This window comes from Mesoplodon bidens (genome assembly GCF_964165515.1).
Source record: "Mesoplodon bidens genome assembly, chromosome: 13".
Taxonomy (NCBI): Eukaryota; Metazoa; Chordata; class Mammalia; order Artiodactyla; family Ziphiidae; genus Mesoplodon; species Mesoplodon bidens.
In genome coordinates this window covers 80,222,692-80,294,780 of record NC_138169.1, presented here as the reverse complement: position 1 = coordinate 80,294,780, position 72,089 = coordinate 80,222,692, and positions in this window count along the sequence as shown.

The following is a 72,089-nucleotide window of genomic DNA, read 5'->3' as shown; positions in this document are numbered from 1 at the left end:
CTTTGTCTCTGTTTTCTGATGAGATGATTGATCCTTATTCTCTGGTTTATTTCACAGTCAACAGACTTTTTCACCTCCAGCTCTTCCTAAAACCCTGTGGTATGAGTTTTCAGAAGCATGCTCTCTTTCTTCAGTTTCACATATTAGTAGGGTTTGGTAACAAATTCTTATTCATAAGAGTGAAAAGGAAAATAAAAAGATACACTGCAAATCATCTTCATTAGGCTCATCATTTCTTTTCCAATTTTCAGTTTCTGTTCCAAGTAACTTCCAAATATTCCAATCTCCTGAATTCTCAGTCTCAAAATTTATTGTCTGTGTTTCATCCCTCACAAGTTAAAACCCAGACCACACTTTCATAAACGTGGAGAAAGTTTTACTCTTTTAACAACCTGTTTCTAGTGGTTTCGGTGCCATGGGAATCCCAAATACTCCTCCAATTTTCAGGTCAAGGCTTTCAGGTATAAAACATTTTTGCACTCTGTAGAAGCTGTGCACCACACAAGTTATTGGCTGTGTACTCTTCTACAGCAGTTCTAAAGCTCTCCAATTATGTGGGAAAAGAGAATTTTATTATGACCTAAATGAGTCAGGGTGGAATATTTCATCATTTTCTAAACTAAGTGACCTCTCCAGGTTCCAGACTTTCTGTGAGTCATTCTTTGAATACACACAGAGGTGCGGCTCTGCATCAGACTGTGACCCTAGAGCCCTGTGAAGTCTCAACAACCAGGACTAGCTACAGGCTTTCTGTTCTGAGATACAGTTCGTGAAGGAAAAAGTATTATCTTAAGTAAATTGATGAGCAACAACAGTGGAGGAAGCAGAGCATTTATACATAATCCAAGGGTAATGGTAAATTCTTAGAGCAATGGCAGAATGATAAATTACAATGAAACCCACAAAGGGTCCTCAATACTTTTTAATATAACAACATGTCAGATATTTTTCCTAAAGCATCATTCCTGTATTTATTACAGTAAAACCAAACTAGATACGTAAGCAAAGGCAATTCCCATACGAAATACTAGCTGATACTGGGCCTAATGAAGAGGTCTAAAGGGAACAAAACTGAATTCAGAGGGGAAAAAAAAGTGTCAACAATGCTAGATTCTTTAAAATGTCTCTGACCACAACCTAACTCTGGGGAAAAAAAAAATCATTCAGATTTTTTATTTCTCAAGTTCAGAGTAGGTGGATTCTTATTGACTGTGGTCTGAAAGATGTCCGAAAAACAAAACTTCCTGATTAGATCCAATTAGTGTAAGGAAACTAAAATATAGTTGGATCAAATTGATTTTTCTCTGTAACATACTACACAGACTTTCACTTTAAAATACACACGTTCCAGATAGTTCACAGAATGTTTAAGCCCTATCTTTACTAATTTAGGAAGCCTATTTGGTAAATAAGAGGACTCTCTGGAAGATAGGGTAAGTCAATAAAGATCGACCTTCCCACATAAACTCTATTTGAAGTTTAAATACCCATCTGCAGCTTTTGGAAGGATAGTAAATTTTTCAGAAGGATAAATGCAGTTTGATCTAAGTGGTTTGTTTAGTTAGGGAAAATGCTTGATTAGGTTTCTCCAAATTATAATTAAAACAGATAGCAGTAAATGAGACACAGTGAATAATATCTCACAGGCAGCAGCGTTTTCTGATAGCAGTTATTAAGTATACTCTCAATAAGAAAATAGCCCTCCAGAAACTCATCTTAGCCTTAAGTATTATTAAAAGTATATCTAAAAAGATTTTAAATACCTGTCATACTACATAAATATTGATTTTAAAAGGCTTGGGCTTCCCTGGTGGCAGAGTGGTTGAGAATCTGCCTGCTAATGCAGGGGACAGGGGTTCGAGCCCTGGTCTGGGAGGATCCCACATGCCGCGGAGCAACTAGGACCGTGAGCCACAACTACTGAGCCTGCGCGTCTGGAGCCTGTGCTCCGCAACAAGAGAGGCCGCGATAGTGAGTGGCCCCCGCTTGCCACAACTAGAGAAAGCCCTCGCACAGAAACGAAGACCCCACACAGCAAAAATAAATAAATAAATTACTAAACTCCTACCCCCAACATCTTCTTTAAAAAAAAAAAAAAAGTCTTAGTTTTCGTCAGCATTTTCAGTGGTTTAATGGATTAGTAGTCATTAAGGTTTGGGTGATTTTAGAGAATGTGTTACACTATCCTTCTATGTACATCTTAGAAGAATCAATACAAGAGGTCAATAACACCTTCCAAAAAGATTTTGTCAGTGAAACTACTGCAAGTTTAGAAACCCCCCTAAACAAAAACCTATACTGTATCATATATACCCGGGACTTTAATTTTGATTAAGTGTAAGAGTATATATAAAATAGAGTATAAGTTAATTCTTTGTTATGTTACTTAGTAATATAATAAGGCATAACCAAAATATATAACTGAATACAGTTTTGATATATATACAGTTTTATACATATATAATTTCATATATATCAATGAAAAAATCAGTTTTTTATTAAATGATTCCTTGAACTTTCTCCTACACCTTCATTCCCTAAATTAATTGACCTCAAACTCAAAATATAGTTAATTAAATGTCACATATATTTAAATTCACAAGTCACACAATTTATCATGTCACCTTATATCTCAAACTTTCAAACACTGAAATTTCTTATTAAAATTTTGTAGTGACTACAAAAATATAGTGAATCCGATATTCCCTATATTTGACCTCAGAAAATCACTCAGAATGTGTCCACATGCACATATATAGATATATTTTTATAGGAGGATGGTAAGTAGAAAATAATTTGAAATCAAAGACTTTCCAATACTTTTGGAACTTATTTAGAAATTAGGAAAAATAATAATTGTACAAATAGTAACCTTTTTATCTCCAGGTAAAGAGAGCAGCATGTTTTATGTTATTCAGTAAAGTAATTATAGGAGTGTTCTGTCTAAAAACTATAGAAGGATTTGTGTAATATCCAGCAGAAAATTGATATCAATTCACAGAATGATAAAAAGGACAGCATAATTTAGTTTGATTCATAAAAGAAAATAATTTCATTCTGATCTTTAAACACTGAAATCAATTATGTAAGCTTTCTGTTAGTCTTATTTGGCTGTCATTAGTAATTCTTTTAAACAACTGTTATTTTTAAATCTCTTTTTTTTAACATTCCACATAATCCTTAGCTTTTTAATGTATTATTTACCTTTTATTTTTATTTTTTATTTTAGTTTGGGTTTTCATATGCTTTTAAAAAGTCAATTAAAAACTAAGCAAATACCTATACAAATTGTTGTTATTTTATAACTGTATTTCTGGGTAAATTATTTACATGGGGAAAGACAGTGAGCAAGCTTTCACATAATATGAGAGAACAGCATGTCAACTGATGTTAAAATAGTCAATATTTTATATTAACCAGGAATAGTAATAACTTCTACCTTTAGTCGTCACATATCAGAATAAATGTATAAGGTGGTATTGTGCTCAACAACTCTTTTAAATCTATTTGAAATAGTACCTGTGCATGTGGCTAAAACAAAAACAACGTGTAATGAAATTGTATTATTGATATGGAATTCTGAAAAATACTCAAGATTTCACTCCAGAATATCTATTTATATTCATCTATCTACCTATATATCTGTCATCATCATCCATCTATCCTTCGATCCATCTAAGCTTATGTGTGCATGTGTATGTGTTTAGAACATACTAATCACGAAATAATGTAACATGTTTATCAACATTATGAATTTAGCATACAAAAAAACATTAAAGGTGTCAATAAACTTATTTTTACTTTGAAGAAGCTGTGTAAATAGTGATGCTTTCTATAAATATAACTAGTTATATTTTGGTATTTTTAATGAAAAATAAAGAATTCACAATTAAATAGTTGAGATTTTACAAAACTGTAAGATTTATTGGGTAGTAAAATGTCAAGGTCATAATGAATCCATTTAAATAACAGTCCCCAAATTATAAGATCACGTAAAGACAGGAAAATTAATTTCAATAATGATAGGTAAATTAATGGGCATGAGTGTTAAAAAATGTCATGTTTCTCAACTATTATTAATAATACAGAGAAGTATATACTAATAGATACAATTACTATATTGAATAGGTCAAATACATAATCAGAGAAATGTATGTTTATGTGTATATGCATGTGTATAAAAATATGACAGGGGCTTCCCTGGTGGCACAGTGGTTGAGAGTCCGCCTGCTGATGCAGGGGACACGGGTTCGTGCCCCGGTCCGGGAAGATCCCACATGCCGCAGAGCGGCTAGGCCCGTGAGCCATGGCCACTGAGCCTGCGCGTCCGGAGCCTGTGCTCCGCAACGGGAGAGGCCACAACAGTGAGAGGCCCGCGTACCACAAAAAAAAAAAAAAAAAAAAAAAAAAAAAAAATGGCAGTATGCTTCTCAAGAATCATGTTGGAAGCAAAGGAGAACATATTTATTTCCCCTAGATAAAATTTATATATTATTACTTCAATCACAACCTACTTACTAAATTTTCTGAGTGGAATTTTTTGAAAAAAAAAATCATAAGTACAAAAATTGCAGCTTTGTATCTGTCAAGTAAGTATTTGTATTCATAATTTAAGAAATAAAAATTAAGAGTTTTTGGAGGGAATCATTATCAACTGTATAATGAAGAATTTTGTTAAGATAATTATTTTTCCACAAATTATATCTGAATGAAGATGAACCATTTAAAAGTGTAATAATTATGTTTTGTAAAAATAGTGAAACTTATACTGCAATAGCATAAAGCAATTCATAGATTTTATTATATCAAAAGTTGTAAGTAAATAAAATGTCAGATTATAAAGTAGTTTAAACAATTGCATGGATAACAGTTACATATTGGGTAAATTATAGAAAGAAGCATGTTTTGAGCGTATATTATGTTTGAAGTTGACACTAACACACATTAACATCATTTACCTTAATATTTCAAATTCTATCTTCTTATAAATTGTCTCAGCTGTGTTTTATTAAAAAATTAAAACTAGAATATGAAGAGTTACACTTATTTACATGCTAACTGCTAACAAATAATTTCTTTAGAAACAGAAGAAAAAATGAAAAAAATAGGTTAATCTTAGCAAATAGATAAAAATAAGTTCTTATCTTCTCTTAATATTGTGTTAATTACTGTTATTCCTAGATAGAAATGTAAAAATGGTTATATTTAAGCCATAATAAGTATTGCGTAATGTTTAAAATGATGGGTGACTATGGGCAAAATATTGTTATATTAACCTATGTATCCTTTGTGGATTAATACACTTGCTTTGATAAATCATAATGGAAAAATAATGTGATAAATATGAATTTATAAACTTTAATTTTCTTGTGTTGCCCTTTCTTGTGTATCTTTTAATCTTTAAAATATTAGGTTTTGAGAATTTTATTTTATTAGCTGCATTCTCATCTGTGATGGTAATTTTGGAATCACTTCAATAAAGAAAATTAAAATAATGTTACTAAATTAAGGAAATTTAATGAGTACGTTTAGATCACATTAATTAAATCTGTCTTATAAAATATTGATTTATCATTACAATACTTAAGAATCATTATTTTAGCCAATATCTAGTAAACAAACAACTCTGGAATCATTTTATAATTGGTTAATTTGATACAAATTAAAAAAATCATAAAGGAGTCATTCAAGTCCCAGTGTGAAAGAACTACACGACTGCTGTTTACCTACACAGTGTGGGAAAATACTGGTCTATGCTTTGTTCTGAATCTTTATTGCATTTAATTTTCTTAGCTCCAGTAACTAAACTTCAATGCATAATTTTTACATAGGCTTTAGGTGGTTTCGTTAAAATGCAGAATATTTTTAGTACATGAAATATTTTTTAATATATGATATGCTAAATTTTACTGACTATATAGGTGGTTTAAAAATACAACCTGTGTTACTATTTTGAATCATTATTTCCTCATGTTGATTTCTGGGGCATAAACCTCACTACTCTAATGATCACTTCAGTAATTAAATCTCTGTTGTTGAATTATCTTTTAGAACACCAGCATACAAAACATTTTTCAAAAAAACAAAAATCTTTTAATAAAAATCATGTTCTACTAGTCAGCTCATTGGCAATCACATCAACTCTGAAATGATGTAAGATTTTAATCACAAAAAAATTTACCTACCTTTACTGAAGAGAGAATGCAGTCATTTTGGCAACTGTATTTTCTTTAATTAGAGTAAAGCTAAAGCAATGACTTTCAAACTTTGGTGTCTGTCAGAGTTTATCAAGCAGGGGTCGAGGTATCTGCATTTTTCTATCCACAAAAATAAAAGAAAACCCAAAGGAGGGTGTTGTTATCACAACTGCAGGGAAAAGTGGGGATAAGACAAGATAACATGAAATTATCTATGAAGTCAGAACAAATATGGCACATGGTCCAGTAGTACCACAGCTAGACTCACTGGATAAAGACCTGCTGAATTGTATTGGACAGGCACTGGCCAGAGTCCACCACAGGGGAACTGGGCTGTGCCTTCATGGGTAATTTAATGTTTCAGACTATGGGAATCTAGAAGTTACAGGAGCCTGGATGCTTTCAGATTCTTTCAGTCTAGGAACTCTTTTTAATAGGGAAGTAAAGTGTTATTTGATCAAGATTTAGGGTGTATTATGAAAAGAGTATCATGAAGTGATTCCTTATACAATTTTGATATGTTTATAAAAGGAGTATGGGGCTTTCAGTAAAATATAAAAGTGTAAACACAAAATAGGTAGAATATTCTCACACGTTCATTAGTTTTGTGTGTTTAAAGATGAAAACAAATTCTTTCATCACTTAAGAATGTTAGGACCAGTTAAATTATGGTCATTAAATTATGGTCAATTAAATTATGTTATGACCAATAATAAATGGAGGCAAAAATCAAGAAACATAAAACTACTGTGATTGACATAAAAATTACAGTAATCAGCATATCAGCCTTTTTTTTTGTATTTCCCAGAAAAGGTTATTCATGAAAAATCACATTTCATGCTGTCCTTGTGAAATCCTTTAATAGTCCCTAAAACTAACTTCAGGTACACAATGAGCAAGTATATATTCACAACAAAAGCCAATTCTGAAGTACCTTACTAAGCTGTTGCTTTGAGGATGGGTGAGGTTTATGTTTATAAAATCTTTCTTAAAAATAAAATCCATCTCAAAGTATCCCTAATTCTTTAAGTTTTACACTGGTCATTATATGCAGTGAATATGTAATTGTTATTTATGAATTGACTTCTTTGTCTTGGCTTTGTTACTATTTTATTATCCAAATAAGATTTATTAAATGAAAAAAAAATTGTTAGAACAGAAAAATGTTTCATATTCTCATAATAGAAAATAAAAGCAAGATGTTACTTTCATAAGTTAGGAATTTTAGAAATACTACTTTGCCTTACTTTTTTTTTAAGATCAAATAGTTTATTTCCAATGAAGTTTCAAGTAAATGTAATTTTTTTGACTTTTTTCTCTTTTTTTGAATTTTATTTTTTTATACAGCAGATTCTTATTAGTCATCCATTTTATACACATCAGTGTATACATGTCAATCCCAATCTCCCAATTCATCACACCACCACCACCACCCCCGACTGCTTTCCCACTGTGGGTGTCCATACGTTTGTTCTCTACATCTGTGTCTATATTTCTGCCCTGCAAACAGGTTCATCTGTACCATTTTTCTAGGTTCCACATATGTGCGTTAATATACAATATTTGTTTTTCTCTTTCTGAGTTACTTCACTCTGTATGACAGTCTCTAGGTCCATCCACGTCTCTACAAATGACTCAGTTTCATTCCTTTTTATGGCTGAGTGATATTCCACTGTATGTATGTGCCACATCCTCTTTATCCATTCGTCTGTCGATGGGCATTTAGGTTGCTTCCATGTCCTGGCTATTGTAAATAGAGCTTCAGTGAACATTGTGGTACATGACCCTTTTTGAATTATGGTTTTCTCAGGGTATATGCCCAGTAGTGGGATTGCTGGGTCGTATGGTAGTTCTATTTTTAGTTTTTTAAGGAACGGCCATACTGTTCTCCATAGTGGCTGTATCAATTTACATTCCAACCAACAGTTATTTTGCCTTACTTTAATACAGAAAATCTAATAAACAAAGCACCCACTTCTAACATCAGGAGATATCTTGCTGTGCTTCCTTCCGGCATTTTCATAGAGATTTTATTTTTTGTGTTAATTCTGGATCAAATATATTTATTTCATAAGCATTTTCCTACAATTAACATTGTTCATAAACATCATAATGTCTCCATAGTTATCCTCATGGTGTGTATGATCTGGCTTGCAGCCCCATTAATTGCTATAATTGCTTTGGCAGAATATTTGATCAAATGTCCCTAACCCATTCCCTTATAAACCATTTTTAATTTATTTTCTTGGGCATAACCAACTTGTTTAAATTATTTTCACATCCTTTCATAGGATGTAGTACTGCAAATGGAATTATTAGTGACCACTTTTAAAGTTCATTCTACATACTGCCAAGTTCCTTTCCTAAAGTGTCAATCTATAATACTTTCTCTAGAATGCATATACTTAAGGGCAGGAACTTGTCTCAGTGTTCCCATGATCTACAAGTACACAGAAGGAACTCAATAAATATATAGGACATTTATGAGAAGGAATGGAACAACAGAATTTGTAAGGCCAGTATTATAACATCCTGTTACTAGCAAATATAAAACACATATCCTCTGTTATAGTACATGGAAACATGCTATGTCTTTAAATTTTAATTCGTTTTAAGTTCTAAGCTTAACTCTAAATCATTTTACTATTAATTGTCTTAATTTTAATATATCTTACTATTAATTATTTAAAGCATATTTTATGTCTATTAACCAGACAAGTTTATTGATATACATACGGCTCTGGTGGGGGGCAGGGATGGCGAAGGGGATTGGGGTCTGCTTGGTGAGTCTCGCAGCCGAGGATACGGCGAGGGGCCGCCGGCACCCGAGGCACCAGGTCTTTCTGACCCCAGGCCTCCCCTGTGTCCCCTTTAGATCTCCCGAGACCCCCGACACTGGGCCGCCTCTGGGAAGAGCTGCAGCCGGCAACAGGCTGGCGCTGGAATCAGCGATTCACGGAGCCGCCCGATGCGCATCCCCGCCCATCCTCCCCCGCCCCTCCACCAGGACTCACACTTACTGCCCCCCACATTCAAGCCACCCGCGGGCTCCAACCGCACCCTGTCTGCCTTTATGGAAAACCACATTTTCCACCCACTCGCACGGGCCTCGCCCCTGGGCCCTGGTCGTCCCCCGTGGCGTTCACGAGGAGATTTCCCGATGGAGCGGTTTGCGGGAGGCCATAGCTTCCCCTTCGCAGGGTGCGGGCAGTTGGGCTGGGTCAGGAGGAGGGCAGGGCCCTGGGGCTGTTCAAGCAAAAGCTGCCGGCCTCCAGGACGAGTGCTAGATACCTCATAGCTGCCCAGAGGGACAACTGGCCCCAAGGTTGTGCGATGAAAGGTTGCGAGGGCTGCTGTGGCTTCAGACCTCGGCGGACCTCAGACTGGGGCCCCAGATTCTGTGCCACAAAGCCGCACAGCTTAACCTGGGCCTTCCGGAAGGCTGCAGAACTGCGCCACGCGCGTGCGCAGTTCTGCCCCTGGACAGCCTTTGCGCCAAAGCCCCTCCCCTCAACCTAGCCGAACCCATGCTGTGACTGTCCCGAAGGGTCGAGAAGGAGTCTGGGGCGGGGAGAACTATACCTATATACTTCTTCTTTCCCCTAAACCATAATTTTTCACAATGTAAATTCTGATATATAAAAATCAGGAAGCACAACTTTCATAGGCGTTAAAGGGTTAGTATTGTATATAGAACATGCGAATCTGAAAATAGAAATTCTAATAGGGAAGAAAACAGGTTTTGGGGTTTTTTTTTTGACACTTTCTTGTTTCAAGGGGCTGTATATTGTCTGTGTTCTAACAATAATAATTAAGATTGTGATGAAAGTTGAAATACTTGGGTAATGATAATACATTTGATTGCAGAAAAGAAAAACAATGTTGAGCATAAGCTAAACATATTCTAATATTTCATTTGTTCTTTGTTGCTTATATTTTACAACAATATGCTTAGAGGTATTTGGGGGGAAGGTATTACTGACATTCATATGAAAAAATGCCTTGTGATATTGTATGTCTAAAAGGTTCAAGTCCCATATTTTCCATGGACCCTCATCCTATTTAACTGTTTAAAATCTTGTCTTAAATAACTATTGAGTTATATAAGAACAGACCTTATAAACATGTCCATCTATTTATTCATATAAATATGCATTTTTTGTTCACTAAGCTCCTTTTATAAATCAAGGTTCTGAACCACTTGCTGAGATTATACCATGATGAACAACAACAAAAAAACAGCCCCTAATATCTGAAACTAATAAAGTAAGAGAAAGTATATATAGGTTTTTTGTTTTGTTTTGTTTTTGTTTGTTTTTTTACATAGCCACAAAATTAGGTAATTAGGAAAAAAAGAAAAAGTGTTTATGAACACTGTGAAGGGAAATTTTAGAATAGACACTCAATAGGAGGACTGAAATTAGATGAAAACTAGTAGAGGTCTCATTGAGGGAAATTTTTTTTTTTTTTTCGGTACGCAGGCCTCTCACTGTTGTGACCTCTCCCATTGCGGAGCACAGGCTCCGGACGCACAGGCTCAGCGGCCATGGCTCACGGGCCCAGACGCTTCACGGCATGTGGGATCTTCCTGGACCGGGGCACGAACCCGTGTCACCTGCATCGGCAGGCAGACTCTCAACCACTGCGCCATCAGGGAAGCCCAAAAGCTCTTCTTAATGTAACTTATGTATCACTCACAGGCTTCTGAGTTCCTGGAAGTATGACCAAGAGATAATGTCTTTCTGGGAAACTTCAAACCATCATTTCTTATTAAGATCACTGATAAAATCTAGGTTTTCAGGTTATAAAAACCTAATATAAATATTCATTTATTTAAGGTTAATATACAAATATAATATAATTTAATTTTAAAGAATATACATATATATGTATATATATATATCATTAAATTAAAGAAGTTTGTCTTCAGACATAAACTGCCAGTTAGTAACAGAAAATGAATCTCATAGCTCTTGTCTTTGAGACAAAGTCGACTTTTTTTAAGAGTCATACATGGATCTCTCTATTTGGAATTTGTGGCTCTTGCAATCTGACAAATGATAAATGGTTTGCATATACTTTTCCTCCTAAATAGTCTTAATCTTAGTATTTTTACTCTAAAAATGGTTCTTTGAAGAGAGATGTCAGCAGTGCTAAATTGAAAGCCATTTTGTTTGTTTTAATTTATACAAAACTGAATTATATTTTTGGCCTCCACTTAGTGGAAGGTCACCAGAGTGTAATTGTCCCATTAGCAACAGTCTGAAAATATAGGCATGAAGCCATAAAATATAAATTCATTTCACTGATCCTTTGGGGTTTGTTTTAATGCCTTCTTGTCTGTTAGCTTTCCAACAATGCTGGATATTGTAGACAAAGATGAATATGTCTGAATTACAGTAAAAGCAGTGATGACTGGTCATATTCACAAGTAAATTAATTTTTTCAGTAGATTCCCAAGTGAATAATTAATTTAAAAATGGTTAACAGAGTTTCATGCTTAACATTATGAAGGTGACATTCTTGTTTTTTGTTGTTGTTTTTTCGCACTCCCTCCAAAGTCATTTTTGCCTAGACATGGTTGTGGTAATAATTTAGGGAAAGGAATTAGAGGGCACTTAATAAAATGGTTTTTTTTTTTTGCTGAAATCCCTGCATATTATTTTCTTTTTCTAGTTGTCTTCCCACAAGGAAAATGATAAATAATATTGTAAGAATGTGAGGTTTTTAGCTCTGCAGAGCACCGGAGCATGTTTGATCTGGAGAAGAAACTTTGATACTCATCTTGCCTGATGTGTTCCAGGCGCCTCCCAAAAAAGTAGCCACCAGGGATTATTTACACCTAGGATACATTCCTTTAAATCATGAGACCAGAATGCCTGGGTCACAGGGAACTGTGACAGGTCTTTAAAGGGCAGTTTTCAACAGCCTAAATAAGGTGGTATGAAACTCTGGCCAAAAGATACACCCTATTTTGATTGTGACTAATTAGACCATTCTGATCTTCAGGGATCTTGGACACAAAACACACAGAAACACATATAAAGGCATAAAGAAAAACCATAAGAGCCATGAAGTTATGGAAGCCGTGACCACAAAATATTCTGAAGTAGGAAAAGCATAGTAAGGAGAAGCCACTGAAAGTGTTTTCATACGTAGACAGAGAAGAGAAATAGAAAAGCCACATCACAAGAGCAGTCCAGTGAGTAATGCAGCGCTGCCACTCAGCTGGCACAGGCTGGCATGGCCATGTTGTCATTTAAGCATTGAAATAAGTTCAAAATGCTTGGTAAATTGCTGCCTCTCTGAGGCTCCTGCACATCTACCCCTCACCACCACCAGCCCTGGCTACTCCTCCATCCAGGAGCTAAGGTGTTAAAGCCTGGAGCCTTTATTCTGGTTGATTGAGGATGTGCCTTGCTGCTGGTTAACTATTTCAATTTCACCACTGCAGAATTAGGTGCTATGAAAGCCTGCCCCTGAGGAGATAGCAGGATCTGGCTGCCATATTCTAAAAGACCTTGGAGGTCTCTAGGCTTGATTACAAGGCTGTTTCAAGCAATGGTTCATTTCTCTGGTGTATTATCACAATAAAATCCTATGTTTGAGGGAATCTCTCTTCAATCAGCTCAGATGAGCCTGACCATAATACAGGTCACCTAGAACATAAAGTTGACATTAAAATTGAGAAAATCTGTTTAACTACAGAGGCTCAAGGAATAGGTCATTATGCTCTTATGCTCTGATCTCTATTCAAAGTAGGTATTGAAAAGGTCCATAAATCTTCCCAAAGTCCTGAGTTCTAGATGTACCATGAATATTAATTCTAGCTTCATTTAGTTTGATTAATAATAACAATGTAGAGCACAATCATCTCAAATAGATAATAAAAGAAACTAAAGTATTTTCATGTTTTTTTCTGATACAACAGTCACAGTACACATAAGGATAATTACTCCATACAAATATAAATATTCCACATATATATGTTTTGATAGTCATATATAAAATGTATAACCCAAATGTATATGGGTATGTGTTTATGCAATATGCAATACAATGGAGACTGCTATATTATTGAAATCCAAATCTTCTTCTCTTTCCTGGACACACAGCTAGACTACACTTCCTAGTTTCCCTTGAGATTAGCAGTGCTCATGTGACTGAGTGCTTGCCTGGAACATACGCAGAAGTGTTATATGGAACACTTGCCTGGAACGTATGCAGAAGTGTTATATGACACATTCATAAATGGCCCATGGAAACCAACTCTGTGCTCCTTTGCCTTTCTGGCTGGTTGGATTGAAAACAACTGCCAGAGTAAACGTGGAAGCCATGAGTTAAAGATGGATTACAGGGCTGCCCTGTTGGCTTGTTTACTTCATGGTACTGCTGTGTGAGGAAAAAAAACTTCTGTTATATTTTAGATACTATGTTGTTTTGGAACTACTTGCTAGAGCAGTTAGTACATCCTAAATTGTTCATCACATTAAATAGTAAACCTTAGAAGTTTGTGAATAAAAAATAGCTATTAGAAAAAAATAATGGTATAGTCTGGTAAAAGATTTACAACTTATTATCTATAAAATAAAATAATAAATTCAGTATTTTGTTCATTTTATAAAGAGAACAACATTTAAAACTTGATGATGTACTAGGTTTCTGGCCAAGTATTACTACAAGCTATTACAGAAGCTCCATGAGGGCAAATATTCCATGACCTTTTTGTTCAGTGATGTATACCTAGCGGCCTGAAGAGCTCTTGACATATAGCAGTTTTTCCATAAATATTTATTAAATGAACAAGTAAGAATCACAATTTGCTAAACTGATCTGTTAGGTTCCTGAAACTTTCTTCTTAAAATCGAGCGCTTAACTATATCTTATGATTTGCCAATATGACAAAATTGGGTAATATGAAAGCTTTTTAAAAATAACATTTTATATAAGATGTTATTTAAAGCAAGCAAGCACGGTGACCAAAGTGCAAGGAATTTACAATGAATAGTATAGTACCCTGTAACTAGTAAGGGTAACAGGCTAGTAAACAGGTGTGAATTGGTGAGGGAAGGGAGCCATTACTAGGACCTAGAAGGAGGCAGTTTAGAGAAACCCATCTGGCAGGAGCTGTGCCCTTCAGTCTAGGGATTCGGCCATCCTAAAACAATCTTACAGAAATGAGCCGAAGGAATAAGCACCTCAGCCTCACTCCATTTCTTCTCTTCCAGTTCCTGCTTGTGCTGACCACTGGCTGAACCCAAGTGGAAGACTTAGGGCAAAAGAGCCCTCTGATGCTATCCATATCCATTAGGGCCCTGGACAAATGTTATGCACAGCACAGAAGTTTGGAGAATGAATATAGAAGGACAAACGGGTAATCCAACAGTCTCTCACTAATAAATGGCTTTGCTTACATTTGTGGTCCCTACAAAAACAAAAAACAAAAACAAAACCCCAAATCAAAAAACAAATATTAAAAAAAAGTCCGTAATAGCTGATTAGGGTTTAATCTGAACATAAAACCACCTACTTTAACTGTTAGTTTTATTTATAGATATGATTATGCCAAAGTATTTTTATACATTGAGTAGATATGAAATTCACAAGCATTGTATGAAAGAAATTAATAATCAAGTAATTTTAAAGCTAGAAGTATTGAAGAGACCAATCTACTCATCATTTTCTAGACTTATATTTACTCTTACATCTGGTAATAAGGCAATAAATAGATATAAGAAAGGGACAACATGATGTATAGTTTCAAGTTGATTAATCACTCCTGCCTTAAAGCCCAATTCAAATTCTAAAACAATTGAGATGCAACACTCAGGAATTTAAATGGTAGAATTCAAAGTAGCTTCTAGTAATGATAAAGTGACACTGAAAAATACAAATTAGAAGTGACCACAATTTGCTTGCCTATTTCCTCTCCTAGGATTAGTACATGTGAAAACCTGGCCCAGGAAGAGATTGGATCTGAAAAATAGACAACATACCGAGAATCTCTCCCTTAAATATCCTGAGATCCAAAGGTGTGAATAGAGGAAAAGAGCATCTCAAACATTCTCAAGAGGGAAGGAGTGAATCTGAAGACTGAAGAAGAGGAAGTGGAGGAAAACATACCCCTCTCAGGTATGTAGGTTTGAAAATGTGAATAGAAAGTTTTAAGCCCCTCATGCTTATGTTCAATACTTTCTCCAAAAATTCCTCTTTTCCTGTTTCTAGACCTCTTCCCATTTATTAGATCTCTCCAATCAGTGTGGAGAATCTACTCTTGTTTCTTCCATTTCAAAAAATAAACATATTTCCTCTGGATCTCATTCTTCTCAACTGAAGCTTTTAATGGCCAAGTTCTACAAAACAATTTGCTTTACACTCTGCCTCCATTTTCTGGCCACCTGTCACTCCACTCTTCAGTCTGTAGGAATTTAGTCTTCACTATTTTAGGCATCATCAATCTTTTCTTGCTAAAATCATGTGAAAGTTCATAATTCCAATGGCAGTTTTCAGACCACTTTTCTTTTTAGTTTAACCTGTCTGTGTACCAACAGACTCAACCACACCATCCTGGGAAAATCCTTTTTTGGGACATGGCACCCATTTCCTTTCCCCTCTGGCTTTTCAGCTTCTATATCTCAGTTAGTTTTGGTGTCTCCTTTTATGTAGGGCCTTTAATCATTTGTGTTCCTCAAGTTTGATCCTGGGTCTTTCGTTTTTCTCATCTTAAACTATGCTCCAACCACAGACTATTTCATTCCGTCACTATGGCTTCAAATATCATATTTTTATCTCTACATCTGTATACTCAAATATTAATTTGACGTTTCCACTTATAATATCTAAGTGAATATGTTAAAACTGTACTCATGATTTCTCCATAATCTAAGCACCATTAATTTCCAGACTTTTCATCTCAATATTTCATGACTTATTCATTGTTAATTACTTGTGTCAGTAAACTGGCATAAGAACTGGCATCTCGTTCTTTCAAACTCTCACAACTGATGAGTTATAATATTTTACTGAAAATAACTAAAATTAGATATATTTAATGAACTTCTAATTTCTTGCTCCATTTATTCAAGGAAAAGGGGAAATAAAGAGATGGATGCAATTTAATATATTTCAAAGAAGGATTCGAAGAGAAGGTGGCACCTAAACAGTGTACTGAGTGAAGACTGACAGAAAGCCATGAAATTCAGTGTTTTTCAGGCAGAAAGATGAGAATAATGCAAAGATCCAATGTGGTTTTGAATTTGAGATAAATGGAGGGCAATGTATTGGAACAGAATGAAGAAGGGCAAAACCATAGGCGGAGAATGGAAAGATATGTAGAAGATATGTCACTGGAAAGTTCTTATTATAGGAGAATTAAATATGATTTATATTTTTCAATGGTTATTCTTATTTCTTTTTAAAAATACTTTTTAAAATTTAGAACAATTTTAGATTTACAGAAAAATTGTGAGGATAATGCAGAGAATTCCTGTATACCTCACATCCATTGTCCCCTATTATTCACATCTTATATTAGTTTGGAACATTAGTTACAATTAATAAACCAGCACAAATACCTGAAGTCCAGACTTTACTCAGATTTGCTTAGTTTTTATTTAATGCTTTTCCTGCCCCAGGATCCCATCCAGGTCCCCACATTACATTTAATAATCCTGTCTCCTGGGGTTCTTTCCTCTCAGCTGTAACAGTTTCTTTGACATTCCTTGCTTTCAATGACCCTGACAGTTTTGAGTACTGCTCAGATATGTTGTAGAATGTGCCTCAATTAGGATTTTCCTGGAGATTTTCTCACGGTTAGCTGGGTTTATGGGCTTTTAGGAGAAAGACCACAGAGGCAAAGAGACTTTTATTTCATTTTCTACTATCAGTGCACTAATTAGGTACTCCAGTATCATGCTGGATAGAAGAAATGAGAGAAGAGAGTCTTGCCCTATCCCTGCTCTTAGGGGGAATGCATCCAGTTTCTCACCATTAAGTATGATGATAGTTGTAGGCGTTTTTATAGACGTTCTTTATCAAGTTGAAGAAATTCTCATTTATCCCTCGTATGCTGAGAGTTGGTTTTGTTTTTGTTTGTTTGTTTTCTTAATCATGAACAGATGTTGGATTTTGTCAAGTGCTTTTTCTGTATCGATTGATTTTTATTTTAGTTTCTTGATGTGTGGGATTATGTTGGTTGATTTACAAACGTTGAACGTGCCTTGCATGCTTGGAATAAGTGCCTCCTTATCTCCCTTGATTTTACATTCAACTCCAGTTTCTTAAGAAAGACAGTACTGGGTTGCAAACCTGACAAAAAGCTATTTAAAAGGAAATTTATGTGAATATCTAAGGGGTAGAGAAAGAATTTACAATTACAAGTTTAGAAAAGATATGCTCTAAGGAAAGGGAGGAGTGTGTCTTTCATTATTTTTAACAGGGAGAATTAATCCTCTCATTTTTTATTTTTATTTGTCCTTCAAGGTGTTAGTAATGGAGGGGATCCACTGCATTGGGGATATATTTTAGAGGTCAAAATGACTGAAATTACTCATGAATTTTTATGTTGACATGAGAGTTGAGGAATAATGCAAGATAAATGATCTGAGCAATTGGTGAATTGTGGCACTATTTAAAAAAATATGAATCCAGGGGTGGGGCAACCTGTATTACTCATTAGGACATGGTATTTTTGAATTACCTTTTAGGTGTTGAAATTCAGGTGACTTGTGGGCAGTCTGGGATTCAGGGCAGAGGTCATGGCCCCAGGCATACCTTTTAGAGTAATTGTAATGAAGACAACATTTAAAGACAGGACAGTGAGTATCATCCAGGGAGTGCAGTACTTTTAGAAGGAATCTGGCAGGGGGTTAGGCCCCATGGAACTGGAACATCTGGAAGACTGAGCATAGTGAATGAGAAGAAGGAAATTAGGAGGAAGATGAGGGAGATGTGGGGATTTTAGAGCCAAGTAAAGAAGGAAGTTCAGGAAGAAAGTTACTGATTAAGTGTGAATCCATTCCCTGCCTTCCACTGTCCTCACCATGCAGTCCTTCCTTCCCTTGATCCCTAAGCTCCAGCTGTACCTTACATATGCCACATTCCTGTCAATGTAGATCTTTTGTGTCAACTGATTTCTCTTCCTCAGCACAATCCAGATACCAACTCCTTTTTTAGCTCATCGTTCAGGGCTCATTTTAAATATTACTTCCTCAAAGGCCTCCCCACCTCCTCCTAGTAATTTAGGTCTCCCTGCACATGGGTTCATTGCACCTGGTAGTTCTCTGTTGTAGCACTTAACCTAAAACCTAATTCTAACTAGAAAATTTATGTATAAATATATATGTATATATACATATTGTCAACTACAAATTGGCACTTGCCATGGGCACTTGCCATCTACCTCTACGAGGACTAAATCACGAGCTGCTACAGCTGCTGACCTTCAACACCCCTGGATGGACAGGAGTTCAGGGTGGAGAGCAGGAATGAGGCGCCCTGTGCTCCGGGAAAAACTGGCAGAACAGGTCTTCAGATAGTTAGATGTTTTCAGGAGCTGATTTTATGAGCCCAATTCTTGCATCTCCTCATATCTAGGAAAGCACTAAAATCCTTCAAGGTGACGTCTGTTCCTCGTGACTAGCAGCAACCTTCACGAGACTAGCAGAAACCTGCAAAATGTGTGCTTGAGTGCATGTACTCCCCCTTCACCAAAGTCACATCTATACTGACCTTCTCTCCTACTTCTTTGGAGCAGTTTCTCCATGTTGTCTCCTGGGCTGTAGTCCTCATTTTGCCCCAAATAAAACTTAACTCGCAACTCTCATATTGTGAATTTTTTTAAGTCAACAATATACATATATGTATATATGCATGTATTTCTTAATACTTCTTTTCGCCAGTAGATTATGAGCTTTATAAATTCAGCAGCCAGATTGTCTTGCTCACTTCTCTTTCCCTACCACTTGGCACAATGAAGCATATTTGTTGAATAAACAAGTAAATGAATTAAAAAAAACATTAAACTCTTCTAGTTTCTCCTGAACTGCTTAAAGCAACCATAGGCAACAATCTTTCCAACTTATTCCCATGCAAACTAAAGTTACATCTTTTAAAAGTCCACAGCGGTTAGGAAAATAACGAAGCCACTCCATTCAATTAAAAAGGAAAGGTGCTTTTGCTTAAAGGAGTTATTATGCAAATGTGCCACATCAATATGCTAGTAATAGCAAATAACATGTGACAATTAAATTGACTTTTGCATCTCGTCGATTGAAGTTAGCATTGCCTTCACACATCACCGAGTCCTCATATCATAAACAGTAATTACAATATTAATCATAGAGTTGCTCATATGGCATAAGTTGTTTTAGTGGAAAGGTATTCTCTCTTTCTTTCTTCTTTTTTATTCATCTCACTTTATTACGTTTCTAGTGAGAATTATACTCAATATGATCTAGAGATTAAACACACCACATAATCATTGTCATAAAGCCTGCTAACTAGGAACTTTCCCTGTTTTTATTTAGGTAATTTACTTTCATAGCACCGACTTGTAGTGTAAGCCAGAACAGCTCTTCTGAAACTAAATGAATTTTTTTATAGAGTATTCTCATTGCACATAGTAATGTGATTACTTCGTTAATTAAAATGATTTCGGATTTGCCAAAGAAAGACAAACAAGCAAAACCAAAGCAAATTTGGACCTTGACCGCTTTACTTCAGATAATATTGCATTCAAATGCAAGATGCTTTTCAGCGTTATCCTATTGCTGATCTCAGAGCAGTGGTTAATTCCATTAAGCACTATGTTGACAGCGCCGCAACTCATAACATACAGAAACACATGTTATTGTTGCAAAGCAAATTGGGCATCAGTGCATATGAATATGAATTTTACCTGGTAAAATAAAAATTTTCCAGCTTCCATGGGGTAGGTGATAAATTCTATAGTTTAAATGTTAAAACATGTCTTGTAAATAAAGCTATTTTAACAAAATCATTTAGTAAGTGAACAATGAAAGAAATTCTAATGTGCTATGAGCAGACTGAAGCAGTTTTGTGTGGTTGTTATTATTGTTCATTCCTTTAGTTTCATTTGTGTCTGAGTAAAGTAATATCTAACTCTATTAATTTAATAAATTTGAAAAAATACTTTTGTCTAGACTATTCAAAACATTTTGGTATAAAATGGTCTGCTTAATCACTTTGATCTCCATTGACCAATAATCTGCATATTGAATTAAATGATCTCCAGAAACACCTACTTTTTACATTCCAAGACTTACAAAACTATGGCTTTACATGCAGGAAAGAAAGAGAGTTGACGTTTTCTCAGACTGAGTGTGGACTCAATGTGTGTTTGCAGATGAATAGTCTTGCTGTCTCCACAGGTAACTCAAAGCCTGGGACACTTCCAGGTTTATTATTCCAAAAGAGGAATATTGGAGCAATAAATTAAAAGTTGGAAGAAAATAGAGGCAAAAAGCAAAATAATTTTCTAAAGACTTTCTACCAAACTAAAAGCAGAAAATCTTTAATAACAGATTTCACTATACTTTTCTATTAATAAATGGCTTTTTCACCAAAATATATTTTCCACTTGTGGTTACTTTGGTTAACATTATTTCCTTGTCTTTTTCTTACTGTCTGTTTCCTGGGTAAATAGTCTCATATAGCAGTTTGTAATTTAGATGTCAGTGAGACAGCTGTGGGCAAATTTGATTCCCACATAAGGACAAAAAAAAGCCAAAATCAAAATCTCTTTAGCCACACACATTGCTGAGCCCTGTCAGTTTGCATTGGTCTAAAAATCATTTTATGTCTTTCCCAAGGCAACAAACCAAAACTATAATTATAGAGCTTTTGGTTTCCTTTGGTTAATGGAAGAGTAGAATTAGTGTGCTGTTGCCTATTCACTCTTTTTATCAACTTCGTTTATGTGTGTGTGTGTGTGTTCTTGTGTGTGTGTGATAATAAAATACAGAAAAATCTATGAAACATAAATATATATTTGACCAATAATTATAATGTTAGCACTTTTGTAATCATCAATCATATTAAAAATAGACAGCTGATAGCACTCCAGAATTCCTTATCCAATAGTTAACCCTTCCAATAACAATCTCAGTCCACACTGGAGTTGTTATATTCTAGAACTACACCCATCCAATAGGTTTTGTTAAGAACCTGAGTGTAATTAAATTTAAAATTTTGAGGATCTCCATTCTGTTTTCTATGGTGGCTGCACCAATCTAAAATCCCACCACAGTGTACTAGGGTTCCCTTTTCTCCACAGGTGTATATAGATATGTTTTATTTCTTACATTATCAGGCTGTTTGATTTACCTATGATTCTCTTTTACCCCTAAAGTAGAGTGGAATTATGATTATACATAAATGCCCTTGGACTTTAATATAATTTATTTAAGTCTGATTCTACTGTAGCCTGTACTATAGATAGTCAAATCATTTTTTAATATCTAACTTGGAGGACCTTCAAGATGGCTTAGGAGTAAGACATGGAGATCACCTTCCTCCCCACAAATACATCAAAAATACATCTGCATGTGGAACAACTCCTACAGAACACCTACTGAACGCTGGCAGAAGACCTCAGACTTCCCAAACCGGTGAGCGAGGAGAGGAGATTCAGAATACTGCCTAAACGAGCTTCAGAGATGGGCACGAACTGCGGCTATCAGTGTGGATGCATGAGATGCTAAAGCTGCTGCTGCACCCACCAATAACCCTGTGTGCAAGCACAGGTCACTATCCACACCTCCCCTGCCGGGAGCCTGTGCAACCCGCTACTGCCAGGGTCCCGTGATCCAGGGACAACTTCCCTGGGAGAACGCACGGCGTGCCTCAGGCTGGTGCAACGTCACGCCAGCCTCTGATGCCACAGGGTCGCCCTGCATTCCGTACCCCTCCCTCCCCCTGCCTGAATGAGCCAGAGCCCCCTAATCAGCCACTCCTTTAACCCCGTCCTGTCTGAGTGAAGAACAGACGCCCTCAGGCAACCTACATGCAGAGGCAGGGGCAAATGCGAAGCTGAACCCCAGCAGCTGTGCGAACAAAGAAGAGAAAGGGGAAATCTCTCCCAGAAGCCTCAGGAGCAGCAGATTAAATCACCACAATCAACTTGATGAATCTTGCATCTCTGGAATACCTGAATAGACAAAAAATCTTCCCAAAATTGAGGCCGTGGAATCTAGGGAGCAACTGTAGACTTGAGTTTTTCTGTATGCGACATACTAGTTTCTGATTATGTTTATCTTAGTATAGTTTTTAGCACTTGTTATTATTGGTGGATTTGTTTACTGGTTTGGTTGCTCTCTCTTTTTTTATTTTAATATATTTTTAAATTTTTTATTTTAATAATTTATTTTTTTCTTCTTTCTTTTTTTTTCTCCCTTTTCTTCTGAGCCTTGTGGTTGACAGGGTCTAGGTGCTCCGGCCAGGTGTCAGGCCTGAGCCTCTTAGGTGGCAGAGCCGATTTCAGGACACTGGACCACCAGAGACCTTCCAGCCCCACAGATATCAATCGGTGAGAACGCTCCCAGAGATCTCCATCTCAACGCTAAGACCCAGCTCCATTAAATGACCAGCAAGCTCCAGTGCTGGATACCCCATGCCAAACAACTAGCAGGACTGGAACACACCCCCACCCATTAGCAGAGAAGCTGCCGAAAACCATAATAAGTTCAAAGACATGCCAAAACACGCCGCTGGACGCGGTCCTGCCCACCAGAAAGATAAGGTCCAGCCTCATCCACCAGAACACAAGCACCAGTCCCCTCCACCAGGAACACTACACAACCCACTGAACCAAACTTACCCACTGGGGGCAGACACCAAAAACAATGGGAACTACGAACCTGCAGCCTGTGAAAAGTAGACACCAAATACAGTGAGTTACGAGAAATGAAAAGACAGAGAAATACTCAGCAGACGAAGGAGCAAAGTAAAAATCCACCAGACCAAACAAATGAGGAGGAAATAGGCAATCTACCTGAAAAAGAATTCAGAGTAATGATAGTAAATATGATCCAAAATCTTGGAAATACAATGGAGAAAATACAAGAAATGTTTAACAGGGACTTAGAAGAACTAAAGAGCAAACAATCAATGATGAACAATGCAATAAATGAAATTAAAATTTCTCTAGAAGGAATCAATAGCAGAATAACTGAGGCAGAAGAATGGATAAGTGACCTGGAAGATAAAATAGTGGAAATAAAAACCACAGAGCAGAATAAAGAAAAAAGAATGAAAAGAATTGAGGACAGTTTCAGAGACCTCTGGGACAACATTAAATACACCAACATTTGAATTAAAGGGGTCCAAGAAGAAGAAGAGAAAAGAAAGGGACTGAGAAAATATTTGAAGAGATTAGAGTTGAAAATTTCCCTAATATGGGAAAGGAAATAGTCAATCAAGTGTAGGAAGCGCAGAGAGTCCCATACAGGATAAATCCAAAGAGAAACATGCCAAGACACATATTAATCAAACTATCAAAAATTAAATACAAAGAAAAAATATTAAAAGCAACAATGTAAAAGCAACAACTAACATACAAGGGAATCCCCAAAAGGTTAACAGCTGATATTTCAGCAGAAACTCTGCAAGCCAGAAGGGTGTGGCAAGACATATTTACAGTCATGAAAGGGAAAAACCTACAACCAAGATTACACCACCCAGCAAGGATCTCATTCAGATTTCAGATTTCTCATTCAAGAAACAACAAACATCTCAAATAAACAACCTAACCTTACAGCTAAAGCATTAAGAGAAAGAAGAACAAAAAACCCCCAAGTTAGCAGAAGGAAAGAAATTATAAACACCAGATTACAAATAAATGAAAAATAATGAAGGAAATGATAGCAAAAAATCAATAAATATAAAACTGGTTCTTCGAGAAGATAAACAAAATTGATAAACCATTAGCCAGGTACATCAGAAAAAATGGGAAAAGACACAAATCAACAGAATTAAAAATGAAAATGGAAAAGTAACAACAGACACTGCAGAAATACACAGGATATGAGAGATTACTACAAGCAACTCTATGCCAATAAAATGGACAACCTGGAAGAAATGGACAAATTCTTAGAAAAACACAACCTTCCCAGATTGAACCAGGAAGAAATAGAAAATATAAACAGGCCAATCACAAGCACTGAAATTGAGAGTGTGATTAAAAATCTTCCAACAAACAAAAGCCCAGGACCAGATGGCTTCACAGGAGAATTCTATCAAACATTTAGAAAAGAGAATATTTAGAGAAGACCTATCCTTCTCAAACTCTTCCAATATATAGCAGAGGGAGGAACACTCCCAAACTCATTCTACGAGGCCACCATCACCCTGATACCAAAATCAGACAAAGATGTTACAAAGAAAGAAACTATATAAGCCAATATCACAGATGAACATAGATGCAAAAATCCTCAACAAAATACTAGCAAACAGAATCCAACAGCACATTAAAAGGATCATACACCATAATCAAGTGGGGTTTACCCCAGGAATGCAAGGATTCTTCAATATAAGCAAATCAATCAATGTGATACACCATATTAACAAATTGAAGAAAGAAAAACCATATGATCATCTCAATACACATAGAAAAAGCTTTTGACAAAATTCAACACCATTTATGAAAAAAACCCTCCAGAAGCAGGCATAGAGGGAACTTACCTCAACATAATAAAAGCCATATATGACAAATCTACAACCAACATCATTCTCAATGGTGAAAAACTGAAAGCATTTCCACTAAGATCAGGAGTAAGACAAGGTTGTCCACTCTCACCACCATTATTCAACATAGTTTTGGAAGTTTTTCCCACAGCAATCAGACATGACAAAGAAATAAAAGGAATCCAAACTGGAAAAGAAGAAGTAAAACTATCAGTGATTGCAGATGAGATGATACTATACATAGAGAATCCTAAAGACACTACCAGAAAACTACAAGAGCTAATCAATTAATTTGGTAAAGTTGCAGGATACAAAATTAATGCACAGAAATCTCTTGCATTCCTATATACTAATGATGAAAAATCTGAAAGAGAAATTAAGGAAACACTCCCACTTGCCACTGCAACAAAAAGAATAAAATACCTAGAAATAACTGACCTAAGGAGACAAAAGACCTGTATACAGAAAACTGTAAGACACTGATGAAAGAAATTAAAGATGATAAAAACAGATGGAGAGATATACCATGTTCTTGGATTGGAAGAATCAACATTGTGAAAATGACTATACTAACCAAAGCAATCTACAGATTCAATGCAATCCCTATCAAACTACCAATGGCATTTTTCACAGAACTAGAACAAAAAATTTCACAATTTGTATGGAAACACAAAAGATGACAAATAGTTAAAGCAATCTTGAGATAGCAAAATGGATCTGGAGGAATCAGGCTCCCTGACTTCACAGTATACTACAAAGCTACAGTACTGAAGAAAGTATGGTACTGGCACACAAACAGAAATATAGGTCAATGGAACAGGATAGAAAGCCCATAGATAAACCCATGCACATATGGTCACCTTATCTTTGATAAAGGAGGCAAGAATATACAATGGAGAAAAGACAGCATCTTCAATAATTGGTGCCGGGAAAACTGGACAGCTACATGTAAATGAACGAAATTAGAACACTCCCTGACACCATACACAAAAATAAACTCAAAATGGATTAAAGATCTAAATGTAAGGCCACTGGCTGCTGCCGCTTGGAGCTCTGGCCGCTTTTCTTTCCCTCTCCCGCTCCATTGCTCAAAGCGTAGGCACGTTCAGAGAGAAGGACTGAAAACAAAGCGGGTCGGAAGAGGTTCCAGCATTTCTCCATCGGTGGCTGTTCAGCATTTAGTCGTGACCCTAGTATTTCCATCAGAAGAGGACGTGCATTTTGGATCAACACCTGTGGGAAATGAGCTGTACTGCATCCCAACAAAGACCTCAGCCAACCCCATAGGAATGACCTTTGATGTAATTCACAACCATATGAGTCAAGAATCTGCAGTGGGACTGCGCAGCCATTTCACAGGAGGAGGTCTGGTCTGGAGCACCAGGTTTTCGAAAAGACTGGCCTTTTCTTCCCCATTAGGAGTACACTGAGGAGGCTCTGAATGTCAGCCCAGGGTGGATGAAAGGCTCTTGGTGCTGCAGCCAGGAGTCAGTGCTGTGCCTCTGAAGTGGGAGAGCCAACTTCAGGACATGAGTCCACAAGAGACCTCCCAGCTCCACATAATATCAAGCAGCAAAAATCTCCCAGAGATCTCCATCCCAACACCAGCACCCAGCTTCAGTCAACGACCAGCAAGCTACAGTGCTGGTCACCCTATGCCAAGCAACTAGCAAGGCAGGAACACAACCCCACCCATTAGCAGAGAGGCTACCTAAAAACATAATAAGGCCATAGGCACCCCAAAACACACCACCAGACGTGGACCTGTCCACCAGAAAGACAAGATCGAGCCTCAACCACCAGAACACAGTCATTAGTCCCCCCCACCAGGAAGCCTACACAACCTACTGAAACAACCTTAGCCACTGGGGTCAGACACCAAAAACAATGGGAACTACGAATCTGCAGCCTGCAAAAAGGAGATCCCAAACACAGTAACATAAGCAAAATGAGAAGACAGAAAAACACACAGCAGGTGAAGGAGCAAGACAAAAACCTACCAGACCTAACAAATGAAGAGGTAATAGGCAGTCTACCTGAAAAAGAATTCAGAATAATGATAGTAAAGCTGATCCAAGATTCTATTTCCAAGATCCATAATCTTGGAAATAGAATAGACAAAATGCAAGAAACAGTTAACAAGGTACTAGAAGAACTAAAGATGAATCAAGCATCGATTAAAAACACAATAAATGAAATGAAAAATACTCTAGATGGGATCAATAGCAGAATAACTGAGGCAGAAGAACGGATAAGTGAGGTGGAAGATAAAATAGTGGAAATAACTGATGCAGAGCACAATAAAGAAAAAAGAATCAAAAGAACAGAGGACAGTCTCAGAGACCTCTGGGACAACATTAAACGCACCAACATTCGAATTATAGGGGTTCCAGAAGAAGAAGAGAAAAAGAAAGGGACTGAGAAAATATTTGAAGAGATTATAGTTGAAAACTTCCCCAATATGGGAAAGGAAATAGTTAATCAAGTCCAGGAGGCACAGAGAGTCCCATACAGAATAAATCCAAGGAGAAATACACCAAGACACATATTAATCAAATTGTCAAAAATTAAACACAAAGAAATCATATTAAAAGCAGCAAGGGAAAAACAACAAATAACACACAAGGGAATCCCCATCAGGTTAACAGCTGATCTCTCAGCAGAAACTCTACAAGCCAGAAGGGAGTGGCAGGACATAATTAAAGTGATGAAGGAGAGAAACCTGCAACCAAGATTACTCTACCCAGCAAGGATCTCATTCAGATTTGATGGAGAAATTAAAACCTTTACAGACAAGCAAAAGCTGAGAGAGTTCAGCACCACCAAACCAGCTTTACAACAAATGCTAAAGGAACTTCTCTAGGCAAGAAACACAACAGAAGGAATATACCTACAATAACGAACCCAAAGCAATTAAGGAAATGGGAATAGGAACATACATATCAATAATTACCTTAAATGTAAATGGACTAAATGCTCCCACCAAAAGACACAGATTGGCTGAATGGATACAAAAACAAGACCCATATATATGCTGTCTACAAGAGACCCACTTCAGACCTAGAGACACATACAGATTGAAAGTAAGGGGATGGAAAAAGATATTCCATGCAAATGGAAATCAAAAGAAAGCTGGAGTAGCAATTCTTATATCAGACAAAATAGACTTTAAAATAAAGACTATTAGAAGAGACAAAGAAGGACACTACATAACGATAAAGGGATCGATCCAAGAAGAAGATATAACAATTGTAAATATTTATGCACCCAACATAGGAGCACCTCAATACATAAGGCAAATACTAACAGCCATAAAAGGGGAAATCGACAGTAACACAATCATAGTAGGGGACTTTAACACCCCACTTTCACCAATGGACAGATCATCCAAAATGAAAATAAATAAGGAAACACAAGCTTTAAATGATACATTAAACAAGATGGACTTAATTGATATTTATAGGACATTCCATTCAAAAACAACAGAATACACATTTTTCTCAAGTGCTCATGGAACATTCTCCAGGATAGATCATATCTTGGGTCACAAATCAAGCCTTGGTAAATTTAAGAAAATTGAAATTGTATCAAGTATCTTTTCCGACCACAATGCTATGAGACTAGACATCAATTACAGGAAAAGATCTGTAAAAAATACAAACACATGGAGGCTAAACAATACACTACTCAATAACGAAGTGATCACTGAAGAAATCAAAGAGGAAATTAAAAAATACCTAGAAACAAATGACAATGGAGACACGATGACCCAAAACCTATGGGACGCAGCAAAAGCAGTTCTAAGGGGGAAGTTTATAGCAATACAATCCCACCTTAAGAAACAGGAAACATTTCGAGTAAACAACCTGACCCTGCACCTAAAGCAATTAGAGAAAGAAGAACAAAAAACCCCCAAAGCTAGCAGAAGGAAAGAAATCATAAAGATCAGATCAGAAATAAATGAAAAAGAAATGAAGGAAACGATAGCAAAGATCAACCAAACTAAAAGCTGGTTCTTTGAGAAGATAAACAAAATTGACAAACCATTAGCCAGACTCATCAAGAAAAGAAGGGAGAAGACTCAAATCAATAGAATTAGAAATGAAAAAGGAGAAGTAACAACAGACACTGCAGAAATACAAAAGATCATGAGAGATTACTATAAGCAACTCTATGCCAATAAAATGGACAACCTGGAAGAAATGGACAAATTCTTAGAAATGCACAACCTGCCAAGACTGACTCAGCAAGAAATAGAAAATATGAATAGACCAATCACAAGCACTGAAATTGAAACTGTGATTAAAAATCTTCCATCAAACAAAAGCCCAGGACCAGATGGCTTCACAGGCGAATTCTATCAAACATTTAGAGAAGAGCTAACACCCATCCTTCTCAAACTCTTCCAAAATATAGCAGAGGGAGGAACACTCCCAAACTCATTCTACGAGGCCACCATCACCTTGATACCAAAACCAGGCAAGGATGTCACAAAGAAAGAAAACTACAGGCCAATATCACTGATGAACATAGATGCAAAAATCCTCCACAAAATACTAGCAAACAGAATCCAACAGCACATTAAAAGGATCATACACCATGATCAAGTGGGGTTTATTCCAGGAATGCAAGGATTCTTCAATATACACAAATCAATCAATGTGATACACCATATTAACAAGTTGAAGGAGAAAAACCATATGATCATCTCAATAGATGCAGAGAAAGCTTTCGACAAAATTCAACACCAATTTATGGTAAAAGCCCTGCAGAAAGTATGCATAGAGGGATCTTTCCTCAACATAATAAAGGCCATATATGACAAACCCACAGCCAACATTGTCCTCAATGGTGAACAACTGAAACCATTTCCACTAAGATCAGGAACAAGACAAGGCTGCCCACTCTCACCACTCTTATTCAACTTAGTTTTGGAAGTTTTAGCCACAGCAATCAGAGAAGAAAAGGAAATAAAAAGAATCCAAATTGGAAAAGAAGAAGTAAAGCTGTCACTGTTTGCAGATGACATGATACTATACATAGAGAATCCTAAAGATGCTACCGAAAAACTACTAGAGCTAATCAATGAATTTGGTAAAGTAGCAGGATACAAAATTAATGTACAGAAATCTCTGGCATTCCTGTACACTAATGATGAAAAGTCTGAAAATGAAATCAAGAAAACACTCCCATTTACCATCGCAACAAAAAGAATAAAATATCTAGGAATAAACCTACCTAAGGAGACAAAAGACCTGTATGCAGAAAATTATAAGACACTGATGAAAGAAATTAAAGATGATACAAATAGATGGAGAGATATACCATGCTCCTGGATTGGAAGAATCAATATTGTGAAAGTGACTCTACTACCCAAAGCAATCTACAGATTCAATGCAATCCCTATCAAACTACCACTGGCATTTTTCACAGAACTAGAACAAAAAATTTCAAAATTTGTTTGGAAAAACAAAAGACCCCGAATAGCCAAAGCAATCTTGAGAACGAAAAACGGAGCTGGAGGAATCAGGCTCCCTGACTTCAGACTATACTACAAAGCTACAGTAATTAAGACAGTCTGGTACTGGCATAAAAACAGAAAGATAGATCTGTGGATCAGGATAGAAAGCCCAGAGATAAACCCACGCACATATGGCCAACTTATCTTTGATAAAGGAGGCAGGAATGTACAGTGGAGAAAGGACAGCCTCTTCAATAAGTGGTGCTGGGAAAACTGGACAGGGACATGTACAAGTATGAGATTAGATCACTCCCTAACACCATACACAAAAATAAGCTCAAAATGGATTAAAGACCTAAATGTAAGGCCAGAAACTATCAAACTCTTAGAGGAAAACATAGGTAGAACACTCTATGACATAAATCACAGCAAGATCCTTTTGGACCCACCTCCTAGAGAAATGGAAATAAAAACAAAGATAAACAAATGGGACCTAATGAAACTTCAAAGCTTTTGCACAGCAAAGGAAACCATAAACAAGACCAAAAGACAACCCTCAGAATGGGAGACAATATTTGCAAATGAAGCAACTGACAAAGGATTAATCTCCAAAATTTATAAACAGCTCATGCAGCTCAATAGCAAAAAAACAAACAACCCAATCCAAAAATGGGCAGAAGACTTAAATAGGCATTTCTCCAAAGAAGATATACAGACTGCCAACAAACACATGAAAGAATGCTCAACATCATTAATCATTAGAGAAATGCAAATCAAAACTACAATGAGATATCATCTCACACCAGTCAGAATGGCCATCATCAAGAAATCTAGAAACAATAAATGCTGGAGAGGGTGTGGAGAAAAGGGAACACTCTTGCACTGCTGGTGGGAATGTGAATTGGTACAGCCACTATGGAGAACAGTATGGAGGTTCCTTAAAAAACTAAAAATACAACTACCATATGATCCAGCAATCCCACTACTAGGCATAAACCCTGAGAAAACCATAATTCAAAAAGAGACATGTACCAAAATGTTCATTGCAGCTCTATTCACAATAGCCCGGAGCTGGAAACAACCTAAGTGTCCATCATCGGATGAATGGATAAAGAAGATGTGGCACATATATACAATGGAATATTACTCAGCCATAAAAAGAAACGAAACTGAGCTATTTGTAATGAGGTGGATAGACCTAGAGTCTGTGATACAGAGTGAAGTAAGTCAGAAAGAGAAAGACAAATACCGTATGCTAAAACATATATACGGAATTTAAAAATAAAATGTCATGAAGAACCTAGGGGTAAAACGGGAATAAAGACACAGACCTACTTGAGAATGGACTTGAGGATATGGGGAGGGGGAAGGGTAAGCTGTGACAAAGCGAAAGAGAGGCATGGACATATATACACTACCAAACGTAAGGTAGATAGCTAGTGGGAAGCAGCCGCAGAGCACAGGGAGATCAGCTCGGTGCTTTGTGACCGCCTGGAGGGGTGGGATCTGGAGGGTGGGAGGGAGGGAGATGCATGAGGGAAGGGATGTGGGAACAGATGTATATGTATGACTGATTCACTTTGTTATAAAGCAGAAACTAATAAATAAAAAAAATAAAAATAAAATAAATAAATAAATAAATAAATAAATGTAAGGCCAGACACTACAAAATTCTTAGAGGAAAGCATAGGCAGAACACTCTATGACATAAATCACAGCAAGATTCTTTTGGACCCACCTCCTAGAGAAATGGAAATAAAAACAAATATAAGGAAATGGGACCTAATGAAAGTTAAAAGTTTTTGCACAGCAAAGGAAACCATAAAGAAGACAAAAAGACAACCCTCAGAATGGGAGAAAATATTTGCAAATGATGCAGCTGACAAAGGATTAATCTCCAAAATTTACAAGCAGCTCATGCAGCTCTATATAAAAATCAAACAACCCAATCCAAAAACGGGCAGAAGACCTAAATAGACATTTCTCTAAAGAAGATATACAGATGGCCAACAAACACATGAAAGGATGCTAAACATCACTAATCATTAGAGAAATGCAAATCAAAACTACAATGAGGTATTATCTCATACCGGTCAGAATGGCCGTCATCAAAACATCTACAAACAATAAATACTGGAGAGGGTGTGGAGAAAAGGGAACCCTGTTGCACTGTTGGTGGGAATGTTAAGTTGATACAGCCACTATGGAGAACACTATGGAGGTTCCTTTAAAAACGAAAATAGAACTACCATATGACCCAGTATTCCCACTACTGGGCATACACCCAGAGAAAACCGTAATTCACAAAGGATCATGTACCACAGTCTTCATTGCAGCTCTATTTACAGTAGTCAGGACATGGAAGCAACCTAAGTTTCCATTGACAGATGAATGGATAAAGAAGCTGTGGCACATATGTACAGTGGAATATTACTCAGCCACAAAAAGTAACTAAATTGTGTTATTTGTAGTGAGGTGGATTGACTTAGCGTCTATCATACAGGCTTGAGTAAGTCAGAAAGAGAAAAGCAAATACCGTATGCTAACATATATATATGGAATCTAAAATAAAAATGGTTCTGATAAACCCAGGGGGCAGGACAGGAATAAAGACGCAGACATAGAGAATGGACTTGAGGACACAGGGAGGGATAAGGGTAATCTGGGACGAAGTGAGAGAGTAGCATTGACATATATGTACTACCAAATATAAAATAGATAGCTAGTGGGAAGCAGCTGCATAACACAGGGAGATCAGCTTGGTGCTTTTTGTCCACCTAGATGGGTGGGATAGGGAGGGTGGTGTGGAGATGCAAGAGGGAGGGGATATGGGGATATATGTATATGTATAGCTGATTCACTTTGTTATACAGCAGAAACTAACACAGCATTTTAAAGCAATTGTACCGCAATGAATATGTTAAAAAAATGTAAAATAAATAAAATTTAACTTAATGCGAATGCAATACCCATCTGAAATATTACAAATTGCTATCAATAGCCTGCTAGACATATTTATATACCAAGGACTCCTATTAATTTATAATGGGTGCTATGAAATCAATGTTAATGTATCATGTGGTGACTATTAATGTTTTAGGAGTAAATAAACACAGTTAAATATGAATTTATATATGTTCTACAGTACCAGGTACATTTACTAAAATAAAGCCCGAAGTGAAAAATAGACTTATCTCAGAGAGAGCTGAAATAACTCTTCAGAATTATTGTTAGCCTGATTTTCTTTTCATTTTCAAACATCATATACTGCTACCATAGCAACTGGCATTTGAAGAAGGGGGTAGCAAGATTAGTAAAGCACCATAGAATATACTACTTATAATTAATAGAAATATCACTTCCTTTGAAAGTTTAATTGAATATGTCAGCGCCGTCCATTCAAAGACTACCAGGTACACACATGTAGCTGCAGAAGCTGGGTTTGTAACTCATTGCAATGAAGGAGATCACACTATGGGGAACTGTAGTCATCACAATAAGAGGATATTACAATGCACTAATTATAAGATTTGGGTAATTTGGGGAAGAGTTCAAGGAATCAGGGTTTTTGCCTGATATTGAATGCTGTCAGGAAATGGGGCAATTCTATGTTTTTGTATCTTAATAAATTTTATCTGTAAGGTGGGAGAAATGAAGAAAACTAAAGCTGTAACTAATTAAGAAGTGGAAGTCACTTGTGTTAGCCAGGATAAGGACATTTAATCATTTTTTGGTTTGTACGGTATTTATGTTTGTATCTTTGATAAAACATGATATGGAGTGAAACTGTTTTGTCTTGATCCATCCAGGCCAGAGACGAATCTTTTCTGATGTAAGATTGGTTGTGTTCAATGGAAGAATATCGAGACCTAGTTGTAAGAGCCAGAACAGTTCCTGCTTGACAGTGGCTGCTTTTCTATTTCTCAGAATAAATGTATGCAATCATATTATGAACTTACAATGCAAATTAGAACCTCTAATTTTTCTCTTTAGAAACACAGTAATGCCAGCAAAAGAATTCTACAGATACCGTCCACCTGTGTATATATAATTCACATTTGTTTTAGCTATAATGATCCAATCATTAAAAAAAAAAAACAAAACCCTACACAACTCATGAGACTGACAGTAACTTTCAGAGTCATCAAAGGCTTAGTGATTAAAGGAAATCATGTCTTAGTGATTAGAAGAAAGCAACCTGTATGGGAACAAGACATGTTAAGTTAATTCTCATGAACTATTCTTAACCCTAATTATCTTTCGGACAGACATAAATTTATTCTGGTAATTTTAATGATATAAAACTAGTGACTTTTGAAAAACAAAAAGAGTAGAAATAATTCTAAATATATTGATCTGGGATTTATAGACACAATGATAATCAGTTTAATTTTTTTCAAAGAAAAACACCATTTGCATAAAAAAGCTAATTGTTTAGCATTGTTTTCCCTCTTAATCAAACTTGAAGAATTAAGTGAAATGGCAAAATTCCTTGAAGACACAAACTACCAAAACAGACTCAAGAAGAAACAGAAAGTTTAAAATCAATACCCATCCCATGGCTTAATTGGGAAATTCTATAATATATATAATAAATAAAAACAAGCTTCCAGAATAAATAATATTTCAGAATAAAAATAATTGAATAGATTATATACAAATTTCCAGAAACCTCATATTTATAATGTCAGTATTGCCCTGATGATAAAACTAGAAAAATATATCACAAGAGGAAATAAACCTACAGATCAATATCCTGTATGAATATAGATACAAAAAATTCTTAGCAAAGTTTTAGCAACTAAAATCCAACAATATATAAAAAAGATCATACATGAAGAGCAATTGCTATTTATCTAGGAATGCAAGGTTAATATAACATTTTCAAATTAATAAATATGGTTAAGCAATTAAATAGACTGAAGGAGAAAACAATATCAGCATTTCAATCAATGCAAAAAAGGCATTAAAAATTCATTCGTGGAAAACTTAGGTATAAGAAGTAACTTTCTCATTCTGACTAAAAGCAGTTGTGAAAAAGATACAGTTAAATGTGCACTCAGTTATGAAATATCCAATTCTTTCTACCTAAGATCAGAACAAGACAAGAATATCCACCCTCAGTACTTCTGTGTAACTGGAGGTTCTCACCAGTACAGTAGGGCAAATAAAACAAATAAAAGATACACATTTTGGAAAGGAAACAGTAAAAATCCTTATCTTCAGGTGATATGGTTGTATACATAAAAATTCCTAATGAATGGACAGAAGGTTACTACAATTAACAAGTAGATTTACCAATGTCTCAGGATGTGATCCCAATCAAAATACTAGCAAGGTTTTGTTTTTGTTCTTTTTTAATAAATTGTCTATTTATAAATTTTTTATTGAAAGGCAGAAGACATAAAATAGTAAAAAAACTTTTGTAAAAAAACAAGTTTGGAGAATGTATATCACAATTAATAGATTTAAAGAGTTAGTATAGAGCTATGGTAATCAAAGCAGTGGGTTATTTATGAAAGGTTAGATATATAACCCAATGTGTCAGAAAAGATATTTCAGAAATAGACCCACACTTCTGGTAAAAAAATATTTTCTACAAAGATGCCAAGGTAATTCAATGTAGAAAGGATAGTCTTTTCAACAAATTTTTCTAGAACAAATGGGTATCTGCATGAAAAGGGGGGAAAAATGAACTCTCATCCTTACTTCACACCATCCACAAAAACTAACTCAAAATATTGATATCTCATAAACCTAACAGTTAGAGCTAAACTATAAAACTTCTTGAGGAAAAAGTAGAAGAAATTATTTGTGACATTAGGTTAGAGCACAATTTTTTAAACTACATGCACACAAAATGTCACAAAGTGCCAATCATAAAAGAAAACAATGTTTGCTTTTCAAAAGCAGCTGAAAAATAAAAAGTCAAGCCACAGATTAGAAATATTTGGAAATTTATCTAAAAATGAGTTTGAGTGTAGAATTTATCCAAGGCAAATGAAAACATATATCCACAAAATACTTTTAAACAAATATTCGAAGTACCATTATTTATAATAACTCAAACATAGAAGGAAATCACATGTTAATCAATGAATGATTTGGTAAACACATTCTTTTATTTCCATGTTATATAATACTACTTAGCAATAACAAAGACTAGAATGTTGATTCACTTAATAACATGGATGAATCTGTAAAAACAAAATACTAAGAAAAAGAAGTCAAATGCAGACTATATACTATATTATTCTACTCTTAGGTAATTTTAGAAAAGGCAAAGCATAGTGGCAGAAACTGAGTGGTTGCCAAGGACTGGGATCTTTTGCAGAAAGGACTGAGGGAACTTTTTAGGGTGATGGAAACATTATATATCTTGATTGTGTTGTGATTTCAGAACTTTATATAACTGCCAAAATTCATCAAAGTTACATTTGAAATGTATGCATACTATTAAATGCAAATTTAATAACACTGCAATAAAGCCGGAGGAGGGAGTACATCTCAAATCCTCATGCTTCACTCTTCCATTGTAACATCCTTAGTTCAAGTTACCATCTTTTTCTTAAATTATTATAATGGGATTCGAAACAGAGTCTCCGTTGTTCTTTTGCCTGCCTACAATCCAATATCCATTCAGCAATTCAAACAATTGCTTTAGAATCCAAAATAATCATGTCATTGCCTTTTTTAAACATGATAAATGTTTTCCCATTTCACTAGGATTAAATAAAGCAGCCTTGATTTCTGTACAAACCCTGAACAGCGGGAGCCCCATCTAACATTGCAACCTTATCTTCTGACCTCACTCTCTTGCCTCATGACCTTCCTCCAGGTCTCCAACAGACCAAGCTGTTTCCACATAAGGGACACAAACCTTTTCCACTTCCTGGAATGTTCTTCCTCCCGCTTTTAGTCTCTCAAGTCTTAATGATTCTTCAAATTTCAATGAAAATGTCATTTCTCCAGAAAAGCCTACTTGAAGTTCTCTGAAGGAAATGGGTCTCACTCTAATATACTCTTATAGCAGTCCTATTTTCTTCTATAGAATTGACTAGAGTTTTCAGCTTTATGTCTGTGTTTTGGTTTACTCCGTCCCACCATGGAGTGAAAATTCCAGGTCTGTATTGTTCACTATACAACAGCTCTATGGCACAATGCTGATACCCTGTTGTTTAATGAAATTACCAAGGGAAAAATTATTTGAAAGTTACAAATAATATATTATTTCAGACACACAAGGCAACATAAATCTACAAAGAACTTAAATTTTGTTAATGTGAATGTGCATTTAAAAAATAATAACAAACAATAACAAAACCTAAAACTCAGACTGGAATGAGTCATCTCTGCCTGACCAATTACCAGCATGAGTCTATTCTCCCAACATTGTAAAATGTACCACACATCTTAGTTCTTGTTGTAAAAGGAGCTAATAATCATCATGTCTGCACTGTTGCATTATTTTCCTTTTAACTGTTTTATGTTGAATTATCTTTTTAAAAATGTTTTAAAACTGTTTGGGGACATGTAGAACCTGTATAGGTTTCTTATCTTTTTATTTCTCTTAAGAAAGTGTTAATGGATCTCTGGTTTGGGAAGGCATGGTCCAAGTTTTCTGGCATTTTTCTTTAAATTTTATAAAATCATATCATATGTTCCCAATTTACTTGCTGATACCACTCTTAGAGGGTTGGAACAGTGGGCGGGACATGGAGAAAAATGGCTGCAGTCAAGCCTTCTCCCATATAGTCTGCCATCTTCCCTCTGTTGGATGCCACAATGACCAATTTAAGGAAGGCTGTCATTTGGCTACTCTGGTCACAAAATGATGGGAAAAGTGTCATTTCAGCTTCTTCCAGTTGCCTGCTTTTTTCCCCGTATCTTAACATTTTAAGGGCAATTTCAAGGCTGGATTTAATAAAAGTAAATGGTGAAAAAAATTGGAATTTGTTTAAGAAGACCTTTGATTTAGCCATGCTTTTCTAGGTCATAATAAAGTTAACCGGGATTAAAATAAAAGAGCATTATCTTTTCACACACTCTGTCTCCAAATCAGGTTTAACAGAATGATTTGCAGTTACCACAGAAAGTCTCTGTCAAAGTGTTTATGGAGAGATTTTGAAAGAATTTTCCCCTGCACTCTCATTTGCTCTGATAATGATATTAATGGCTGTCTACTTTTTAAAATAGTTTTTAATAACAGCTTATGTTTTTTGCTAAGTTGTATGCCAAGCACTGTGTGGCAAGCAAGTGCTAAATGCTGTGATTTAATAAGGCTGTAGCTGAATAATCAAAATGCATACTTGATTACATGCAATGAGTGAGGCTAACTTCGCTGTGAAACATAATCTGGAGTTCCATTTTCCCTTGCTTGCATGGAAGTGTGTTTCTTGATATCATTTCTGATGTACTGTTGAAGAAAATACTGTAAATTACTATTTTCTTAGAAGACGGTGTTGATGAAGATGAAAGGAAAATTTTGGGTCTTATTCCAAAAGAACACAAGAGAATGCATGCTATGGCGATGAAAACAGCTATCAAGATTACTTGAATACACAGCAAATGCCATCAGTTTACTTATTCTTCAAGTAGGAGTCAATAAAGAACAGAGCAGAAATCAGGCTTTGTACAGAAGAGAACTACTGTGCTTAAATAATTCTGCTTGAATCCTATTTAAAACCCTCACGGTACTTAAGTCATGGACACCATATGGCACCATCAGTGGTAAGGGCACCATATTTCAGGCTAGGTCTTGGTCATGCTTCCTGTGACACTGTGAGTCTCCTTCTAGCTTTCTTGTCAATTTTAGGAGGCACTCAACAGCCTTCCAGTAAACTTTCTGATTGAGATAATCTGAGTTGTTTTCTACAATGCTAGCTTTGGAACCAACCTCAGAATATTTTTAAAAATTGTTTTCTTTATAAAAGTTTCATAGATGAAGAGATAGAAAAAATAATAATCATCTAAGTATGTACAACTAAGATGAAACATACTTATAGTGCTGAAATTGCAGCCCTAAATTTAGCTGAAATATAGTGATTCAGAAATTAAGAAATAAATTGTTACAAATGTAGCTAAGTTCTGATTCTTATCTATACTTCCTCCTTATCACTAGAGGTAATTTATCTTCTGAAATTGGTATAAGTAATTCACATGAGTCTTGGAAAATTTTACTATCAAGATACATATCTAAAAATGTATGTTATTGTTTTATATGTTTAAATATTTGCATTGACATAGGTTATACTATAACTTCCAATTATTTAATTTGGGGCTTTTGAACTTCATGTATAATATTGCATATAGAACAAATTCATTTATTTTTAATGTTGCATAATTTGCTTTTTCAAAAATAATAAGCAATACTTTGTTAATACATTCCCTAGTAAGATTGGATAATGGCTATTCAGATGCTGTTAACACTTTTAAATGTTATAAGCAGTCTGGGAAAGATTTTCTTGTGCATACTATGAACAGGTGTTCAGGTAGAACAGATGCCCACCTCTAATTGTTAGTGGTATAATACCACTAACACTTGGTATTTACACATTGCTCTTCAAAGTAATTTTGTTCAACAAAGTATATTCTCATGAGCATTTCCATAAGCCAAATTCCTTGCCAATATTAACTTTATCAGAATAATTGTTCTCAATTTGATAAATGTGAAGCTTTCATTTCCCTGATTATATTCCATTACTGTTTCCTTGAGGCTCTTTTAGTTTTCTTCATTTAATTTTAGAGACTACTCTAGTATCAATATGTAAATACTAATGGATATATGGCATGTTGACACATCAGTTATTATATTCATGACACATTTGCTTCTAATATATTTAGAGAATTAGATCATTATAAATATACATGTTACTTTCTAATCTATCCCTACCCTAATCCCAGTTCCCATTCATCTTCATTATTTTGATTCTGGTGTTTATTGTTTAATTTCATGTTTGTTTCAATTTTTCCTAAATACCGGTAGAGAAATAAAAATATTTTTATAAGTTTCAAAACTTTCTGATGGAGCCACGTTGATATAGGTAGTGTTAGTTCAATAATTTATCTGCTAGAGAATGTCCCATTTGTTACTGTGGCAAGTTGGTTTCTTAGTCTTCTGTTGGTATGCTTTACTTCCAATGTTTTGCTTCTATAAAAATTGTCCACCAATGATTACCCTCTTCCAGGGTTTACCTGTGAACGTGTCTTTAGGGGATTGGCTAAACATTTGCATTGTGCCCCTCTGTCCTTGTTTTGGATCCTGTTGTGCCCTCGGTGCACACAGAGGCTGACCTCATCACTCATCCATAGGGTCCTTTTCTCTCTGGACACACTCAGGTTTGGCCAATAGAGGGAGACCCACTGGAGGAAAGAACACTTTCTTTCTTTCTTTCTTTCTTTCTTTCTTTCTTTCTTTCTTTCTTTCTTTTTAATTTTTATTGGAGTATAGTTGCTTTACAATACTGTGTTAATTTCTACTGTACAGCAAAGAGAATCAGCTATATGTATACATATATCCCCTCTTTTTTTGGATTTCCCTCCCTTTTAGGTCACCACAGAGCATTGAGTAGAGTTCTCTGAGCTATACAGTAGGTTCTCATTAGTTACCTATTTTATACATAATATCAATAGTGTATATATGTCAATCCCCATCTCCCAATTCATTTCCCCCCTCCCCCCCACCGCCTCCCCTGAGGAAAAACACTTTCAAAGGCAGTTTTGGAAGGGTCTAGCTTTCACTAAGCCTGGGGATATGTTTACCCTGACTGAAACAGGTAGGAAACTATGGATACCATCAATTTTACCAAATACTGCCGATAGCTACCCTTAGTGATTGTACCAAGTTAAGGTCACCAGCCACATATTGGCATTTTTTTCTCTGTACTCTGTAAAACATAGGTATTTGCATTGCCTTATTGATTTAAGAAATTGTTTATCCTTGATACTAATCCTTCGCTAGCTATGACAATGAAAATATTGTCTCCTATTGTTGATTTTTTAAAAAACTTTTTACATTATATTTTACAGTACAGGTTGTTTTTTTAATTTAATAGCCATATTTATTAATCATTTTGTCACAATATATGATATTTATGTATTTTTTCTTAAATAAGAGTGTTTCTTACCATGCTTTCCTGAAAATATTCTATTAAGCTATCTTCTCATTTATTTTTTTATTTTACATTGGGACTCTTATCATAGCTGGAACTGGTTTTTGGAGTCTTTGCTTTTAAACATGAATCGAGCTTCTAATATATTGTGATAATTGTATAATAAAGATAATTACACCAATAATAGTAGCAGTAAAATTTTATTAAGCCAAATATTGTGGTAATGACTGAGCACTGTGATTTATTTTATATATAGATATAGATATATACAGATATATATCTATATCTATATCTATATCTATATATATGTGGCTTCTTTTCCTGTTAGTTCATATCTGATACATCCCAGAAACCCTTTTGGTTTCCATTACTATTAGTTTTTTCCTAAGTTTATCACATGTACTTGGTCACTTAAATATGATTGTGATACATTTAAATTAACTAGAAAAACATTACATCTTTACAATATTTAGTCTTTCTATTTAGGATTTTAAGTAGGCCTCTTTATTTAATATTTTTCTTGTATCGAAGAAGTTTACTGAATTTCCTATACATTCAAATAATTTCTCAATTAATTTCCTTGTTTTTTGAGTATATAATCAAAATGTTTCCAAATAATAAGATATATATATATATATAATCTCATTTTCCAAAATTATACATTTTATTTCTGATTATATTTATTGTGTTGGTCTGAATCATAACAAAAGCTTATGTATATATGATGTAAACTGGTATCTTATTTCTTTAGAATCTTAATTGGAATGTTCTAGTATGCTTTTGACTATAGTTTAACATCTAAAGATAGAATAATTTTATTTATGGATGCACAAACAAATTTATAGTAAACAGTCTCTTTAAGACTGAAGACAAACTCAATCTCTTCCTTAAATTTATCTTTATTTCTAAAATTGTATCAAATAAATTTTGCAATTAGTAGGACCTAGTAGAAAAAAACAGAATTTCTTAACAAAATGTGGATGTTGTAGTAACTTTTGTGTCATTAATTTCAAAAATTTTCTTTGAAAATTTGATACTAAAAATAGGATTTTATAGTAAACAGAATGCTTTACCCATATTTTCCATAAATAGAAGTTAATAGACTTTTATTGTGTTCAAAGAGCATATCATCATCGCTGAATCATCATTACATGGTTAATAGACAAACAGCTTGAATCTAATAAAATGGAAAGAAACAATTAATATATAATTAAAGTTACTGATGTGTTAAACATTTGGTTTAATAAATGACTTGGCCCAAGAAATTGCTGTAATTAATTACTGATAAACAAAGTTCAATGCTTAAGAGAGGTCATCTCTTTCCTTTAGTAAGTGTAACTCCTGGTTACATTATTGCAGGTTGAGAATACATATTAGAGCAACGCACATTTTATTCTCATTTATTATTGTTTAGCTTGATTATGAAGAGCAGGCTGAGTTTTCAGTTAACTAGAAATTTTACTTTTATTAACATAAGACTGTTAAGCAAACTATCAGTCTAATGCTAAATATGATTTTATGTACCGGTTAGCCTGTCTTTTAAAAATGTTCTCAACATTTTTACAAATGGCAGTTTGTTTATTTAGTTTTGTTTATACTCCATCATATTTCAGAAATAATTTAAGTGGCAAAATAGAAATGGATTAATTTAACTCTGGATTCAGACACAGAAAGACCAAAAACAACAAAGTGTAAATTTCCAGTCAATAAATGTCAGGAATCAATAATTCATTTTCAAAATGGAGCAAAAAATAAATAGTATAATGGGGCCTGAAACAGATTAAGTGCATAAAGAATCAGCATTCTCAAATTCAAAACAACAGTAATAGAATAATTTTATCTAAAAAAATTATTAATGTGTTCATTATACTCTGGAATAGTCAATCAGTTGCATTTTTAAAACTATCTAGGAGCTGTGTTTTTTAGTCATGTATAAATTTCTAAACCCATGACACAAAAGAAAATTCTCTAATATTACAAAATTTATATCTTTATATGAAAGGTGATTTTAATAAATTTGAATGAAAAAACCATAACATTAGAAAAAATATTAATATGAAAAAATGCTCTCAATGTCTTTATACAGTAGATTTGAGGAAATTATTTCATTTACTACTCATAACATTATGTAAACTAAACATAAACTAAAACAACTCAAATGTTTTGAATATATATTTAGATTGTCTTAATAGTCAGAATATTTTCTTCAACAATAAATTCTGTTGATTGTTTAAAAGAAATGATTCCAAATGTATTTCTTTGGTAATTAAAAATAGAGAACAAAGAAGATGTGTTTTTTTCATATAATTTGCATGTTAAATACTATTTTATGATTGCTTATTCTGTTTTATAAGTTATGGCATAAACTTAAACTCTAGTGAAGATTGTCAAATTGAGTTTTTTACAGCTTTTAAATAAAACTCCAATTTCAACTGTATCATTTTAATTGTCAAAGTAAAATTAAAAGGTAAGGAATATCTTGCCAAGATAAATTAAATCTTTACCATTGAATAGCAAGTAAATAAATATTTATTAAAAGGTTGGTACATCACTTAAGTTGGAGAGTATTTTCTCAGACCAGCTAATTTATTTTGCATATGAAAGAACTGAAGTAATACATCAAAGACTCTTCCATTATTTATAAGCAAACAATTTTAAAATTAGAGTTGAATACATTTTTAAAAATTCTATTCTATGTGAAGTTGTATAGCAATTCTCATGTGTCACTTGTTTCTTTCATTTCTGTAGTATCTAATGTCATGATTTATACTTACATGAGCTAGATTTATTATTTGAAAAGTTTGAATAGGTTCTTATTACATATATGTGAGAACAAGAATATATTTGCATAAGTGCCTCTCTGAGGCGAATATTATAAAATGTAATAAAAACTAATATTTACAGCACAATATGTTAAAATAAAATTCGAAACACCAATCTTAATCTTTTGGCCCATTCTTATAAACTGAAAAAAAAGAGGTAGCCCTTTAAAATTTCAATAAATAGTCACATAAATATTCTCATAAATGAAAACTTAATAATTCCCTGCTCATACCAACTTGATGTAGTTTAAAATATCAATCTGGTATACTTTGAAATCTGGAAGAGTTATAGCTCCAGCTTTGTTTTTTTTCTCAGGATTGCTTTGACAATTCTGGGTCTTTTGTGGTTCCGGATAAACTCAAGTATTATTTGTTCTACTTCTGTGAAAAATGTCACGTGTATTTTGAAAGGAATTGCATTAAATCTGTTGATTGCTTTGGGTAGTATGGTCAGTTTAACAATATTAATTCTTCCCATCCAAGAGCACAGGATATCTTTCCATTTCTTTGAATCATCTTCAATTTCCCTTATCAATATTTTACAATTTTCATTGTATGGGTCTTTCATCTCCTTTGTTAAGTTTATTCCTAGGTATTTTTTTGACGTGATTTTAAACAGAATTTTTTTTAACTTTCTCTTTCTGATATTTCATTATTAGTGTACAGAAATGTGACAGATTTTTGTATATTAATCTTGTATCCTGTTACCTTGCTGAATTATTTATTAGTTCTAAGAGTTTTTGTGTGGAGACTTTAGGGTTCTCTATATAGAGTACCATGTCACCTGCAAATAGTGACAGTTTCACCTCTTCCCTTCCAATTTGGATACCCTTTATTTCTTGTGTGATTGCTGTGGCTAGGACTTCCAATACCATGTTAAACTGAATACTACAAAGCTACAGTAATCAAAACAGATACATAGATCAATAGAACAGAATAGAGAGCTCAGAAATAAACCCATGCACCTACAGTCAGTTAATCTATGATGAAGGAGGCAAGAATATACAATGGAGAAAAGACAGTCTCTTCAACAAGTGGTGTTGGGAAAGCTGGACAGCTACATGTAAAACAGTGAAATTAGATATTCCCTCACGCCATATACAAAAATAAACTCAAAATGGTTTAAAGACCTAAATGTAAAACATGACACCATAAAACTCCTAGAAGTGAACAGAGGCAAAATATTCTTCGACATAAGTACATGGCAATGTTTTCTTAGATCAGTCTCCCAAGCAAGCAAGCCAGGTGCCCATCAACAGATGATTGGCTTAAGACGATTATGTGTGTTTACACACACACACACACACACATATATATATATATATATAATGGAATATTACTGAACCATAAATAAGAATGAAGTAATGTCATTTGCAGCAACATGGATGGACCTAGAGAACATTGCGCTTAGTGAAATAAGTCACACAGAGAAAGACAAATGTTATATATGATATAACTTATGTATGGAATCTAAAAAATAGTGTAAATGAATCTATATATAAAACAGAAACAGATCCATAGACATAGAAAACAAACTTATGGTTACCAAAGGAGAGAGGGAGGTGGGGAGGGATAAGTTAGGAGCATGAGATTAACAGATACATAAAATAGATAAGCAACAAGGATTTATTGTATAGCAGAGGGAATTATACCCAACATCTTGAAATAACCTATAGTGGAATATAATCTGCAAAAAATCCAACAAGTCACTATGCTGTATACCTGAAATTAACACAGTATTGCAAATCAACTATACTTCAGTAAAGAAAAATCAATTTGGTGAAGGATTACAGCTCTTTGTTATTTTAATACCAACAAGATTGAACTCACTTCCTTTAGAAGTTTCTATATGTTTTTACTTGTCTTTATATTTTTTGTGGTATTTGTCTTATAAATCTTTGGTCAATTAAGTCACGCAAATTTGCCTTTTAAAATCAGCAATGTATGGAGTAAACGATATTATTAAATAATTTAATTATGACAATATAATTATGACATTATTTAAATAATTCTTTTGGAACAGGAAATTCAAGCTTTATAAAAAATAAAAAGCCAAATTTAAAATAAAAAGCATATTTTGTATAATTATTTGTCTTCTTTTTGACTCAGATAATAAAAGTAGAATAGGAAAATTCGTGGAAAAAAAAAAAGAAAACTCACTTCCTTGTGATGACAATATAAGATCATTCTAATTGTATTATATAAAAATTTAGTTTGTTGTCTGCTCAGGCCATTTTAAGTAATTATATTTTTACCATTGTCCTAGCTGATTTAAATTTCTTGCTGTATCAGTTGAATCATGGACACTATACTCAGTAACCACTAAATTAATTATACATAGAAGTATAAGTGCTATAAGGTTGTCTTAGTCAAAATACCTTATATTGGGCGGCTTAAATTAGATATTTACTTCTCACATTTCTGGAGGCTAAGAAGTCCAAGATCAAGGTGCCTGCAGTTTTAGAAATAGAATTTAAAATGCGTTGTGCATGCTTTTCCTGTTACAAAATCTTTTCTCAAAAATATTACAAGCTCAATAACAATCAGCCTGGGAAGACAGTAGCTGATTGCTAAACATGAAATAAATAAATGCATTTATTCTCTAGGACAGAAACTAATAGTCACAAAAGTTTTGTGACTAATAGTCACAAAAGTTGCACTAATAAAGACTTCTAAAACATTTTTTTATTACTTACTTGGTAAATAAACAATGAATAATTGAATAAGGATTGAGTGATCCAGTTGTGGAATATTTCTAGTGAAGGCAAATCATCTGAAAAATTATATATGTTGAATAATTAGATTAAAATTTTTTAATGTATTAATTGTCTCCTCTCTGGTCATATCCAGTTTAGAATAATATAAGAACACAATATTTACTTTCTGAAGGTCTTGAGTTTTTATATTTAAATCTCTTATGAAACATGATTATTTTGAAGTTTCTATTTTTTCTTTAATTTCATGGGTCAAATATATTGTCAGTATTTCTGTGAATTATTTAACATCATAAAAATGTTCCAGTAAATTGAATTTTAATGACTGGTATCTTTTAAAAGAACTGGCTCTTGCAAACCTCAAGAAGTGCTCTACTGTGTATCATTTGGACTTAAAGACTCTACCTATATTTTATGGGTGCAAGTTTAAAACACCATCTCTTTGACTGTAGTGATTGTGCTGCTATGTAATGTAATACTCAATATGGTTTCCAAGATCCTTAATTGACTGTGAGTCCTTGGACTATAATAAAATCAAGTGAATTAGTGAAGTCACTTTGACTAACTGGGTAATTTCCGAAGAGGTTAAGACATATATAAGTGTGAAAGTACCAATTAACTTGCTATCTTTGTCCATATACAAATTATTTTCTCTTTGCAAATCTCCGATTCAATGATAAATTAAAGTAGTGGATTCTCTGTCTTCCATTAAAGTGATAAAATCAGTATATGAGATGTGGAACCAGAATGGAAACATTTGGATAATATTGTCATTTCACCATGCAGGTGATTGTATATGTTTAAGTACATGAATATAAAGGTATTTTTAAATTAAAAAAATGTTGAAAATTACAGCAAGAAAAACAGTACATGAAAAGAAAACTTATCCCTGAGATAAATTAGCAAGAAGCTGTATGCCCTTCTGTCACCAAAAAGCTTCACTTGCTGAATCTTTCACCATTTTAAGCTTTCATGCTGATTTTTGCAGTGCTATTAATATAATTAAAAGCTATCCTTTCTGAAGTCAGAATATTAATAATTATTGTAACTTGCTCCTGTTTATTTTAAATATTGGCACTCATTAACTAAAGCTAAAACTGTGATGATTTTTTGTCTCTAGTTACCTATGACTTAAAGTCATCTATCTATGTAATAAACAACCTCCTTTGGAAATATATTGACACTGACCCTCTAAATGTAGGTCCCCAATTCTGAAACTGACAGGGATTCTTTTAAACCCAAACTACCTACAGAGTTTCCCAGACAAAAACTAAATAACATAAAAGACCTGCTTCCTTGGTTTATGACTCAAAATGTAAAATTCATGAGAAGTGTGATACTTGAAGTACAAAGAATTGATTGGTATTCTATTTATTTTTAACTATAGCAACACCATAAGGGCTGCCCTGTTTCAAACTCACAATGTGAAGAGATATAAACTTAATGTCAAAGGTGTGTAAATGAGAATTCTTTTGTCATCCTGAGCACTGAAATCATGTGTAAGAAGTGGTTCTTTGTGCCCGGTCACTTCATACTCCTCTGGAATTTCGATTCCATGAAATGACTTCTCTGTTTTGGATTCTATTTTTTATACTTGCCTCAAATGAGTTTCTTTCTGGGAGCATTAATAGGACCTCTTCCTCATGAATCTCACAAAGAGCTCTTCGAAGTCCCTGGGACGGTGTTGCATTTGATTCTTATTCTGCATGTTGTTTTAACTTGTTCAGGGTTTTCCTTACTTTCCCTTCAACACAAACACTGTGCTGACGTTTCCCTGTACCATCCTGAATGACTGTAATGTTATTCTAACTAGTTGTGTATCAGGCATTACAGACTGCCCTTCACAACTCCAGGAATTCTCATTCCTATCTTTGTTAAATGGTAATGGTAACAAAAACCATCATAAAGTAACATTGTCTTTTCTTGTTGTGAGTATACTATTTCTGCTTCATTCTCTGAGAATTTTCCAAGAAAGATATCATATTGCCAAGCAACAGAAAAAGCATCATTATTATTTTTTTTTCTTCAGTAGCCATCTGAGCAACGGTCACAGGTTTATTGGTAGGGAAAACCTTACTAGTGTCTTATGGTCTCGACACCTGTTTCAGCCAGGCTGGATCAGCCAGTAGGTAGGCACCAACTGATGGCATGGTGATGATACTGATTAGCAGGTAAGTGTGACAGTTACATCCACTGAAACCTCTCCAAATAGCGGCAGGTGCCTCTTGCTATCTACTGCAGTTGTACCTCTATAGGACATTGACTGAAGGGAAACATTGCCCATTAACCCTGGGTGATGGGATAGCTGTAGGGGGTCAATTAAATGCCCAGTATCCCCTTCATTTTGGCTATTACACTCTCCTCCTCTGTGGTAGAAGAGCTATTCCTATTCTTGCTCCTCCTGAACAAGTGAGACCTTCTATCAAGTTCAGTTGCCACCTGTTTTACATCGTAGCTTGACCAATCTCCTCCTTTCAAACTCAGCCCTTATTGAACAACCCAGCTACATCCAGCCAAATGTCTAGTGACATATTAAATGTGCCATGCATCGAAAGATTCCATCCTCAGCTTGTCAACCTCTGTGCATTTCTCTAACTGTAGGCTCTTCCTCAATACACACAGTTCACATAAATCCTGCTTTCCTACAAGATTCAAATCCTGAGCCATCTACCTAACCCCATGTACCATCACCAGCTAGGCTACCAAGGCCACAAGGGTTATTATTGGCTATACAGTGACAACACAATCATTGGACCAATAAAACTTTATAGTATTTTTAACATATTAATCCTGTAAACCAAAAGTATGAATAAACTTTATGGGCTATTTGAACCCAGGGATGTCTCCTAAGCATGGATGTTTTCAAGAAGACCAAATATCAAGGACCATTTGGCATGAACCAAATATCTCAATGGACATTTTGGACAGGACCAAATGTCTGCTAATTGTATGTACACATCAAAACTCTTCATATAGTATATTTTAAATATGTACTTTTTTTTTTTTTTTTTTTTTTTTGCAGTACGTGGGCCTCTCACTGTTGTGGCCTCTCCCATTGTGGAGCACAGGCTCTGGACACGCAGGCTCAGCGGCTATGGCTCATGGGCCCAGCCGCTCCGCAGCATGTGGAGTCTTCCCGGACCGGGGCACGAACCCATGTCCCCTGCATCGGCAGGCGGACTCTCAACCACTGTGCCACCAGGGAAGCCCTAAATATGTACTTTTTTATACCTCAATTATACCTTAATAAATTTTTTTAAAATGTCATATACTTACATATGTTTACAATAACATTAAGCACATATTTTTTTTCTCAAATACACACATACATTACTCCTTTGGGGTATCTATGTAGAATTTGATTCAAAGCTGTTAGATTAAACATCAAACAATTATATGAAGTAATGATTCATATGCACTTCTGTCTCTCACAATCTTTTCTTAGTACAATATACATTTAGACATTTGGCTAATTTTTACCAATGAAGAGGTCAGACAAATAAAAACATTTTTCTTCTTAGAAATGTTCTTTAGAATAATTTACCAGGCTGATGTTCTTGGTTTCCCTAGAAACTATATTAATGAAGCAGTTTTTAATGTAAGGAAAAGAAAATTAAGACATTGTTTTATACTTTAAAGAAAAGATAAATATAAATTTTAGTGATAAGTAAACTTCATAATTCCTTTTAGAAGAAATTATTTAGGATTATTTTTCAGGTTATAATATCACTAGGGAGTAAGATTAATATTTCTTCAATTAAGAAACTTTCTTTAAGATCAATATTTCTTCAATCATTGTCAATCTGTGTGGGGAGGCAAACCTATGGCCTGAGGCTGAGAGAGGAGAATACAGGCAGGTAAAGAACCCAGGTACCAGGAATGAACAGTGGGAAGAGCTCTCCTAGAAAGAGCCCCAGTCAGAAAGAGCCAGCATCTGTGCCTCCAGTCTCTGGAGGAGATAGCTCTAGATTACAGCTGCATTTGCTCCCCTACTCCTCTAGCCCCTAAGCCCAACTCAGAACTTTGGTAAGATCCTTGGTGAGAACTCTCTCCTGCATACACATCACTGCCAAGGTCCTGAGGAGCTTGATAAACATCTACACCGGCTAAACTGAAATTGAAACTGTGGGTGAGGTCCTGTTAATTCTAATGCACTAGGAGGTGTGATGTGTCCTGGAGGAGCAAGAAGGTGAGGGAGTAGAGATAGAAAAGAAAGAAGAAATCAACCTGCTTCCACCCTGTGCCCACTGAATGTATCTAAGCCTAAAAGACTCCCTAGGAGGGGATGGGGATGAGGGTAGGAAGAAGGAGAAGTTTTACTGGACAGGGCTTTTATATTACTAACTTCATTAATACTTTCATTCAGTCAACAAATATTTATGGAGTACCTACAATGTCATAGACACACTTGCAGGGTGCTGGGGTTATAGAAGTGAATAAAAAGCCAATATGCCTGGGCTTCCCTGGTGGCGCAGTTGAGAGTCTGCCTGCCAATGCGGGGGACACGGGTTTGTGCCCCGGTCCGGGAGGATCCCACATGCCGCGGAGCGGCTGGGCCCGTGAGCCATGGCTGCTGAGCCTGCACATCTGGAGCCTGTGCTCCGCAACGGGAGAGGCCACAACAACAAGCCAATATGCCTGTTCTCCTGGACCAGCATTCTAGTTGAATAAGAGAGACAATAAACTGTGAAGAAATAGAAAGCAGAGCAGGGGAATAAAGAAGGTATGAGCTTTCTAATACTCAGACGGGTCAGGAAATAGCTCACTGAGCAAGAAAGCCGATATTGGAGAAGAAAACTAAATGAAGTCAGGCCTAAATAAATCAGAATGTTCGGATGACTATAACAGTCTGACTTTTATCATCTTTGAACACCTAGAAAATCGATGGGACTTACCCTGTGATTTCTTTCAAGGACAGGAAGAAACGGACAAAATGATTTTAACAGGGTGTGTTTGGAAATAGTAAAGTTATTTTCTACTTACAATTTATACAGTGAGGCTTATTCAATAAAACTGCTACATTTATTTAATACACACGCATCATTATAAAAGAAGCCATTCTCTTTTTAAACACGAACTGTGAAAAATAGTCTGCTGAGAGGCTTTTTAAATATCTTTTTTATGACATGTATAAAATAAGTATAAAATATTTAATCATACGGCTCTGATCAAGTTTGTATTCATTATGTAAATGTATGCTGTGTACTTACAGTATGCTCAGTACTCTGGTAGGCCCTATGGGCAAAATAGTATGCATGCTTTCAGGAGACATTTACAACAAGGGGCATATTTAATGGAAGAATCTAGATGCTTTCATTTATTCCACTATTTATGGAATGCCAACGATCCTAGAGTAAGATGACAAAAAAATCACGTGGGAGGGCTTCCCTGGTGGCGCAGTGGTTGAGAGTCCGCCTGCCGATGCAGGGGACACGGGTTCGTGCCCCAGTCCGGGAAGATCCCACATGCCGCGGAGCGGCTGGGCCCGTGAGCCATGGCCGCTGAGCCTGCGCGTCCGGAGCCTGTGCTCCGCGGTGGGAGAGGCCACAACAGTGAGAGGCCCGCATACAGCAAAAAAAAAAAAAAAAAAAAAAAATCACGTGGGAGAGTAGAAGCTTTATTTCAGAGTAATAATGTCTCCACCTCCTAGCAATTAGCACATAATGTATATGTTACAGGCACTTCAGTCCTTTATCAGAAAGAAAAAAAAGACAAGAAATAACAAGAGAGGTGAGGAGTTAGAGATTAATTAACAGCTCTGGGTTTCTGAAAAGAGACGGTCAAAGTGTTCATCAAGGAAACCGAGAGTAAAGTCAGAGATCTTTAACTCTGAATACGTAAGGATTGTGGTCTTAGCCCTCTATGAGATTACAGTACGAAGACTTAGGATGTAGACAATCTCTGCCTTCATGAATCTTACCATAGTAAAATTACAGAGGAAACACAGCACAATGGAGTGATTATGAGCCTGAGCTCTAGAGCCAATTTCTATAATAAAATCCCAGCTGCTCCATCTACTGCTTTTGTCCCTCAATGTTCTCATCTGTAAAATAGGTGCTCATAATAGTTCCCATTTCTTAGTGTTATTACGAAGATTAAATGTATTAACACTTGGAAAGGCCTGAGACTATGTATAGAATATTGTCAATGTTCACTAAATATTAGCTAGGATAAATAATTGATAGGATAATTTAAAAGATTATATTGAGATGACAAATATTATTTTAATGATATAAATAATTAATGATAAGTGCTATAGCTGAAATGATTCGTGATGAAAAGTTCACAAAATTCAGGAAGGGAGGTTTTCTTTATGAATGTGCAGGAAGAAAACATAAACTAGTCTAACTTGTTGGAATAAAATAGAGAATACAGAATAATGACGACCTCAACTGTTACAGACTGAACTGAGTTCCCCCCAAATTTATATGTTGTAGCTCTAAACCCCACTGCCTTAAAATGTGTATTTGGAGTTAGGACCTTCAAAGAGGTAATTACCTTAAAGCGAGGCTTTAGGGTGGGCCCTAATTCAATCACACTGGTGTCCTGCTAAGAAGAGGACATTAGGGCACCGGGAAATACGCCAGGGATGCACGCACAGAGAAAAGGCTATGAGGACACAGTGAGAAAGTGGCCATCTGCACGTCAAGGAGAGAGACTTCAGGAGAAACCAAACCTGCTGACACATTAATCTTGAACTTCCAGCCTCCAGAACTGTGAGAAAATAGATTTATTTCCTTTGAGCCACCCACCCACCCAGTGGTATTTTGTATGGCAGCCCTAGAAGACTAAGGCATCAGTAATAAAAAGAATAGTGAACACTCCCTCTATTGCTGTGAGCCTTTGTCTCTCTTACTCTTATATACTAGCAAAGACAAAACAAAAATTAATACCTTAATTAATTCCCCTATTGCAGTTCTGATGAGGAAGCAACATAGGTAACAGTGAGCGAGCCTCCATAAATTCTGGGTTCCAAGGAAGTCTCACTTAAGCTGAAGCCTGGCAGGCAAGCAGGATTCAGCCAATGAGGAGGTGGATGAAGCCTGTGTCCAGGTGGACAGGACTGCAGACCTGATGGTCAGAAGCATGAAATGGGGCTGCTCAGCAATGCAAAGAAACCAGTTTTGTGACTAAAGTTCAGTGAGGAAATGGAAGGTAGAATGAATGGGCTGAAGTTAAAAGTCAGGGGAGACTATATATATACCAGAGCTTTGATAAATGGCAGCTATTTATCATACTAAATAGTTCTATTATCTTATCTAAAAAGCCCCAGGAATATTTTATTTTAAAAAAAACTGTAAAACAAGATATAAATGTCAGACACAGAGAAAACATTAATATTATAGAAATAAGATAAAGACTTTTCTTAGAAATATTAGTCATAGATTATGTAACTGTAATAATATTTTTTTACAGTCTATTTTGGGAGTGCTTTCCTAAATCAAAATTTTTTCCTCAGAGGAGACCTACTGATGACTCATATAGCAGATATTTATTTTAACAACACAAGTTAAAACACAAAGATTTGATTAGAAGTTTTTCTAACTGTAACCACATTTTTATATAAGAATATAAATAAAATATATAATCCAATGACTCTAGAGCCAAACAGATTTTTTGTGCTGAATCATTTCACTGGCTTATGAATATGGCTTAAGAATTTGAATTAATATCACATTATAACTAAGTTAATTATAAGGCCAACAATAATAAAAATCACTGATTGTAATAAAACATTAATTATACATTGACAATATTTGTTTTTATTTACTTTTTTTCTTTGAACAGGAGTCCAAACTTTATAACTTTAAAATTATGTAATTATAATCTATAATTATAAAGTTTAAATTATAAATTTAAACTTTTAAATGATAAACTTTTAAATTATGAAATTATAATTATATAAATATAATTTTGTCAAAAATAGTGTGAAGTTTGTTTTAGTCCTTGAATTACAAGTAATAAAAACATATTTGAATAGATTTTAAATAATGTTTGCATATATTTTTCAATATATTAGAAAGCTAAATGAGAATCTGAAAATGGAAAATAGAAAAAATTAATTTTGATGAAGTAATATGGAGTGAAGTTGAAACAAAATGTATCTCTGCTATTTATTGAAAATTCTGAATCAATTATCATGAATTTCTAGATAATTAATCCATATGGTATAAACTGCAAAAGCAGAGACAGCAAAAAGAAACTATAATCTCATTGCTAAGTTATCTGTAGTACAAAGTATTTGGGTTATTATAGGGGTTGAAATAGAGGAAGTTGGGAGGGTGGTCATGATCTCTTTCTGCTGGAGCATCGACTCATGTTTGAGAAATGGACTCTTCACTGTAACAGTTTCAAAAGCTATTAATTGTCTCATCATACACAGTCTCAACTTGCACACACACAAACTAACTGCAATGTATCTAGGGAAGACGATGTTTTCTTTTATAGCAATGGTTGCTCATGGTAAAACTGGCATTTCATCTCATGGTTTTTTATCACACGTTGAGAATTATATTCACTACAATCTGTTAAATATTCATAAGATTGGCATATTTTAATTGAATGTGCTATATAGTTAGAATCCTTAACAGTACTCTATAATATATTGAAGAAAAGCACAATAATCTGTTAAAAGGTAAACTCAGGAACACTAAAATGTTCTAGAGTTTATTTGAGCAAATTTTGATTACAGTCAGGCAGTGCCAAACCAGAAGTGGTTGGGAATGCTGGGGACAGGAGCATTTTATAGGCTTTTATAGTGCAGATGCAGAAGCAATGCAAGTAGCCTTAACTGGGAAAGTCTAAGGGGCTGTGTGTAATTGGTTATCTTTAATTTTGGTTTTCTCCAATGTGAGTTTGTTTACAGGAATTCACTCCGGCTTAGGTTTTGGTTTGTTTCATAGGATTCTAAAACATTGGAGCCACCTCTAAAATGAACTTAAAAATCTAAAATATTTGATTTTTAGGATCGATTAGAAGTTCAAATTAAGGATTGAAAATAAACAAAAACAATAACAAAAAAAAAGTGTAAAAGAAGATACAGCGAGTTTTACAAAGGTAATGCCAGATTTACAGTCTTGGAGTCCACCAGTGCTGTCTATAAAAAGAGGCAGCTGATTGGCTGTGTTCTGCCTGCTTGTTTTCAGCCTCTGTCCAACTGGCTTCTGGGCTTTCTTCAAGTGCCCTTGAAATACTGAAAGTGATGACATTCTGTAATTGCTATCTCATTTCAGTCCAGTGATACTCAAATTTTTCACTCTTCTGAACTCTATTCCAAGTCTAGTTCTCATGACTTTGGGGAATAGGCTAAAGGGAATTCTCATAGCACAAAGGTAGCATTGCTTTACTTGTAGTATGCTTGCCATGGTTCTGTGCTGGGATCAGTGATTTCAGAGAACATTCCGTTCCTCATTCTGTCTTCTTTCTCAAAGTTCAAAGTGTTTATGCCGTGTAATAAAAAAGACTGGCTTCCCTTGTGTCTAGCAGCTACTATGCAAATCCATGCAAATGTAAATTTAGTTTGTAGTCCTTCAGTATGCCCTTTCTCATTTCTCCTTTTATTTTTCAGGAAGAAAAAAAAAGTGCATTTCTATTTGTGAAGTGCTCAGCTCTTTGCTCTATTGTTCTTTGCCTCTGATCATCACTGTTAAGTGATGTTGGAAGTAATTACATTCCACTCTCTTTTGGCCAGAAAGCAGTTTTCAGTTAGAGAACAGCTTGAAAAACATTCACCATTACACAGTAACCATGTCTCAATGATACCCTCTGTACAACAGTATTAGAGTTTCTCTCTCTGCCTGGCGAGGGCAGCTGGGACTATCTAGTTAATCATTTCATGCCCATTAACATGTTAGCCACACAAATACTGTCTTTTTTTTTTTGTGTGTGGTACGCAGGCCTCTCACTGTTGTGGCCTCTCCCGTTGCGGAGCACAGGCTCTGGACGCGCAGGCTCAGTGGCCATGGCTCATGGGCCCAGCCGCTCTGCGGAATGTGGGATCTTCCCGGACTGGGGCACGAACCCGTGTCCCCTGCATTGGCAGGGGGACTCTCAAACACAGCGCCACCAGGGAAGCCCACAAATACTGTCTTTATCCTACACTTCACATCCCAAATCCACCCCCAACCCCTTGAAACTCCTTTAGATCACATTACTCTGTCCCCACTCTAAATTCCTGTGGTGCTTATGGCCGGTGATGTTACATTTTACACCTAGAGATATACTTACAAGTGTGTAAGATGTTTGTGATAATAATACCCCAAAACCTTTGGAATAAGAGCTGTGTCTCAAAGACCAGCATGTTTCCTAGAGCTGAGCTATTTGTAAAGTATTTTTCACAGAATGTCACTTAATACATTTTAAATTGAATTTAATTGTACAGAGGAAGCATGGTGTTTTTAAAATCACTCACCAGGAAATAAACTTTAGAAGTAGGTCAATAAATGAAATACCCAAGGCAGCGTTAATTTCCCCTTCTCTCAGGCCCTGTGCAAACTCTGCTCTTAATCATATTTTATTGTGCTTGCCTATATATATTTTTGTTTTCCCTGATGGACAATGAATTTCTTGAGGACATGGCGCTGTGAGATTGATTTCCTTCTTTCTCTTTCTGTCTCTTTTTCTCTTCATATCTTTATTCCACATGCTGACACACTGCCATGATAAATTTGGCGTTAAGTGCTTCATGAATGAATGATTAATTTAAATTTTAAGCATGAGTCTAAATATTTAAGTTCTCTCTGTGCATCCCATCTGTCATGCCTTTGTCTACAAATGAGAGAAGAACCAGTCAGTAGCAGTCTTTATTAAAAAACAGAATGTAGGGCTTCCCTGGTGGCGCAGTGGTTGAGTCCGCCTGCCGATGCAGGGGACACGGGTTCGTGCCCCGGTCCGGGAAGATCCCACATTCCGCGGAGCGGCTGGGCCCGTGAGCCATGGCCGCTGAGCCTGCGCGTCTGGAGCCTGTGCTCTGCAATGGGAGAGGCCACAATATTGAGAGGCCTGCGAACTGCAAAAAAAAAACAAAAAAAAACCCCAGAATGTATCTTTGCTTCTCTCCCCACCATGATAACCTGAGTGGGAAAACCTGGCAAATGATAAATTGAAAGAGGGGTGGTCCTCTTCGTCTTTCTCCTCAGATTATGGATTCAAGCAATAACAACTGAAATATATGGGAAGTTCTATTCTTTAAATCTCCTTCACTCTGCTTGGGTGTTTTTATGTCTCCCTCGGAGAACAGATTACCAATCACCCCACTTTATTCTTTCATTGTGTAACAAACGCTTGTAGAATTCCTATGGTAGGCTAGCTGTTACATGGGGGCAACAGCCAGGTTTTTAACAAGAGAATGGTGTCCTCTACTGTCATGGAGAGTATGGGGCGGTGATAACCCACATATTACTATTTATCAGGTCATCACATTATATCAACAAATATCAGCTCTTTGAAGCAATTAATAATATTCATCCTTCATAGAGGAAGAAACTGAGTCCAAAAGAGTTTTGAAGACTGGACTGTGGCAAAATACCCAGGTCCTCTGATTTGACGTCTAACTAGAGGAACTCCTATATTGTTTTGTTGTGTTATTCCACATAACTCCAGTCTCATACTTGTTTTCCTTAGAAGCTGTTCTAGTCTTTTACCAGTTTTACTTCCCTACAATTGGGCTAGTATCTATATATGAGCTGGCTCCTTCTCTACCAAATCTCCTTCTCCTCTTCAATTGTGTTCTGAATGCCTCCCCGAATAGACATTTGAGATCTAGAAACGAGTGGAAACAAACACAAAATACACAAACATTTTACTGAATATGAGGATTTTCTAAAAAATTGACATCACTAGATACTATAATAGACCTGTAGAGGGGGTAAAGAAAACATGAGCCAGATCTTGTATTAGTTTAGTAGTAAGAGTAACTTCACTTAGACGCAATGAATGAATATATGCCATATGCATTCAGTACTTCATCTTATGCTCACTCAGTTCTGTGCTGTTGGTGTTATAATTCTCACTTACTTCATGGGAACCATGAAGTTGCAGAGATCTCATGTAGTTCACTAATTTTTACAACAGTTAATAAGGGTAACAAGAATATCTCAAACATAACTGGTTTCCTTGGTTCTCCAGCTTACAGATGGCAGATCTTGGACTTCTCTGCCTTCATAATCACTTGAGCCAATTTCTTATAATAAATATCTCTCTTTTTTCTTATATATTATCTCCAGATACATGTAAATATTGCCTCATTTCCACTGTGCTATTGGATAAAAGGTGTTAGCAATTAATTCAATGAAAATGGAAATAATAAAAGATGAAGATATTAAACCACCATACTCTCCTTGAAGTTGAATTTATTATTTTTACTGTCCCCTGTTTTTTCTTTTTCCAACATCAGATTTGTTCACAGTCAGTCTTTCTCAATCAGAATAAAATATTTCATGCTTTGTCAGGTATACCTCACAATATTGTGACAAACACATATTTCTCTGAAAAACTTTAACAAAATGATCAAACAACCTTTCCATAACATCTCTACTCTCAGCTGCTCTACATCTGTTCAGAAATGACACCAGGCAGCTGCTTCCCCAGCTAGAAATAACCTTTCTGTTATTTCTTCCAAAACAATTCTGCCTCTCATTTCCATAGATTTTAGCTACTTATTTATCTGTTCTTTTGTAACTTGGATCGAAGTAAAAATAGCCAAGTGTTCTATTTCACACTGTATGCAGAAATTCTTTATGACATGGTTGAGAAGAAACTCTTTACAGATTTCTTTACTTGAGAATTTCATCATTGGGAAAGAACCAAAAATTGTTTCAAAAAATAAATATCAAGAAACTAGCTTCATTTATATGTTTTTCCTGTTTTCTCACCTCTTCCCCCACAAAATTTTTTTTTTTCTCTCAGAGCTCAACTTTCTACAATAAAGAGCAAACAGACTACACTGAGACAATTGAGTGAAAGTGAACATGGCTCCCTATTCCTGTCAATTCTCACTTCAAAAAACACCTCTCATCTGTCTCTGCATTTCACTGCCTGCACTCTATAACATTTCCTTAAGCAAACACACTAATATCTTTACTGCCTTTCAAATAAAGTCCAAATGCCTTGAGCTTCTATTCAAACATCTCTTCAAGTTTGCATCAACTTGTTTTTCTGGTCTAAAGGCATCTTTCACTCAAACTATATTATTCTGCTTTCTTTCCTTTTTTACTCTTTCTGAATTGAAAAAATATTTTGCTTCATCTCCACATTTATATTATATTTATCTCTTTGCATATGTTTTCTCCTTCCATCTAGATTGCAAACCTTTGGGCAGATACCATGTCTTCACCATCATTTTATCTCCCAGAAGTTCTTTCACTCTCATTCTAGTAAGGACAATTAATATGGGATTGTGGCATTTGTGTAAATAAAGCAGAGGCTTTAGAAAGGAAGAAAGCTACTGTAATAGGAAACAAAAACTTTTTATAGGCCTTTCTCTATTTATGGTATTCATTCGACATTAAAGTTGAATAATGGAATTCCATGTTAATAGAGAAAGAAGATAATCTCCAGAATGCCCAAAATGTCCCATATTCTAACCACCCAAGCATTCGTTATCAATTAGAATCAATTGTCAATGATTACTTTTAGCATTTTATACTGGTTCTCTGAATATTTAGGCTTATATTAGGCTATGAGTAACAGAAATCCTGTCACCTCCAAGAATAGATTACAAGCCCTTGTTTATTTGTTTGTTTCATGAAGCTAGAAGTCTGGAATTGGGCAAAGCTGAGGACACTGAGACATTCTTGAACTTTTCATTAAGGTTACAATATGCCTGCTGCAGCCACCATGACTGACTGCCATGTCCATGTTTCAGCAAGAAAAATGGAGAAAAACAAGAAAAAGGGACGACACGTATGTCACAAAAGAAAAAAAAGTAGAAATTCACAGCTGTCTTTCACATATTTCTCATGATCATAATTATGAAATATGAACTCCCCTAACTACAAAGAAGGTTGGGGAATGTCATTTTTCAATAGGTAAGTTGCTATACTGAACAAAGTTTTGTTAGTAAAGGGGAAAAAATGAGTGAATATTGTGTAGGATATTTTGTACAGGATAATTTTGTCCTTTTCCTTTGTAATTAAATTTATAGTTAAAAGGATTAACACCAATATACAAAAGTCAAAGAGGGTCCTAAGCTTATTAGAATTAACCAAAGTAAGCGCATCAATTTAGAAGTGTAGCATATTTTTATAGACTTTATTTTTTAGGGCAGTTTTAGATTTTCAACAAAATAGAGCAAAAAGCACAGAGTTCCCATAATACCCTCACCAAATCACACACAGACCCTCTCCCACCTCTAGCATACTACATCCTGCCCTAGAGAGGTACCGGGTTTTACAACTGATGAATCAACATTGCTACAGTGTTATCAACTAAAGTCCATACTTACATCAGTGTTCACTCTTAGTGTTGTATATTCTATGGGTACAAATGAATAATGGCATGTATCCATCATTATAATATCACAGGGAATAGTTTCACTGCCTTAAAAATCCCCTGTACTCCTCTTATTCAGCCTCCCTACCACCAAATCCCTGGAAATCCCTGATCTTTTTACTGTCTCCATAATTTTGTCTTTTCCAGAATGTCATATCGTTGGATTCATACAGTATACTTTTTGGTTTGGCTTCTTTCACTTAGTAATATACACTTAAGGTTTTTCTATGTCTTTTCATGGCTTGATAGTTCATGTCTGGATGTACCAGAGTTTGTTTATCCATTCACCTACTGAAGGGTATCTTGGTTTCTTCCAAGTTTTGGCAATTATGAATAAGGATACTATAAATATCATGTGCAGGTTTTTATGTAGACATATGTTTTCACTCATTTGGTTGTATAACAAAGAGCACACTTGTGGATCATAGGTTAAGAGTGTATTTAGTTTTGTAAGAAATTGCCAGCTGCTGTATCATATTTCAAATATAAATGTAGGGTACTTGAGCAGTATCATTACCTGATATTCATACAGGGATTAAATAAAACTTGATATCTAATCACTGGCTGAGAATTTCTTGAGCTACATGAAAATCCAAATTGAATTGTTCCAGTTTAAGCTACAGTCTCATGACTCAGGAGCTGTCTAGGCATTTTCACATTAAAATATGGGAGTGAGATTATCATTTCTGCATATCACATGTAGGGATATCAGACTGAGACACAATTTTGATACTATTTGTCTCAACTCTTATATTTAAATAATATTACTACAGAATATATACTATATATACGTTATACTGTCTTATTTCTATCACTCTGAAATTTTGCATTGTAAAGTATTTCATTGAAATATAAAAGGAAACACTCTATCACTAAGAAAACTGTATGAAATAAATTTATACATGTAAATGTTATATGGGCTATTTCTCACTGTGGTTAGAATGGAATAAAATGCATTTGACTTCATGTTGCCAGAGTATATTGTCATGGGGAATATAATGTATACTGATTCAAACTGTGTGTCAGCAAAAAACATCCTGTTTAGAAATGAACATGACTACTGATGCATGCCCAGACATGTGTCAAGATGCTAGGTAAAGACTAGGGGTGAAACACAACAGAGGTATTTATGGCTGCTTTGCTTGTACTTTGCTATCTCATTTCAGTGTATCTCATGTGTGGAGTTATGAAACCACAATGGCTTTTTAAAATACTGAAATATTGGGTCTAGTTACAGGTCAAAGTTTTTGATGCTCTTTGTTGGAAGTTAAAACTCATGATTCCTTTCTCAGTAGTACTTTGGGAATTTTTGTTGCTTTTCACTTACTTTTCTAAATTTTCATAAAGTATTTTTCCATTAAAAAAACACACTGTATTTTACAATTCGGTATAATAATAGTATGATAACTACAAGATTAGGTACTAAAATTGAATGTATATTTTCAAGTAATTCATTTATATAACGAATATTCACCATCATTTTTATGCAACACACATAGTCCTATGGGCTGTGAATAACAATGAAAAACAACATAGCCTTTAATTTCAAGGGGACCTTGGTATCCTGGGGAGAAACAGAGAATGAAACCAACAATTAACATATAGATATCAGGTGGAAAATTGTTGAACTGTAATGAAAATTCATAGAGAAGGCACTTACTACACCTGGAAGGAGGATGAGAGCTCAGAAAGCCATCCTAAAGGAGATATTTTAGCAGAAATACAACTAACATTAAATGTGATATAATATTTTAATCATTCTGAAAGCAGTATGGAACCTTGCAGTTTCCATTACAAATATGTTTTTTGCAATTTGTCTAAAATAATTTTTATAATTGGAATGCTCAATTGTTTTTAGGAAGCATGAAATAAAGTTGCATTCAAACATACCAAAAATGAGTTTTACAATTATAATATATATATATATATATATTTTTGTGGTACACGGGCCTCTCACTGCTGTGGCCTCTCCCGCTGCGGAGCACAGGCTCCGGACGCGCAGGCTCAGCAGCCATGGCCCACAGGCCCAGCCGCTCCGCGGCATGTGGGATCCTCCTAGACCGGGGCACGAACCTGTGTCCCCTGCATCGGCAGGCGGACTCTCATCCACTGCGCCACCAGGGAAGCCCCAATTATAATATATTTAAGCTACACAAAAAAGTAGGCAAAAATCCCTTTGACGAAAATGTCGTGTCTATTTTTAATCGCTGAGAATTTTCTAAGACGGCAATTAAAAGAGGTATACAATTGGAAGATGTATATAATTGGAAGAAGAAATTCAAAGCATACATACGTCATACGTGAGTTAAAAGGAAATGTGTAATTTTCAATTACTTCAGGGATCTATATTACAGCTATTTCATGTTACAAATACCTTTAAAAGATATTGTTAGAACAAATAACATTATGAAAATAGAAGCTTTTTTATTAAAAGTCTTACCACAAAGCACCTTACCACACCCTTGTCAGTATCTACACTTATAAATGCATTCCCCGACTTATTATCTGATAAGGTATATAACACTTTGGATTCATATAACATAAAGAAAATAGAAGAAATTCTAGAGAATAGGAGACGGACCCAAAATCATGTAAATTAACTGAGCGTATGCATTCTTTCACTTGTGAAAATATTGAATGAATCTATATAAACAATCTTTCAAATCTATAACAGTTAATTAGGTGAAGAGCAGAACTGAACATCTTCCAACTTGAGTATTTGATATAAGGCTATGATATTATTTGGTATCTTACTGATGCCAAGTTTTAATAGGCAACTGAATTCAGAAAGATGTTATTTACATTTACAGTCCTGACAAAACAAAGTATTACTGAAGAAGAAACTGATTTTAGCTTTAATTAGCTTTAAAAGTAAGCACAAACCAAATAACAAGTCCTAAAATGATCATACTTCCTAGGAAGCTAAATCTACGGGTACATCTGCAATACAAATAAAATAGAGTCACATGAATGCGTGGTGACCTAGGGCTTGGAAGTCAATCAAATCAGATACCCAGACTGCATGTGCATTATACTCATATTTCATTTTCTGAGAAAACATGACTTTTTTGGCAAGATATAATCTGTTTACCCCTTATGACCCTATACTAAACAGTAAATGATTTAAATGATTTAAATCTCTGTTTATTAGAATGTAGAGGATTAAAATTAACTCAATTCAGGCAATTTACTAAGCAGGGGGCTCATAATTTTTGAAGAAGGACTAAATTTGAAATAGAGATAAACTTAGATAAATTCACTTCATCTCAACCACAGCATCTTTTAGAAATAAGCGTTTGAAACCTGTGAGGAATTGTAATTTATGTAACAATCATAAAACTTTGGCTTGGGTTCCTGTTAAAATGTTTTTGAAGATATAGATCTGAATTAATTAACTAGGTGAAAGTATGACTCATATAACGTTTGGATCAGCTCCTCTATCTTCCTCAAAAGTTTGATTTAATAATGTTTCTTCCTACGTTTGAAAGATTAACCACGCTTTATACTTCCTGGCAAATTAGTCATCACACTTCTGTTGGACTGGGTTTTATTTTTGTCTTTCAGGTGCATAAATCACATAGCTTATTAGTTGGAGAACCCTTTCATGTCTTTAATCACCTCCGAGTTTGAAAACTCTGCAAATGAATCAGATTGGCAGGCCTACTTCTAAAGATCTTTAAAATATTCTCCCATAAGGAGGATAAGTTGAAAAGATGGTCATTTAGCAATGCTGCCTTCAGAGAAATATGCCTTGTTGAAAAATGCGTGCCTTTGTACTTTGGAATGGATGTGATAAATAGCCTGCTTTCATCAAAGGTGTACCTTATGTCCGCTGCCATGTCTGGAATATGAAAACAAAAGATTGATGGCATTGCCTAACATTTGTCATCATTAAGATATCAACATATATTTCTTAGAGCGCCATTAAATAACCATAATTGAAATCTACCTAATTTACACACACACACAAAACTGATAGCCACCTCTTGTGATGTTTGTCATTTAGGTAAATCTTTGAGTTAAAGAAAATAGAATAAATATAAAAAATAGTTCACCTTAATTCATTTTAAAATTAAGATTTGAATACTATATTTGTCTTTCACATGTTCTCTCAGTTTTTATTTTTAAATGAAGATTTAAGCAATAGAAGTTCAAATCTTAGAAAATGCCAATATTAAATCTAGCACAGTTTCTAAACTACCTCTGTGGAGCTTTGGAAATTAGACCTAAGTGCTCACGGGGTATAGGGAGTGTGAGCATGTCAAACGGAAAATACTTCAGCCTGGTTTTAATCAGACAAGTGGCTCTTTCACATCAGGCATTTCCATAGCAAATATCAAACAAACAACAAGTTGTCTATGCTTAAAATCCTGGCATAGTCTAGTTAGATCTGATCTCCATCTGGCTATACGATGGAATCACCGGGGAAATTTTTTAAAGTACTCATGCCTGACTCCCCACACCCAGAGGTTCAAATGTGGTTGGTCTTGGCTGTAACCCAGGTATTAGTATACATTTTCAGATAAAAAGATGTTTCTAATATGCAGTCAGGATTAAGAACTGGTCTCACCTGAACGTCTTTATTTTTCAAGTAGGACCAGAGAGATCATGGTAGATAATAAAAATGTCACATACATAATGCATACAACACAATCTGCATTCAAATACACAAATTGAAATAAAATGGGCTTAGAAAAAAAATAATTCAAGCTTGACATTTTACAAGGAGGTAAATTGGATCAGATAATGTAATTAGCCAGCAATAAATTTGACAGAAGGCAGAAAAAAGAAGATACCTGATAATAGCCACATGGGATGATTTCACATATTGTAGTTTATGGTAATCTCCTTTATATTAGGTTTATTGTATTGTCTCCTTGTCTTTTCTCCATCTGTACTCCTGGGACAAAAGGGCTGCTGGAAATTTTTTATAATTATTGTAGCTCTAGCTCTAACCTGAAGATGGTGGGGTCTATGAGAGCAAAGTGGCCAGTGCATTCTTCAGGACTGGATAGAGGTGTGTCCATCTTCTTAGAAGCAAGTACAGTAGATGCTCAGGAGCCTCCATGGGCATCGTTGCTGTTTAACAGTAGCACTAAATCTGCTTACTACCCATTCCTTGAGACATGCACACAGGGAGCTTGGGTGATTGCTGTATTTTTCTGTGCATTATAAGAGGAGTTCTTATGACATAATGGGCTGAGGCTCTCGGTTCCTGGAAGGTTAAGCTGATATTTGGGATAAAGCAGGTCTTCTCAAACTCTAATGTGAATAAGAATCACACAAAGAGCTTGTTATAATGGAAATGTTGACTCAGTAGTTATGGGGATTGGTCCTGAGAGTCTGTATTTCTAACCAAATCCCGAGCTGTGCCAATGTGACTGGATTGTGTATCGCACTTTGACAGAGAAAATGGTTTCTTTGCAAGTGGTTCAAAGACATGTCATGGAGCTGCAGCCCACATCCAGGTCTCTGCTCCAGCGCTGTTGCACTTATAACAGAGTGTGCATCCATACATCATTGGGCTTTTCTCATCATCATCCTCAATGAAGAGTCTTCACACGTTCATGTGCAATAATTAAGCAGCATCTCTGGTACTAGAGTCTCATTATGATCAGGCATTAGGACATAATGGGCATTGTACAATCTAAAACTCTGGAGCATGTGGCCAGTGGTTGCTTGTGACGAAGTGAGGTTGGCTAATCTGGTCCACAGCAAGGGCTATGCATTCAGGAGACAGAGGACAGGGGAGTAGATCAGCATCTGCTCTGACAAGGCCCCTGAATAGCCTCTAGGTTCCTCTAGGGTGTCAGAATAGAGACCACCCTCCAGGTTGTGCTGGGACAGGTGAAACTGTTATGTGGAAGAGGGGTCCCAGCACAGGGATGGCATGTTGGCATGTGCCAGGGATGGTGCCAGAGGCCACATCATTCATGGTGACTAGTTTGGGTTTCCTCTCCATGTCTCTCATTGGTCAGCTGTTCCACCTTTCCAGAATCAGAAGAAATGAAGAGTATTCATTTGAAGGGAGCACTGTGAGCTGCTTCTCATGTACTCAAGTGTTCTCCCTCTTTTAAGTCTAAGTGAAATTGGCAATGAGGGAACACGTGCCAGTAGCTCTGCAGTAGTTATTCCCACTATTTTTTGTTGCAGGTCCCTTAACTGTCCTTCAGCCTCAGTTATTCTGCTCTTGATTCCTTCTAGAGAATGTTTAATTTCATTTATTGTGTTGTTTATTATTGTTTGTTTGCTCTTTAGTTCTTGTAAGTCCTTGTTAAATGTTTGTTGTATTTTCTTCATTTTATTTCCAAGATTTTGGATCATCTTTACTATCATTATTCTGAATTCTTTTTCAGGTAGACTGCCTAATTCCTCCTCATTTGTTTGGTCTGGTGGGTTTTTACCTTTCTTCTTCGTCTGCTGTGTATTTCTGTATCTTCTCATTTTGCTTAACTTACTGTGTTTGTGGTCTCAGTTTCACAGGCTGCAGGTTTGTAGTTCCCGTTGTTTTTGGTGTCTTCCCTCAGTGGGTAAGGTTGGTTCAGTGGGTTGTGTAGGCTTCCTGGTGGAGGGGACTGATGCCTGTGTTCTGGTGCATGAGGCTGGATCTTGTCTTTCTGGTGGGCAGGACCATGTCCGGTGGTGTGTTTTGGGGTTTCTGTGAACTTATTATGATTTTAGGCAGCCCCATGCTGATGGATGGGGTTGTGTTCTGGTCTTGCTAGTTATTTGGCATAGGTCGTCCAGCACTGTAGCTTGTTGGTTGTTGAGTTGAGCTGGGTTTTAGAGTTGAGATGGAGATCTCTGGGAGAGCTTTCGCCATTTGATATTATGTGGAGTCGGGAGGTCTCTGGTGGACTAACTCGGCTCTCCCACCTAAGAGGCTCAGGCCTGACACCCAGCAGGAGCACCAAGACCCTGTCAGATACATGGCTCAGAAGAAAAGGGAGAAAAAAAAGGAAGGAAAGAAAAAAATATAAATAAAATAAAGTTATTAAAATGAAAAAAATACTATTAAAAATAAAATAATTAGAAAGTAATAAAAAAAGAGAGAAGATAGCAACCAAACCAATGAACAAATCCACCAATGATAACAAGTGCTAAACACTATACTAAAAAACAAAAAACAAAAAAAAATACTGGACTGACAGAACCTTAGGACAAATGGTAAAGGCAAAGCTACACAGACAAAATCACACAAAGAAGCATACAGATACACACTCACAAAAAAGAGAAAAAGGAAAATTAAAAATATATATATATATTAAAAAAGGAAGAGAACAACCAAATCTATAAACAAATCAACCAATGATAATAAGCTCTAAATACTAAACTAAGATAAACATAAAACTAGAAACAAATTAGATGCAGAAAGCAAACCCCAAACAGTTGCTCCCAAAGTCCACCGCCTCAATTTTGGGATGATTTGTTGTCTATTCAGGTATTCCACAGATGCAGGGTACATCAAGTTGATTATGGAGATTTAATCCGCTGCTCCTGGGGCTGCTGGGAGAGATTTCCCTTCCTCTTCTTTGTTCTCACAGCTCCCTGGGCTCAGCATTGGATCTGGACCCGCCTCTGCATGTAGGTCGCCTGAGGGCGTCTGTCGCTCAGACAGGATGGGGTTAAAGGAGCCGCTGATTCGGGGGCTCTGGCTCACTCAGGTTGGGGGGAGGGAGGGGTACGGATGCAGGGCGAGCCTGCGGCGGCAGAGGCCAGCGTGACGTTGCACCAGCCTGAGGCGCACCGTGCATTCTCCCAGGGAAGTTGTCCTGGATCACAGGACCCTGGCAGTGGCGGGCTGCACAGGCTCCTGGGAGGGGAGTTGTGGATAGTGACCTGTGCTTGCACACAGGCTTCTCGGTGGCTGCAGCAGCCGCCTTAGCGTTTCACGCCCTTCTCTGGGGTCCGTGCTGATAGCTGCAGCTGTGCCTGTCTCTGGAGCTCGTTTAATCCCCTCTCCTCATGCACCTTGAAACAATGGTCTCTTGCCTCTTAGGCAGGTTCAGACTTTTTCCCGACTTCCTCCCGGCTAGCTGTGGTGCACTAGCCCCATTCAGGCTGTGTTCATGCCGCCAACCCCAGTCCTCTCCCTGCGATCCGACCAAAGCACGAGCCTCAGCTCCCAGCCCTCGCCTGACCCGGCTGGTGAGCAGACAAGCCTTTCGGGCTGGTGAGTGCCGGTCGGCACCGATCCTCTGTGCAGGAATCTCTCCGCTTTGCCCTCTGCACCCCTGTGGCTGCGCTCTCCTCCGCGGCTTCGAAGCTCCCCGCCTCCACCACCCTCAGTCTCCACCTGTGAAGGGGCTTCTAGTATGTGGAAACCTTTCCTTCTTCACAGCTCCCTTCCACTGGTGCAGGTCCCATCCCTATTCTTTTGTCTCTGTTTATTCTTTTTTCTTTTGCCGTACCCAGGTACGTGGGGAGTTTCTTGCCTTTTGGAAGGTCTGAGGTCTTCTGACAGCGTTCAGTAGGTGTTCTGTAGGAGCATTTTCCACATGTAGATGTATTTCTAATGTATCTGTGGGGAGGAAGGTGATCTCCACTCCTCCGCCATCTTAAAGGTCCCCCTTTAAGGTTTTTTAAACTGAATGAATTTTAAAAAGTGAAACTCTTTCTGTTTGGGGTAGTGTCCATTTTATTTTTTATCATGTCCATGAATGTGGGAGTCATGATTATGTTTAATATTTATTTTGTATAATAGTTCTATATAATGACTAATCCTGCTTTAAATATGATATCTTTAAAATGTGTGTGTGCTTATTGCAAAATTTTGAGACCACTTACTTTTCATCTTGAAATCTATTGAGTTAGATTGATTTTTCCCTGTTTTCAGGTTTGACACATAGTGATTAATTTTCTGGATTCATGTAACAAGTATTAACTGAGATCCTGCCAACTGACAGGCACTATTCTCTTTGGGGGCGTTACATTTATAAAAAGAATAAGCATAGACAAGAGCTCTGATCCCATGAGTTTTACATGCTAGAGCCACTCTATCCAATATGGTAGCCACTAGCCACAGGTTGCTATTTAAATTTAAATTGATTTAAGCTAAATAAAGTTAAAAGTTTGGTTCCTCAGTCATACCACGTTTCATGTACTGAATAGCCATCCATAGCAAGTGGGAGTGAAGATTTATAAACATTTTGTTCATCACAGAAGGTTCTACAGGGTAATGTTCTAGAGTATAAAAGGAGAGCCATTTGAAATTATATTACTTCATTTAAAGTTGTTGTACCATAAAGGAACTTTTCTCACCAAATCTTCCTATTTCATGAATGAAAATATTTGAAACTAAACAAATTTTGTGAAATTCGGGTAATGAAAAATTAATCAAACTGACAATGATTCACTTTAAACTTACTGCTGTTTTCAATTATTTAGCCTAGACATAAATCTTAGCTTTGAAACATACTACATTTGCAGCACTGGGCAATTCACTTACTCTTTCTATGCTTTCATTCTTATAGGGTTATATTGTGGATGGAATAAGATTACATAGGGAGTGTTTAGAACAGTTACTAATAAATTGTAGTTATTATTGTTAATATTGTTGCTTTACAGTCACCCCTCATTTTATCAAATAGCTCCAAAACTGACTTACCTTTTCTCCTATATGTACTATCCTCCAATTTTTAAATATTTTCTAAATCTAAGATCTTTGAATTGGCTATAATAACCAGAAATTTTCCATTCCATACATTAAAATTGAGATGAATAAATGAGTCCTTATCTTTTTTGAGTTAAAAAAGTAACAGAAATTTTCCCCAATGGTAATGTCTTGCAAAACTAAAGTGTATATCACAACCAGGATTCTGACATCAATATATAGTCAAGACACAGAACACTTCTATCACCAAAAGAATCCCTCATGTTTCAAGTAACTTTTAGAGCCACAGCTACTTCTCTTCCAGCACACAGTGTCATTAATCACTTGTAACCACTAATCTATTCCAAATTCCTGTAATTTAGTTATGCCAAGAATGATATATAAATGGCATCATAGAGTATGTAACATTTTGGATTGGCTTGTTAACTCAGCACAATTCTCTGGAATTCTAGAATCCTCTAGAGCTTTAACCAAGTTGTTGGTGTAACAATAGTCCATTTCTTTTTGTTGCTGAGGCGTGTCCCTTGACAGATATATCACAGCCTGTGTAACTATTCACCCAGTAAAGGACAGCTGGACTGTTCAGTTTTTTAATTAAATTTATTATTTTATTTTATCTCGTTATGTTATTAATAAAAGCTGCTATAAACATTCATGCATGTGTTTTTGCATAACATAAGTCTTTAATTCTCTTTGTTAAATGTCCATAGATGAAATGAATGGGTTGTGTATAGTTTCATGGTTAGTTATTTAAGAAACTACCAAACTGTTTTCCAGAGTAACTGTACAATTTAATAGTCCCACCAATAATATATGAATGATCTAGCTTCTCTGCTTTCTCATTGGCATTTGGTGTTGTCATAGTTTTTGATTTTAGATATTCTGGTAAGTGTGCAGGGACATCTAAATGTAGGTTTAAAACATGAATCTTCCTAATGACTAATGATGTTGAACACCATTTCTCATGCTTATCTTCCAT